Here is a 72089-nt window from a genome sequence, read left to right as displayed (position 1 = left end):
TTAGTGTACTAGTCATTATCGGTCTTTTGATACTAAAATCGTACTGCTGTGGCAAAGTAAATTACATGGGTCCAGAATTTTTAGAACCACACTACATCATCAGCATCCTCAACTTCTGTGTTTTCATTTGGAAGCAAAGTTGCCGGGTTCAGCACTGTACATCTTTTCAACGTTACATTTGGTGACCCCAATATAATCGTTTCATATTTCATCAGTCTTGCATTTGTCATGTGCTGGGTTTTGGTACGGGTTAACAAAATCTCAACTAAGTGTGGGACCATAACTGTTAAACGATGTCCCATCACTATGCCTTCACATTGTGCGAGGCTTTGACCAACTGCTGCTACTGCACGCAGACAACCTGGTAAGGCTGCTGCAACTGGGTCCAAAGTAGCTGAAAAATATGCTACTGGTCTGTTTACACCTCCATGGACCTGTATCAGGACAGACAAAGAACATGCATCACGTTCATGACAAAACAGAACAAAAGGCTTCGTGTAATCAGGCATACCTAAAGCTAGAGCCCTGCACATACACTCTCTCAGCTCAGTAAATGCCTTCATTTCTTTCTCTGTCAGTGTTAGGACATCTGGCCCATCCTTAACCGTAAGTCTCTCCAATGGCTTGGAGATGACTGAGAAATTCGGGATCCACTGGTGACAGTATCCCACCATTCCCAAGAACATCCTCACATCTCTCCGTGTCATTGGGGGATTCATCTGCAATAAGGCGGTCACTCTTTCCCTGGATAACTTCCTCGACCCTTTCTCAATTAGATGACCTAAGTATTTCACCTCTTTCTGACAATACTGCAGCTTCTTTGGGGACATCTTATGCCTATTCTTTCCCAAGTGATTCAGCAAGGCAATCAAATCGTACTTGCAGTCATCCCTTGCTTTGGATGCAATTAACAGATCGTCAATGTACTGCACTAGAGTCGATTGAAAAGGCAATTCCAATGACTCCAAATCCTTCTTCAATATCTGATTGAAGATAGAAGGTGATTCCGAAAACCCTTGAGGAATTCGACACCAACTGTAAACCTTATCCAAGAATTTGAAACTGAAAAGGAATTGGCTGTCCTCATGAAGAGGCACAGAAAAGAACGCTTGAGATAAATCCACTACTGTGAACCATTCTGCATCACATGGAAGCTGGAACATGATCACAGCTGGATTTGGCAGTACTGGGCAACATTTCACTACTATGTCGTTGATTTTTCTCAGGTCTTGGACAATTCGAACCTTCCCACAAGGCTTTCTCAATCCCATTATTGGTGAATTACACGGTCTGCTCATTACTTCCTTCAGAACTCCTTGCTTCACAAAACCTGCAAATCAGTTGTGCTACCTGTATGAGGACATCTTGCACCACGTGGTACTGCGGTACTTGGGGGAACACAGCATTCGGCTTCACACTGACTTTGACTGGTTCTAGTCCCTTTATCAGCCCTACTTCTTTCCCTGTCAAGTCCCACACTTTCTCCTTGACTGTCCCCTGCAAATCTTCTGGCAGATCAGTCACTGTGAACATTGGGAAGAAGTTAATTAGAGGATACTCCTCATCTGTTGTCTCTGTTTCAGGTTCTGAAACCTGACCGTCATCCCCTTCATCGTCACTGTTCGTCTGCACCTCAATCCCTTCATTGGAACAAGTGATAGAACATCTTGTCTTGCACAGTAAATATCTTCCCAGTAGGGACACTGGACTTGAATCGCAGACCACAAACCTGTGCAATCCCTGAAAAGTGCCAAGCTCAACTTGAACCGGATCAGAGATAGGGTTAGTCAAGAGCTGATTCGCCACTCCTACTACCTTGACTGTACGTCCCGAAAGAAGCAGCTTCGGAACCTACGCACTTCTGACTGTAGAGAGTGTAGCTCCTGTGCCAACCAAGAATGAGACTTTGTGACCCATCACTTTCCCTTGCACGTAAGGTCCCCTCTGATCTACCTCTAAGGACACTGCAAGCCTACACTCCTCACTGTCTGAGCTTTTATCCGACCATTCATCGTTTATTCCATTCTCACCACGCAATGGGAATAGTTGTTCTGTGTTATTTTGACTCATTGCTTGACTTATGACCTGTTGAGGAAGCATCACCTGTTGCTGTCCCATTGGTGCTAAGTGCAACTGCATTTGCTGTCTAGGAACCACGGGAATCTGCTGTTGCACTTGCTGCATCTGTACCGGTTGCACACGTGGCATTTGCACTTGTTGCATGGGTTGAAGACCCTGTATCTTAACCATGTTATTTTGGAAGTTCGGATTTAGACCCCTCATTCTTGGTCCTTTAACATTTTGGAATGCATTAACGTCATTGCTTTGCTGAACAACACCCTCCTGCACCATCATCGGGCATTCCCGCTTCCAATGTCCGACGCCCCCGCAAGCATGACTAGGTAACACCTTCTTCATCCCCTGCATATCATTTTGGACCACTACAATATTCAGATCTGGACCATGGTTCACAAAACCTCCTCGACCTCTGCCTCTCACTTGCGCCTGAAACATCCTGCTTCCTTGCGGCTGTTGCACCATCTGCTGAAACCATTTCCATGCATCCCTGCTTGTCCTGCCTTAATATACATCACCATCACCTTCTCCTTCAGCTTTCTCTGCTTCAACTCAATCTCGTCACTACAGTATTTTGCATACTGTAACACCTCATCAATCGGCTTCGCTTGCCAACAGATCAAATGATTCTTAATCATCTGACTAATCTCAGGTCTCAATCCCTCAACAAATGTGAACACTAGGTGATCTGCGTCCTTCGGCTCTATAACCTCTTTACCACTGTAGTGCTTGAATGCCTTCAACAACCTCTCATAGTAGGCATGTATTGACTCCTTGGCCTCCTGCGCTGTTCGATCAATCTTTTGCCAATCAATATTTTGCGGCGAAACTTTCTGTTTCAAGAACTCAATCACCTTATAGTAATACCTCATCACTTCAGGAGAAGGTGCTCCTGTGACTCTATCCCTTTCCGATTCCGCGGTTGGCCAGTCCACACTTCTCTTGCATCCGAGCCACAAATCAGCTGGAACTATGATCTCAAAGAGGGTATTCAGGTCTTCTCAAAGACACCTTGCAAGCTTCACAAACCTGTCCGTCTGCTGATACCACTCTATTGGCTTTTCCCTCAGCCTGGGGAAGTAATTTGTGAAAGACAAAATATCACCTCTAGACCACTGTACATGGACAAGAACCCCTCTGGCCGTTTCTCTCATTGGTAACATCTTTATTGTACCAGTGTCTGGCACAGCCTTCGCCAGCTGCTCTATGCAGTCACTTTTCCTTTTATCTCTTTTCTTCGCCCATCTGCCTTCCCACTTTTCTAGTGCTCCCCAAACTTGTGCACTCTGCAGTATTTCTTTAAGGTGTGCCTTCATCCCAGTAGACCTCATGTGTTCAAAATCCTTAGGCTCATAGTCTAACCTGTAACTTCTCTTCAGATGTTTAGCATTTTCTAAGTCTATGCCGTATTTATCTGCCAGGTTAGCCAACTTCTGGTGCACCTTGCTCACTTCTTTAGTTATCTTTGTGCACAGATACCTCAATTCTGCTTCATTATACAATTCTATTCTGTTCACTCCCATGCTCCCTTCAACTAGCTCAGCGGCCTCCATGCCCAATCTCACGAAATTCAGGTACTCTTCTCTTTCCGACCGCTCCACTGTTGCAGGAGTAGTCTGTGGGGAATTTAACTTGTCTAACCATTCGTTCAGTTGCTGCGCAGTCAAACCTTGCAACAAGATATTTCCGGCCTGCATCATGGGTGTTTGCCAAAACCTGTGGAGTATTAGCTCCCATATTCTGATTAATTATGGGTGCTGTGGCTGACTGCGGTCCTGTGACCGAGGTGCAATTCGGGATCATCTGTTGCTGTGCCTGAGGCAGTAAAAGTCGAGTTGTCTCAGTTTGTATCAGCTTTGGTCTCGTGTATGCCAGATCTGACGGCACAATCAAATTTGTAGTAGTCTCTAGTATTGGGACATCAGGGTAGAGCCTCTGAACCGGTGGTGGCTGCAACTGTGTCTGCATCTCTGGAGCAGTAGACACACTGACACTATTCTGTATCGGAACTGGAGTTGCAACAGTATTTACCTGTACAATGTTTGTTGTCCCCTGATTTTGTGTTGAATTTATAGGACCTGCACTAGTACTTGGTCTATTGTCATCTAGGCATATGGTGGTGGTCGATCATGTAGCAACTGATTAAGGAACTCATCATCGTCTGAGTCATCTGCCTCTGCCCAAGACTTCTTTGTCTCCTTTGCTTTGCTAGAACCCTTGTCAGTCTTACAAGTGGCTTTCCCTCCTTGGGTTCTGCCTTCTTGAGTTGTTGCTGGGAACATCCTAACTCCGTCTATTATTTCTCTTCTCCAAATCTTATGCTCGCTATCCCACCTAGCCTCTGCTAGGGTCTTTTCTGCTTTCCTCATTCTCCTCTCAAACTTTTGTTGCCGATGTCGTATGGCCATCAGTTCCCAAATTGCTAACGCCTCAAACTGTGCCGGCCTTGGAGGTGGCTTTTGCTCATTTAACACCCTCTGCAAATTTTCCAAAATCATTATATTGAACGTTTCGTGTTCCGGAAACGCCAAACTCCCTTCTTTCTCTGTCATTTTGCACCATTGCTTTAGCCAAAGACATGGCGTGACTCCCCTCTCCTCCATTATGGTATAAGTCGGTATATCCTCTGGCGGTGTAAGCTCCCCTACACTTGCGGTAATGTACACATCTCCCCTCAAAGCACTCTTTAAAGCGTTGAAAAACTTCATTTTTCTGTCTTTTTTTGTTAACAATCGAATCAGGAAGTGACTTTAATTCCCAGAACTCTCTTCGCCTACCTTCTCGGCTGCCAATCCGTGCGCGACCCTTCTCACTAACCGACCTATCCCAGTGCGGCTCCAATGACATCACACTCACACACACTGCGGCTGACAAAGTCTTGCGGCTTGTCTTCCTCACTCTCAATTCACACAAAACTAATGCGATATATTGCGAGCACTAACAAAACTCAAATTTGCCGGTTTACTAAAGGGAAGGGTAACACAATTGCTTCAGAACTTTACAGAGATTTTGCTTAGCCTCAGTCGCTACTCTCTCTTTCTCAGATCCCGCACTCGCAAGCAAAATTTCACCCTCAAATTCTATTCTCGGCTTGTCAATGGGTTGTTCTAGTGCACTTTAGAACTCACCAAATCTCCATAGAAGTTTTCATTCACTCATTTGACTCAAACTCGACTCGTCAACCACGCCCGATTGACCTATTAAACCGCGCAAATTACAACATAAACCAACAGTATACTCTGGAGTCTTAGACCACGCAGGGTCCGTACATCACCAACAACCATGTGGACAATTTTTTAGCACAAAGCGCCACACTCACATGAAGTTCGCTGACTTCCCTACTCTCATACTGCGGAGTACGCACACTCCTACTAAAACATCACCTGGCCTAAAATTCTCACAAGCCTCACAATTCACCTGCGGTATGCATAAGCTGTGCAAGCGCAAACCCTACGTCACTCACTCTATCACTAGAATGCCGAGAACATACCCAAATCACTTCAGCAAGCTCTGAGATTCCGGTAAAGTCATTTGGGACTTAGGGGCACATCATCTCTCCAATTTGCATTATCTCAAAACAATTTTCAAACAGTGGTCCCTCGTCCTAGGGCCCCAAAGGGCTGGAACCATCCTCTGCTACCAGAACTGATAACACGTCCGAATCTTGATAATGTAACTTACAAGGGATACGTTTTAGGCCAATGAATCTTTTGACCATGTTTGGGGACTTCCCACGGCAAGATATCTGTTAGCATTCCAATCAATAGATCAATAACCTCATCAATATTCACAATAATTAGTCAATAGGGATAATCAATAACATGTATTGAGAATCGAACACACCTTGACCTTGCGGACATGAATAACCACTCAAATTCAAGAAAGAGTTAGGATATTTATTCCCTATTAGTTACAACCTAATAGCATATTTATTAGTCTCAACGTCAGTAAGCACATCAAAACCACTATAATCTGGCAACTCGAGTAAAACTTCATCAAAGCATAGATCATGAACATTAGAACAAAGCACGACGTTAACATGAATCAACTTTAGCAGAGTATCAATAGTACATTATTCAACAAAGCAATAATTCAGTTGTTTGTCTGTTTGCATCCGGTATTAGTGAACTCCTTAACTAACCTCAAATTAGCATCAGCATGTTGGGCTTCATGCAAAACAATTTAGCAACACGAATTTGGAAAACATCTAACTATGGCCTCTATCAAAAGAGCAGTTGGTACCTAGAAAGAAAAGGCAAACAGACAATTACAATTTATCATCAGATAGTTACCCATCCAAATGGGTCAGCATACAGCGTCAGTCTTCGTCCTCAGGACATCCGACGATTCGCCATCAGCCAGAACAGGAACTGATAAGTCTCAGTAGGGCATAGTTAAGAGTGGGGTTCTTCCCTTATAAGGAGGAGAAGTATGCATTAGGCAAGGAATAGGATGAGGATGGTTTAAGGTCTCAGACAGCTAAAGGCAAAGGGGGTCATTCCGACCCTGGCGGTCATGGACCGCCAGGGCCGGGGACGGAGGAAGCACCGCCAACAGGCTGGCACTGCTTCAGGGGCAATTATCTCCAACTTGCGGGTGTTAGCACGTCTGTTAATGTTATAAGAGTTTTGGAATGACACCTTTGGTCACTCCCTTCAACTTTTTTGGGATACTTATCATCGGGGCAGAAGCCCTGAATGTTTGAAATACCCTCAACAAGGCTAGGTTTGCTCATAAACTGTTTTAACAAATACTCAGAATTATATTTCAACAGAACATAGGGGGTCATTACAACCCTGGCGGTCCAAGACCGCCAGGGCTGTTGTGACGGAAGCACCGCCAACAGGCTGGCGGTGCATTCCGGGTCCGCCGCGGTCGCACCGCCGGGGCCGGTGGTTTTCCGCCACAATGGCCCCGGCGGTTCTAATCCGCCAGGGCAGCGCTGCTAGCAGCTTCCCAGGGGATTACGAGTCCTCCTACCGCCAGCCTTTTGCTGGTGGTTTGAACCGCCATGAAAAGGCTGGCGGTACGGGGAGTCGCTGGGCCCCTGGCATGGGCAGTGCACCAATTGGCGCTCTATTGGGTTTGCTAATTGGTGGGGTGAGTAATGGGATATTTTTAAAAAAGCACTACGAAGCGGCCATTGCTAGCTGTTTCATTGTGCTTTTCTTTTCCTTCTTTGAGCTGCAAAGTGGGAGAAGAAACAGAGATGGGTGCGGGTAGGGGGAAAAGAAACAAGGATGACAAGGCAGGTAGGAGCGGGAGAAGCAACAGGTACTGGGAGAGAAGAAGCTGGTATGGGTGGGGGAAGGCGAAACAGGGATGGTGTAGTAGGTTAGCCTGGTTTGTAGGGGTACCTATGATACTTACACCTTATACCAGGTCCAGTTATCCCTTATTAGTGAAATGTAGGCAGTGTCTAGAAGCCAGGCTCACGAGGGTAGCTGCAGCTGAGAGGCCATGGCTTATCGAGGAGACATGCAAAGCTCATGCAATACCACTGTGGTCACAGACTACTCACACACATGAAAAAAATACTCAGTGTTACAAAATTAGAGGTACTTTATCTTGGTGACACAAATGCCAAAAATACCATAGAGACCATACTCCCTTAGGAGGTAAGTAATACACAACTTATAAACACTAGTATGCAGAAATAGGCATAAAAACAGTTAGAAAACAGTGCAAATAGTGAAACTCACAATAGTTAGAAATGGGCCTAGGGGGACCACAAACCATATACTAAGAAAGTGGAAGGTGAATGTCGGTTTCCCACCTAGGCAAGTGTAGTGTATAGAGGGGCGCTGGGAGTATTAGAATACACCAAAGGTAAGTTATAGAACCCACCCCAGAGCCCAGGAAAGTAGGAGTAAAGTATAGGAACTTTCCTAGAACACACAAGAACACGAGAAAGAAGATAATGCAAGAACCAGAAAAGACTGCAAGACACCAACAGTGGATTCCTGGACCTGAAGACCTATGGAAGAATGGGACCAAGTCCAAGAAGCACAGAAGAGTCCAGGGAGAACAGGAGCCCCTGCTAATCCAAGAAGACGGATGCGGGTTCCTGGTTGGTGCAGATGATGTCCCATGCTTGATGGAAGATTTCAGTCTGGTTTACGTTGCTGGATTCTGCAAACCAGCCTTGGCACACGCAAAGCTTGCGGTTAGAGGAAAATGGTGCTGCCCAGGACCAGGAGGGACTTGGTGGGCTCTACCCAGGATGGGGGAGTCAGAAGGGGCTCTCAGCAACTCATAGAGCCCAGAGAAGACCAAGCTGCATGCACAGGAGTCCCACAGCATGGGGACAAAGAAGGTGCAAAAGGAGGCCCATGCAGCACTACAACTAAGGATCCCATACTGCCGGAGAACCACTAAAGAAGATGTGCATCATAGGATAGAGTGCTGGAGGCTGGAGCTACATGGTGCACAAAGAACTTTGTGGAAGGATGCCAACAAGCCTTGGCAACTGCAAAACACGCTGCGCACAGGGGTACTGTCATGCATGGGGAGGCAAGCTCTTATCTCCACCAAAGTTGGACAGTAGGATGTCAGGACCGTCAGAACCACTTCAGTCCACCATCCGTGATGGAGGCCTTGTTTGTACTGGGTACCTTGGGTACTTACACCTTATACCAGATCCAGTTATCCCTTATTAGTGAAGTAGTAGTGTTCTATCAGCTTAGGCTGACAGAGGTAGCAATAGCAGAGCAGCTTAGGCTAAACTAGGAGACATGCAAAGCTCATGCAATACCACTTATAGTTACAGAGCACTTATACCCAAGTTAAGACAAGTCTCAGTGTTAACAAAAATAAAGGTATTTATTTGGGTGACGCAGTACCAAAAATATCTTAGAGACAATACTCCTTCTGGAGGTAAGTATGTTACACAATATATACACTAGACACCGAAATTAGACAAGTAAATAGTCGTAGAACAATGCAAACAGTAGGAAATCCTATAGAATGCAATGGGAGAAAATAGGTCTAGGGGCAACACAAACCATATACTAAGAAAGTGGAATGCGAGTCATGAATTCCCCCCTAGACAAGTGTAGTGTGTGCAGAATCGCTGGGAGAGTATGAATACAGTAAAGGTAAGTAAATTACCCCATCCCAGAAAAGCAGGAGTAAAGTACTACAAGTTTCCTTAGGACACACTACACCTCGTTTTTGGAATTTTGCAGCAGCCAACCAAGCCTGCAAAGAACAACTACTGGATTATTGGACCTGAAGAACTGCAAATGAAGGGGACCAAGTCCAGAAGTCGAAAGAAGTTCCAGGAAGGACAGGAGCCCCTGCCAACCCAGAACAGAGTGCAAAAGAAGGGTCCCCTGTTATTCGAAGACTGCAGAAATGCACCCTAGGAAGATGCCAGCGCGTTTCTGCATGATGCAAAAGATGTCCCATGGCGTGAAGATCGTTGCAGATGAGATTTCATATTGGAAGGTGCCAATAAGCCTTGGCTACAACAAAAGTGCATTTTGCATCAAAATGGTGCTGGGTGGACCCAGGAGGGACCTACGGGCCTCAACTCCATATGAGGAGGAAAAGGGGGCTCTAAGCACTTTAGAGAGCCCTCGGGATACCAGTTAGCACCCCCTGGAGTCACCAGGATCTGGGTTCAAAGAGGTGCAAAATGTGGTTAATGCAGCACAACAAAAGAAGCTCCCACGCCGCCGGAGAACAACTCAGTGAGTTGTGCGTCGCAGGATGGAGTGCTGGGGACCTGGGCAAGGCTGTGCATGAAGGAATTTTGCAAAGAGTGCACAGAGGCCTCAGGAGGCGAAGAAGACGCAGTACACAGGGGTACCGTCACTCTTGGGGAAGGCAAGGTCTTACCTCCTCCAAATTGAATCAGAAGGAGTTTAGGACTGTCTATGTTGATGATGTCCACCCTCTGTGTCCTTAGGAGCACGCTCGTCGCTTTGAGAGGAGTCCCAGGGTACCGGTTGTTGACTTGGAAGGTGCCTGCTTAGAGCAGGGAAGTGACTCCGTCACTCAAAGGGAGATTTCTTTGGTCCTTCTGGTGCAGGATGAAGACAGGGAGTCCCCAGAGCATGCACACAGTGGAAACTGTTGCAGTTGCTGAGTTGGAGCTGAGGTTGCTGAAGAAAAGTGTCTCTTGTAGACACTTTGTTGCAGTTACAGCGTTTCTTGGAGCAGGCTGCGGTTGATCCGAGGTCAGAAGAGTTTGAAATTGTTGCAGAGGATTCCTGAAGGAAACTTGCAAGCAGAATCTCAAGAGAACCCACAGGAGAGATCCTAAATAGCCCTGAGAGGGGGATTGGCTACCTTATCAGGTATGGACCTATTAGGAGGGGTATCTGACGTCACCTGCTGGCACTGGCCACTCAGAGCCCTCCAGAGTGCCTCCACACCTTGCAAATCAAGATGGCTGAAGTTTGGGACACACTGGAGGAGCTCTGGGCACCACCCCTGGGGTGGTGATGGACAAAGGAGTGGTCACTCCCCTTTCTTTATCCAGTTTCCCACCAAAGCAGGGGATAAAGGGTTCCTGAACCGGTGTAGACTGGTTTATGCAAGAAGGGCACCATCTGTGCCCTTAAAAACATTTCCGGAGGCTGGGGGAGGCTACCCCTCCCCAGCCTGTAACACCTATTTCCAAAGGGAGAGGGTGTAACACCCTGCTCTCAGAGGAAATGCTTTGTTCTGCCTTCCTGGGACTGGGCTGCCCAGACCCCAGGGGGGCAGAACCCTGTCTGTGAGGTGGCAGCAGCTGTAGCTGCAGTGCAAGCCTCAGAGAGCTGGTTTGGCAGTACTGGAGGTCCATGGTGGAGCACCCAGGATGCATGGAATGGGCTCCCCGATACTAGATTTGGAATGGGGAAACAATTCCATGATCTTAGACATGTTACATGGCCATATTCGTAGTTACCATTGTGAAGCTACATATAGGTATTGACCTATATGTAGTGCACCCGTGTAATGGTGTCCCCGCACTCACAAAGTCCGGGGAAATGGCCCTGAACTATGTGGGGCCACATTTGCTAAAGCATGGGTGCCCTCAAACTTAGTAACTTTGCACCTAACCTACAGCAAGTGAAGGTTAGGCATATAGGTGACTGAAAAGTTACTTAAGTGCAGTGAAAATGGCTGTGAAATAATGTGTGCGTTATTTCACGCAGGCTGCAATGACAGTCCTGTGTAACGGTTTGTCTGAGCTCCCTATGGGTGGCAAAGGAAAGGCTGAAGCCCATATGGATCTCCTGGAACCCCAATGCCCTGGGTACCTAGGTACCATATAAAAGGGACTTACAAGGGGGGTCCAGTATGCCAATTGAAATTGGTAAATGTAGTCACTGGCCTACAGTGACAAATTTTAAAGCAGAGAGAGCATAAACACTGAGGCTCTGGTTAGCAGAGTCTCAGTGACACAGTTAGGCACCACACAGGCATACGTATTAGGCCACAAACTATGAGCACTGGGATCCTGGCTAGCAGGATCCTAGTATAATAGGCAAAACACACTGACATATAGGTTTTTATCTATAAACACTGGGGTCCTGGCTAGCAGGATCCCAGTGACACAGTAAAAACACACTGACACACACTCACAAACAGGCCAAAAGTGGGGGTAACCATGCTAGAAAGAGGCTACTTTCCTACACAGCCCCCACCCAAACGAAGGACAATAAGGCTAACCTTGGCCAGTTGAGAGTTTATTGTCTAAGTGGAGATAAGTGGAGAGTACATCTGCAATAGTGTGGTTACTCCCTTCATCGTCCACTATATGGTTACTTCCCTGTGAGGATGTAAACCACCCTGTTTGGAGATTTTTACCTAACCAACAGTGTGAGTGTAAATTCTCAGAGTTCCTATTAGTATGTTTTAAAGTTGGGCAGTGGGATTGGTCCACTGGGCCTATGTCAAATGCAGGAAATGCTAGACAGGGATGCTGTCTCAATAAAGTCATAGCTGGGCAAAAACGTTGTCCATATGGCTGTAAGAGAGAACAGGGTTGCTGTTTCTCTTGACACCAGGACAGGGCTGCAGTCTTAAGTGTTTAGAGGCAGTGCAGGGCTGCTGCACCAAGGTTTCACTGAGAGGGTTGGAGGGATGCTCCATATTTACTAAAATGGTGCAGTTTTGCACATCTGGATTAGTAGTTCCACAGAGAGGTAATTTTACCTCTGGGAGACCAGCTGTGGTAGCTGATGGCTCCTTTGGTACAGGTTCCACCCCAGGAGAGGTTTCTCCCACCACAGGAATGGTATCCTTAGTGACAGGGTGGGGAAGAGATACTTTGATACCCTTCTTACCTGTTGGCGGAGAGGGATCCTGAGATTTCAGGCCTTTTTCTCTCCTTTGCTTATTCATTTCACCAGAAGTGAGAGAAAGCAATTCCCCAGGGATACCCAGAATGGATGCATGGGTAGTAAATTCTATCTCAGCCAAACCTGAGGCCTCTAGGTCATTCCCTAAGAGACAATCTACAGGTAAGCAAGGTGATACCACCACCTGCTTAGGGCCAGTAACTCCACCCCAACTAAGTTGAACTATAGCTAAAGGGAGAGACTGGGTGGAGTTATTGACATCAGTAACTTAGTACTTCTGTCCAAGGAGGTGTTGTGCAGGTGAAACCAGGTTTTCAGTCACCAAAGTGGTACTGGCACCTGTGTCCCTGTAGGCCTGGGCCTCAACACCACTTATTAAGATTGTTCTTATCCATATTAAAGGGACAAGCAGCCAAGGTGGCAAGGCCAATGCCACCAGGTGTGACAGAAACTGTCTTGGAACTGTCTACCCCAGTTTCTATTATGATCCCAAAAGTGAACCCAACTACACCTTTAGTTTGACTATTGCCAGTAGTCCCACCACTATTACCACTACTGCTATGGGCACTAGAGTCTGATGTCTAAGGGGTGGGAGGCTCAAGGGCTTTACCTGTGCAGGACTTATCCCCTGGATAATGGCCTTTATTTCTACACACAAAGCACCAAGGCTTTTTCTGATTGTGTGAAGAGTTTGAAGAAGATTAAGAGGTTTTATCACCACCCCCAGAGAAGTGTTTTGGACCTGAAGAAGGATCTTTATGCTTACTTTTATCCCCATGCTTGTCCTGAGATTTTTCACCATCATTCTTTTTGATGTCTTTGTCACCCCCTGCATGAGCTTTTCTGCTCACCCTTGTTCTGACCCATTTGTCTGCCTTCTTTCCCAATTCTTGGGGAGAGGTCAGATCTGAGTCCACAAGATACTGGTGTAATAAGTCAGACACACAATTATTCAAGATATGCTCTCTCAGAATCAAGTTATATAGGCTTTCATAATCAGTCACCTTACTGCCATGCAACCAACCTTTTAGGGCCTTCACAGAACAGTCATCAAAGCCTGCCCAGTCCTGTGATGACTCCTTTCTGGTCTCTCTGAACTTAAGCCTATACTGTTCAGTGGTTAAGCCCAGACCATCCAAGAGTGCATTTTTAAGAATTTGGTAATTATCTGTATCCTCCTCTTTGACAATAAGAAGTCTGTCTCTCCCCGTGCCAGAGAAGGATAAGCAAAGAATAGCAGCCCACTGTACATGAGGGACCCTCTGAATTTTACAGGCCCTCTCAAGTGCAGCAAACCACTTGTTGATGTCATCACCGTCCTTGTAAAGAGGGACAAATTTGTGCAGATTTCTAGAATCAAATAAAGGTTCCCTAACATTTGTATTCCTAAAACTGCTGCTGCCACCATGGGGAACTAACCCCAAATCCTGCATCTTTCTCCACAGCCAGGGATTCCCTGTCTAAGGCCAACTGCTGCTGCATTAGCTTCAGTCTCTAACTTCAGTTTTCTGAGTTCCCTATCTAGGGACTGGTCCTCAGGGTTAGAATTATGTGAAACCTCTGAAACAGAGGTAAGATGAGAGTGTGCAGAGGCAGACCTATTTCTAACAGGGGCCACTCTAGTGACCTGGCCTCTAGGGGTGAAGGGAGCCCTACTTGTGTGTGAACCCTTACCACTACCAGTTATACTAGGGGGTTTGTTGACAGATAGATCTGTGGAAGGACCCTCCCCAGGATTGTCATCTTGCTCCTCTGAGCTTTCCTGGTTGGAGTTATCCTCTACCTCTTCCTTAGTGCTGATTCCCTGGTCATCCTGGAGGAAGAGATTTAAGAGGTACTCCTTATTGGGGTTCTTCCCAATCCCTAAATTTCTTTCAACGCAGAGCCACTTCAAGCTTTTATAGTTTAAATTGTCATAGGTAGTCTTGACAGCTCTAGCGGTGGCTTCTACAGAAGACATATTGAAAGAAAAGTTTAGGAAAGTGAGTAAAAAGTTAGTAGAATAACAGAGCTAACTTTTTAGAGAAAGAAAACTTTTCAGAACGTTGTAAAAACTTTTGCAAAGTTTAAAGAACTTTTAAGAAAGTTAGAAAATTGTTTCTAGTTATATATTATATATGCTCTAAGTATTGTTGCAAGCTTTTCTTGTGAAAAGCACAGGTAACAAAGTGGTAAAGCAATTGTAAGTACTCATCCCACCACTACACCACCAATGTAGGAGGCTGGCCTGGTTTGTAGTGGGTACCTTGGGTACTTACACCTTATACCAGGTCCAGTTATCCCTTATTAGTGAAGTAGTAGTATTCTGTCAGCTTAGGCTGATAGAGGTAGCTATAGCAGAGTAGCTTAGGCTGAACTAGGAGACAATCAAAGTTCATGCAATACCACTTATAGTTACACAGTACTTATACACAAGTAAAGACAATACTCAGTGTTACCAAAAAAAAAGGTATTTATTTGGGTGACACAGTACCAAAAATATCTTAGAGACAATACTCCTTCTGGAAGTAAGTATTTTACACAATATATACACTACACACCAAAATTAGACAAGTAAATAGTCATAAAAAAATACAAACAGTAGGAAATCGTATAGAATGCAATGGGAGACAATAGGTCTAGGGGCAACACAAACCATATACTAAGAAAGTGGAATGTGAATCACAAATTCCCCCCAGGCAAGTGTAGTTTGTGCAGAATCGCTAGGAGAGTAAGAATACAGCAAAGGTAAGTAAATTACCTCACCCCAGAGCCCAGAAAATCAGGAGTAAAGTATTGCAAGTTTCCTTAGGACACACTACACCTCGTTTTTTTGATTTTGCAGCATTCAACCAAGTCTGCAAAGAACAACTGCTGGATTATTGGACCTGAAGACCTGCAAAAGAAGGGGACCAAGTCCAGAAGTCGAAAGAAGTTCCAGGAAGGACAGGAGCCCCTGCCAACCCAGAAGAGGGTGCATAAGAAGAGTCCCTGGGTAGTCGAAGACAGCAGAAATGCACCCTAGGAAGATGCCAGTGGGTTCCTGCTGATGCAAAAATGTCCCATGACGTGAAGATTGTTGTAGATGAGATTTCGTGTTGGAAGGCTCCAACAAGCCTTGGCTACGACAAAAGTGCATTTTGTATCAAAATGGCGCTGGATGGACCCAGGAGGGACCCGGGGGCCTCAACTCTATGTTAGGAGGAAGAGGTGTCTTTTAGCACTTTAGCGAGCCCTCAGGATACCAGCCAGCACCCCCAGGAGTCGCAGGATCCGGGTTTAAAGGAGATGCAAAGCACAGTTAGTGCATCACAACAAAAGAAGGTCCCACGCCGCCGGAGAACAACTCAGCGAGTTGTGCATCGCAGGATGGAAAGCTGGGGATCTGGGCCAGGCTGTGCATTAAGGAATTTTGTAAAAAGTGCACAGAGGCCTCAGGAGGCGAAGAAGACGCAGTACACAGGGGTACCGTCGCTCTCGGGGAAGGCAAGGTCTTACCTCCTCCAAATTGCATCAGGACAGTCTATGTCGATGATGTCCACCCTCTGTGTCCTTAGGAGCAGGCTTGTCACTGTGAGAGGAGTCCCAGGGTACCGGTCGCCACCTTGGAAGGTGCTTGCTTGGAGCAGGGGAGTGACTCTGTCACTCCAAGGGATATTTCTTTGGTCCGTCTGGCGCAGGATGAAGGCAGAGAGTCCCCAGAGCATGCACACAGTGGAAACTGTTGCAGTTGCTGACTTGGAGCTGAGGTTGCTGAAGAAAAGTGTCTCTTGTAGACACTTTGTTGCAGTTACAGTGTTTCTTGGAGCAGGCTGTGGTTGATCCGAGGTCAGAAGAGTCTGAAGTTGTTGCAGAGGATTCCTGAAGGAAACTTGCAAGCAGAATCTGGAGAGAACGCACAGGAGAGACTCTAAATAGCCCTGAGAAGGGGATGGCTACCTTATCAGGTATGGACATATCAGGAGGGGTCTCTGACGTCACCTGCTGGCACTGGCCACTCAGAGCCCTCCAGAGTGCCCCCACACCTTGCAAAGCAAGATGGCTGAAGTTTGGGACACACTGGAGGAGCTCTGGGCACCACCCCTGGGGTAGTGATGTACAGGGGAGTGGTCACTCCCCTTACCTTTGTCCAGTTTCCCGTCAGAGCAGGGGAGAAGGGGTTCCTGAACCGGTGTAGACTGGTTTATGCAAGGAGGCACCATCTGTGCCCTTCAAAGCATTTCCAGATGGTGGGGAGGCTACCCCTCTCCAGCCTGTAACACCTATTTCCAAAGGGAGAGTGTGTAACACCCTTGTTAGAAATGAGGTCTTTGGTTGGCAGTCAGGTTACCCACTGTCCAAGCAAGGGCCCTCTCTCTAGTCAGGGTAAAAGAGAATCACCCTCTGCTAACCCCTGCTTACCCCCTTGGTAGCTTGGCACAAGCAGTAGGCTTAACTTCAGAATGCTAGGTGTAAATTATTTGTACCAACACACACTGCAACTTAATGAAATCACTACAATATGACACAAAACAAGTTTTGAAAATAGGAAATATTTATCTAAACAAAACAAGACCAAAAGGACAAAACTCCACAATACACATGTCAAATTATCAATTAAAAAGCAAAAAGAGTCTTCATGTAGTCTTAAACACACACTAACACAGTTAGCATGAAAATGTACCTTGAGTGCGTCAAATATAACCCCGCATGGGTGAGTGTGCGCCAAAAAGGGCTTACGATGCGTTGATTTCACTCACGAGCTAGACCTTGCATCGTTTCTCCTTTTGTCAGGTCTGGCGCATCGGTTCTTCTCTCCGCAGGAGAACGATGCATCGATCCGGTCAGCACAGCAGGTCCAGGCAGGCCTTGCATTGTTTTTACATGCCCATCGGTGTTTGTGTCGGAAATCCAGCCGCACGATGATCCGAAAACCAGGCAGCGCGGGTTGCGATCTCCCAGCCTCTGCCAGCGATGCTGCGCGTCATTTCTCCAGCTCCGTGCGTCAATTCTTCGGTCGCGTTTCTGGCGAGTGGCGATTCTCAGCCACGGAGCCGGCAGCGCGTTGTTTCTTCAGCCGCAGATCGGAGCTGCGTCGATCTTTTCCCTGTACGGCGCTCTGAGCGTGGATTTCCTCCTCTTAGGCTGACAGCTTCTCCTTTCAGGGTCCCAGGAACTGGATGGGCACCACAGGGCAGAGTAGGAGTCTCTCCAGAGAATCCAGGTGCTGGCAGAGAGAAGTCTTAGCTGTCCCTGAGACTTCAAACATCAGGAGGCAAGCTCTAAATCAAGCCCTTGGAGAGTTCTTCTCAAGATGGAAGGCACACAAAGTCCAGTCTTTGCCCTCTTACTGTGGTAGAAGCAGCAACTGCAGGATAGCTCCACAAAGCACAGTCACAGGCAGGGCAGCTCTTCTGCAGATTGGATGAGGCTCAGCCGCCTAAAGCTGAACTCTGAAAAAACGGAAGTCCTCATCCTCGGCAACACCCCGTCCGCCTGGGACGACTCCTGGTGGCCCACGGCCCTCGGCACCGCACCGACCCCCGCAGACCACGCCCGCAACCTCGGCTTCATCTTGGACCCTCTTCTCACCATGACCAAGCAAGTCAACGCCGTGTCCTCCGCCTGCTTCCTCACTCTCCGCATGCTCCGCAAGATCTTCCGCTGGATCCCCGCCGACACCAGAAAAACCGTGACCCACGCCCTTGTCACGAGTCGCCTGGACTACGGCAACACCCTCTACGCCGGGACCACCGCCAAACTCCAAAACCGCCTGCAACGCATCCAAAACGCCTCGGCCCGCCTCATCCTCGACGTACCCCGCAACAGCCACATCTCCGCACACCTGAGACACCTGCATTGGCTCCCAGTCAGCAAAAGGATCACCTTCCGTCTTCTCACCCACGCACACAAAGCCCTCCACAACAAGGGACCGGAATACCTCAACAGACGCCTCAGCTTCTACGTCCCCACCCGCCCCCTCCGCTCCGCTGGCCTCGCACTTGCTGCCGTCCCTCGCACCCGCCGCTCCACGGCGGGTGGGAGATCTTTCTCCTTCCTGGCGGCCAAGACCTGGAACTCCCTCCCCACCAGCCTCAGGACCACCCAGGACCACTCCGCTTTCCGGAGACTCCTAAAGACTTGGCTGTTCGAGCAGCGATAACCCCCCCTTTCCCCCCTAGCGCCTTGAGACCCGCACGGGTGAGTAGCGCGCTTTATAAATGTTAATGATTTGATTTGATTTGATTCTCAAGGCAGAGGTTCCTCTTGGTTTACAGAAGTGTTCTAAAGTCTGTGGTTTTAGATGCCCTTCTTATGCCAAATGTCTCCTTTGAAGTAGGCCTACTTCAAAGTAAAGCCTCTTTTGAACGTGAAATCCTGCCTTTCCCAGGCCAGGCCCCAGACACTCACCAGGGGGTTGGAGACTGCATTGTGTGAGGGCAGGCACAGCCCTTTCAGGTGTGAGTGACCACTCCTCCCCTCCCTCCTAGCATAGATGCCTCATCAGAAAATGCAGACTGCACCCCAGTTCCCTTTGTGTCACTGTCTAGTGTGAGGTGCAACCAGCCCAACTGTCAAACTGTCCCAGACAGGGAATCCACAAACAGGCAGAGTCACAGAAATGGTATAAGCAAGAACATGCTCACTTTCTAAAAGTGGCATTTTCAAATGTACAATCTTAAAATCAACTTTACTAAAAGATATATTTTCAAATTGTGAGCTCAGAGACCCTAAACTCCACATGCCCATCCGCTCCTAAAGGGAATCTACACTTTAATCAGATTTAAAGGTAGCCCCCATGTTAACCTATGAGAGGGACAGGCCTTGCAACAGTGAAAAAGGAATTCAGCAATATTTCACTGTCAGGACATATAAAACACACTACTATATGTCCTACCTTAACCATACACTGCACCCTGCCTTTGGGGCTACCTAGGGCCCACCTTAGGGGTGTCTGACATGTAAGAAAAGGAAAGGTTTAGGCCTGGCAAGTAGGTACACTTGCCAAGTCGAATTTACAGGTAAAACTGAACACACAGACACTGCAGTGGCAGGTCTGAGACATGATTACAGAGCTACTTATGTGGGTGGCACAACCAGTGCTGTAGGCCCACTAGTAGCATTTGATTTACAGACCCTGGCACCTCTAGTGCACTTGACTAGGGACTTACTAGTAAATCAAATATGCCAATCATGGATAAATCAATCAACAATACAATTTACACAGAGAGCATATGCACTTTAGCACTGGTTAGCAGTAGTAAAGTGCTCTGAGTTCAAAAGCCAGAGTCAGAAAAGTCAGAAAAAATAGGAGGCGAAAAGATTGGGGATGACCCTGCATAAGGAAAAAATTATAACAACCCTGCTCTCAGAGTAAATGTTTTGTTCTGCCTTTCTGGGACTGGGCTGTCCAGGCCCCAGGTGGGCAGAACCCTGTCTGTGAGGTGGCAGCAGCTGTAGCTGTAGTGCAAGCCTCAGAGATCTGTTTTGGCAATACTGGGGGTCCATGGTGGAGCCCCCAGGATGCATGGAATGGGCTCTCCAATACTAGATTTGGAATGGGGGACAATTCATTGATCTTAGACATGTTACATGGCCTTATTTGGAGTTACCATTGTTGTTAGAAATGGCGTTTCTGGTTGGCTAGGGTATGCACCTCAGCCAGACAGAACTTACCCACTCTAATCAGGGCAAGGGAGTTACACGTCCAAGATAGCCCCTGCTCACTCCCTTGGTAGCTTGGCACGAGCAGTCAGGCTTAACCCAGAGGCAATGTGTAAAGCATTTGCACAATGCACACAACACATGTGACGCAATATCCCCACCACAAAGGAAACACAACACCAGATTGTATGAAAATATACTGTATTGTACACAAGGCAATTATCAGACCAAACATCACATATCAGTACTATCCTGATACCTTAGCAGTTGTCAGAACGTTACACATTAGTTAATCTGCAACCTAGCAGTAGTCACACATAACACACAGGTTACTCAGTATTCTGCAACATAAGCAGTAGTCAGGAAAACACGTTATTACATCACAGCACTTGTCATAAGAATATCATAAAATGCCCATAGTAGGAACATTAGAAAACATTTGGCAAATTAGAAAAACATATTAGCAAGCATGTCCATAAAAGGAACATTTGCATACACATATGTAAAAACATCAAACGCAGGTAGGTAATATATGAATCAAACAAAAGTTTGTAGAAAGAACTTTGGATTGCAACTATATTGGTCCTTTAAACAGTACCTGGTTGGATGAAGGCACCTCCAGTACCTAGAAGGCGAACAATGGGGCCCCCGGCGCTCCTATGCGCAAAACGGGGGCCTCCCTTATACTCTGGGGTCAGAAGAGGGCGACATGCACTTCCTCTCTTTTATAGACAGGCCCCTCCGGGGACTGTGATTACTGGGGGCCCCCCAGGGCCTCAACCGGCCCTCACGAGGGGGGCCAAAGCCAGCAAAAACAACTTAGGGCAGGAGGAGGGCACCGCGCCCCCCCTCTGGTTTAATTAAAGGCCCCTCCCGGGACCCGCGATCTCTGGGGGCCCCCCCGGGCCTCCACTGGCCCTTCCACCCAGGGGGGGGCACAATAATGCCCGTTTTACCTAACAGCAGAAAAGGAGCGTCCTGCTCCTAACGCAGAGGCCAGGGGGAAGGGGGCACTCCCCACGCCTTCCCATGGTCCTGCCGTGAAGCCACAGGAAGATCAGACCCCTCCTGGGGCCTGAGCAGACACTCGCCTGCACCCGATGCAGTGCGCGAGTGTTCTTCCAGCTTCCCAGGCCGCTGCGGTGATCTTATTTAAAGGGGCACAATGCAGCAAGGAGCCTACGAGCTCCCAAGGCTCCATAAGCGTGCTGAAATCAGTGCTATGGCAGCCGCAACCACAGAGAAGCACCCCTCGTGAAGAAATGGATGCAGGGGTCAGGGGCCACAGCACCCTGCCTCTGGGGAGCAGAATCTTAAGACAAGGTCCTCAGGTGGAGGGCCCAGCTACAGGCCAGCACAGGGCAAAGGCAGCAAGTGGCAAGTCCTTCATAGTGACCAGGCAGGTCACAGGTCAGCACAGCAGCAGCAGTCCTTGGCGGTTCCTGGTGAGTGCTTTCAGCCTTTGGTGTCCAGTTCCATGATGATTCCAAGAGTCTCCAAATTGTGGGGGAAATTCCCCTGTACTTATAGTCAGTTCTTACATTGTTTTACAATGGTAGGGAGAGGAGGTTCCAGCCAGTTACAACTGGTTCTGGGAGTGCCCCCTCTCTCCTTTCAGCACAGGTTCCAAACATTAGTGGGGGTTAACGACCCTATTGTGTGAGGCCAGGGCACAGTCTTTACAAATGTGCCTCTCCCTTCTCTCAGCCCAGGAAGACTATTCAGTATGCAGATGCACCTCTGTGACACCTCCACCCTCCCTGTGTAAAGGCTGTCTGAAAAATATGCACAAAGCCCCAACTGTCACTCTGCCCAGACGTGGATTGGAGTCAAGCATCAAAACACCAGAGTCATAAGCACAGATAAATGCACACTTTCTAGAAGTGGCATTTCTGTGATAGTAATAAAAAATACACCCACACCAGTAAGCAGCATTCATTATCACCATCACAACCATACCAAACACGCCTACGCTACCCCTCATAAATCAGACAATACCCCTTACACATAAGGCAGGGCATTTCTAATGCAATCCTATGAGAAGGCAGCACTCACAGCAGTGAGACACCAAGTTAGGCTGTTTGTCACTACTAGGACAGGCCATGCAATATGGCACATGTCCTGCCTTTCTACATACATGGCACCCTGCCCATAGGGCTAGCTACGGCGTACCTTAGGGGTGACTTACATGTAGTAAAAGGGGAGTTCTGGGCCTGGCAAGTAAATTTAGATGCCAGGTCCCTGCGGCAGAAAACTGCGCACACAGGCCCTGCGCTAGCAGGCCTGAGACAGGTTTGAAAGTCTACTTCAGTGGGTGGATCAAGCAGCGCTGCAGGCCCACTAGTAGTATTTAATTTACAGGCCCTGGGTATAGAGATACCACTGTACAAGGGACTTATAGGTAAATTAAATATGCCAATTAGGTATAAGCCAATCATACCAACTTTAGATGGGAGAGCACCTGCACTTTAGCAGTGGTCAGCAGTGATAAAGTGCTCAGAGTCCTACAGCCAACAGCGAGAGGTCAGAAAAACCAGGAGGAAGGAGGCAAAAAGACTGGGGATGTCCCTGCGTAAGGCAAAAAGTCCAACAATTGTGAAGCTACATATAGGTATTGACCTATATGTAGTGCACACGTGTAATGGTGTCCCCGCACTCACAAAGTCCGGGGAAATGGCCCTGAACTATGTGGGGGCACCTTTGCTAGTGCAAGGGTGCCCTCACGCTTAGTAACTTTGCACCTAACCTTCAGAAAGTGAAGGTTAGACATATAGGTGACTTAGAGGTTACTTAAGTGCAGTGAAAATGGCTGTGAAATAACGTGTGCGTTATTTCACGCAGGCTCCAATGGCAGTCCTGTGTAAGGGTTTGTCTGAGCTCCCTATGGGTGGCAAAAGAAGTGCTGCAGCCCCTATGAATCTCCTGGAACCCCAATGCCCTGGGTACCTAAGTACCATATGCTAGGGACTTATAAGGGGGGTCCAGTATGCCAATTGAAATTGGTAAATGTAGTCGCTAGCCTACAGTTACAAATTTAAAAGAAGAGAGAGCATAAGCACTGAGGTTCTGGTTAGCAGAGTCTCAGTGACACAGTTAGGCACTACACAGGCATACATACTAGGCCACAAACTATGAGAACTGGGGTCCTGGCTAGCAGGATCCCAGTGAGACAGGCAAAACACACTGACATATAGGTTTTTATCTATGAACACTGGGGTCCTGGCTAGCAGGATCCCAGTGACACAGTAAAAACACACTGACACGCACTCACAAACAGACCAAAAGTGGGGGTAACCATGCTAGAAAGAGGCTACTTTCCTACACCTCCCCCATAAAAAAATAAAATAACCTAACCACCCCAACCCCTTCACACCCCACCCCTAAAATCTACCCCCAACCCTGCTCTAGCCCCACCTGCCTGACCGCATCCTCTCCTGATGGATCGTTCTTTTTCTCTGCCTTAACCAGGCATGTGCGTTATTCAGCACATGCGGGCTTAAGGCAGAGAAAAAGGCCTGCGCTGTTCAGAAAAGTGTTGTTCTGCTTGCATGAACAACGAAGGCATGGTTCCAAACATGCTGTTCCAGATCTTTCCCCCAATGCCCTGGGTACCTAGGTACCATATACTAGGGACTTATAAGTGGGCACCAGTATGCCAATTGTGGATGAAATACTGGGGTACCTGTATCCAACAACATCAGAACCCAGAGACCCCCAGCAGGCCCCACCCCCGACACCGACTATATGCAGACCGACAAACTTTATTTGTTGGAAGAAGTTTTATTCCAAATTTTTCATGATATTTTATCATACATACCTAAACCATAAATCACTTCAAAATAATCTTCAGTCATATTTACAAAATATAAATCACATTCCTAAAATATCATCTGTAACCATAAATCATTTTCTTGCAACAGGATCCCTTCCTGTCCTGAACCACCATTGGACCACACAAGTGAACCGTACTTCACCTGTATTCCTAAGGGGGAGGCTGGCTGACTTCACCGTTCCTTGTCCACACGCTGAGGGTTCCGCCCCCCCTCCAAACACCAATCTGCCAAGGGGTGTAATGGGGCGGCGAGGAGCGGGAGCCCCATGGCCCCCCCCCAGCGATCTGGGCTCCCTCCCCCTTAATCAGGTGTGTACATCCGCAGGTTGGCTCAGAACTTCAGGATCCTAACTCTGGTGTTATCCCGGGGCCCCAGCCTTGGGGACCCCTCTGTTGCTTCGGGTTACTTTAATACCTCACTTTCCGCCATGAGGGCGACCAGGGGCCCAAAGGTCCTTTGCCCTCCCCTCCCGCAAACAGGCTGCGAGAGAAAAATCTCATGTCAGACACAAACTGGTCAGTACTTGCATCTGACAAGTGCACCATATCTTTGTGAAACATGCCAGGGTCCTTCAAAAGTTTATGCGGAATGTTCCATAATCGCCCCGGGCATAATCGGGTCATCTCTGCATTGAGTTTACGCACCAGGACATTGATTGTTTGGGTTTTTATTCTTGGGCCCCACTTGCGACGCACCGCCTGATCCCCCCGCTGGAACAAGATTAGCAGCCGATACAGCTGCGATGTTCAAATTCCTTTGAACTTCCACCCCCACACCTCGCGAGGCGTGGGGGCGGAAGTAGTGGCCCGCCCTACACACAACTAGTGTGAAGGGGGTTTGGGCCACACCCCCCCATTTTGGGGGGGTGCTCTTCCCTATTTTGGAGGAGGGGGAGCATAATCACTGGAGTCCTGGTTAGCAGGATCCCAGTGAACACAGTCAAGCACCCTGACATCAGGCAGAAAATGGTGGTAACCCTCGCAAAAAGAGGGTACTTTCCTACAGATGGGATGGGGAGAATGTAAAAAAAGTGGTATGACTCAGCCAGCGTTGGTCCCCCTTTTTTTTTTTTAGAAGTAATTGTACCTGAATCACCGTGTGAGCAGCTGATTTCCAGGGGAGGGACACTATTCAAGCTTAATTAATCTGTACTTGGTCTGTTCGCCATGGACAGAAAAGGTAGCGATGTGTGACAAACGCTGCCAAATTAGAAGCCACCAAAGAAGGGTGACAATGATGCCAACTAATGGTAAGCAATGGGCAGATTCCAAGCCCATCATAGAACACAGAGATTCTCACAAATGAGAGTGTATGTGCTAGCACATGATCACGCAGGCTTGGCCTAAGAGAAGGGAGCCCTCTTTACCTTCCACTCCTGTTGCCTTTGTCACCCATGAGGCAATGGGTTTACGGCCAGTGCCTTTCATGCCAAAAAGGAAGCCACAGGTGGCTGCAATATGCGTTGCATCCTGCCTTCATTACAGGCTTGTAGAACAGCATGTACATTTAACATATATTATTTGTACTGCCATGCTACATATGTAAGCCGGTGTTTGTGGAAATGTAAACTGACAATTTGCATTTGTGTAGCACAGAACTGAAGCCGAATTATTTTTGGTGCTTTAGGTGTTAATAAAAAATTAATTCGCTCTCATTTTCTCAACCTCATAAAAACAAAGGTTTGAGTTATCCCCTGCAAGGAGTCACACTTTTTCCTAATATATTCCATGAAATGGTTTGCAGCAGAGGCATATTACAATGAAACAGACTACGAATTTGTGACAGTCCTGTTGGACAGTGGTCTGTGAAAATAAATATGGAACATGTTGTGATAATTTATTAGTATTTCAACGCTAAATCTGGCTGTTACTCATAGATCTACGCACCGGATACATTCACCCTTCATAGTATTTTCTGATTAATCAAGCCTCTGACGAGTTGATTACACACAGATCTCACAGCAAGTGCGTTAACCACCTCAACTATGAGCTATCTTACTAGTATTATGACACTGAGCGTTGCTGATACCCAGAGATCTCCGTGGCAGGGGCCTTCACTTCCCACAACGTCTTACTAGCAGAATCCTTGGCCAGTACAAACGATAACAAGTGAAATATAAGAATAACAATGGTAAACGCGCCTAGACATGAAAATAAAAAAGGCGATGCAACGGTGTTCGTCACTTTCACGTGGGTTGGGCTTAATTAAACGGTGGATTTTACTTTAACCCAAGGGGGTAACCAAACATCATCATGTACCGAGAATTCTGATTATGTTCTCTTCTTTGTTTTCAATTTCATATTTGTTATTCTCTTTCTCCTGCCCTCATTCAATTCCTTTCTTCTCCCCTCATTCCCTTTTCCATTTCGATCTCTAGCTCGCTTTTCTTTCTTCCAGTGCTAGATTGTCTACCTCTCTCCTGCGAGCCTAACTACAAACTCCTCTCTTTATCTTCATGCTTCCTTGTTGCCCAGTGCTTAATATGTAAATAAAGAGGTACTGGTGCCCAAAGGCCTCCTTTTAAACATGTGGCTGCTGCAATTAAATGTGTGAACACGGAATACTGAGGCAGAATAATCCTGAAGCCATCTCGGGCCTCTTCAATCCATATAAAGCAACTCCCTGCCCCTTCAGCTCACTCTTGCAGCTTTCTCCCTCTGTGACGCTTTTTCGTTTTTCTCTCCCTCTGTCTTTCCCACATGTGTCTTTTGCTAGCAGCAAATGCTTGAGGCGGAAGAGCAAGACCCAGCCCTCAAAAAAAAGTACCAGTTCTCAGCACCGGAAACAACAAACACAAATTAAGCACTGTTGTTGCCCCATTATTCCCGCCCTCTTTGCTCTCAGCAGTGTCAGTAGACTGGTTTAATTTAAGCAACCCAAAACTACATTCCCAGAATGCAATATGTGTGGCAAACAAACAACAGGGCTGAGAACATGGGGCCAGATGTACGAAAGGATTTTACCCATTCTGTGTCTATGGGAAAAAGCTTTCGTACATATGGCCCATGGTGTATTGGCCACATATACTGAGGTAGCAACTCTCCATTCCTCCCTGGCCTAATACTGCCGTCCAGACCTCTTGCAGTACCGCCTTCCCCGTCTCCGGTCCCTCGGTCCCTCCTACCCGCCCGTTCTCCACATTCTTCTCAACGCCTCGACATCTCTGCGTGGAATTGCTTTTCTCTCCGATCCTTTCCCCTCCCCTGCGGTCCTGCATCCATTTCCATCACCCCTCTTCCTCCCTCTGTTTCCCCTTCGCCCCCTTTCTCAGTTAGCCTCCAATTTCTCTGACAGTTTTATTATTACTGTAGCAGATAAAATCATTGTTGCCATATTCCCCTGCCAAGCTGTCAGCGCCCAGCGTATGGGCTGATTTGCGAGCGCCATATATCCCCCTTCCTCCGGCTGTCCCCGGCTCCCCCCGGCCCGTCGCTGCAGAGATGGATGGGGATTTCTCTCCATCAGTCCCACCCCTTCCTCGGAGCCTTCTCCATGGCTGACTTACTCTGCTCCATCACCTCGAATTTATGGGCTGTCTGCTAGTATGCTCCACTGGTGCTTTCCTCTCCCCACCCCTATCTGATCCCACCCCCACGCTCCCCCTAATCCACCCTACAGATTTGTAAAACAAATCAAAAAGCACAAAAACACACTCAACGGAGGCTCCATATATAGGAATACAGGACAGGAAGTCATCGGCGCTGCAGCATTGGGCTGCTCTGCTCCGCATTTCAACATTTCCCACAGACGTGTTTGTCTTTAGTGCTGGCGTGAGCCAAGCCTTTTGACCTGACTACAATTGTATGTGCTATATACTTACCTATATGGGATTTTGGACAGTCCCCTTCATCCACTGGTCTATTATTGTGATATTCACATTTTACTTCAGCCCACTTCGCTTACATCTTGGGGCGGTGTGTTAGCCCTCTTCGGCCATTGGCTACATTCTCGATGTCTGACGGAATTCTTCCCTTTCAGAAAGAGCACGTTCGCAAACAAAATAATTCTCTTAAGTCCCAGGGACAACTCTGGCAATATGTGCCGGCAATATGTTTTTTTTAAGACCACTTTTTTATCTTAGCCTTTTTTTTAGGTTTAAAATGGGCCCACCAATAACGTTTTGCAAAAAAGAAATGGCAAAACAAAACAAGAATTTACAGAGCGAGCAGCTTTCATCTCATATCCCCCATCACCTCTCCCTTCTGATCTTTTTGTCATAACCCACCCACACCACTATAATAGAGCCCCCGTCCCCACCCGGCTCAAAAGATCTCCCCTTTGAAGAGGGTTGCAGGTAAGGCTTCCGTCAGGAACAGGACTCCTTTTCCTATTGACGAAACATTACACGCCTTCTCTGCACACTTTAGCCAGGGGAGGGGTATTTACGTGATTATATCCTGAAATCTAGGACCATATATTATTCTATTTTATGGTCATAAACCTGTCCATTGTGATATTAACATACGTCAGATATTTCGCGCAAAAACTATTAAAAATATGCGGTGTTACAAAGAACACGCGTGTTAGGCTTTCACGTCACAATACTGCCTTTTACAGATATTATACAGGAGTGTCATTTAAGAGAGTCACTCGTGAAGAAAAGTTCATGTACAAAATGCTCGCAAGCCACTGTGCAACATGGCTTCAGACTACATAGGACAAAAAGCCAAGCAGGGCACCAACTTGCATATAAAATTCACGCAAGTTACCTCTGTGACGTGCTTTGACACAGGGTACTAGCAAGCAACACTAAGCACTCCCACACCAAATGGTTGTGTTATTGCCATCAACGAATGCTCATGAGGAAACTAAGGAAGTGCTTGGGTATAGGAAAAGTGGGAATCCTCTGCATATCACTCATAACCCTGCCCATGAACCTGCCACATTCTTCATTGGCTGCTGGTGGAGCATCACATGAACGAAAACATTTTTTTTTGCTCACAGAGGTCTACCAGGACCCTCTTTCCTAGCACACACACTGGTACTGTACATTCCTGGAAGAGAACTCAGAACTAGCACCAGTTTGGTGCTGGTTGTCCCATGGAACGGGATGGGGGCAGAGTTCACTAACATATGGTTGCTTGTGTACTTCCTTGCCACAGTTTATCCAAGCTACTGCCTCTCGCATAATTTTCAGTACATTTATCAAAATGTGGCTTTTTTGTCCCTTTTGGTCACTTAATATTTACTGCGCTAGTGCCAAGAAGCCATGGGTGACAGAGTGCGCAACAAACAGGCATTAACAACGGAATAGATCGAATCAGCCTGTTTGTAGAGTACCCAGAATGCTTCACGTTTCAAAATAAAGTGGATTAACCTCTCAGATAAGACACTTTCCACCTCTGGATGGTGGCAGTAGTTCTTACATAACTTGAGGGATAGCCCTTTTTATGATTTCATCCAGGAGAGGTTTACTGATACCTCCCACGTGCAAGTTCAGTGTGGAGACAACAGTGCTCATTTCTTCATGCATCGTGTGTACAAGATGGAATCTGTGAGTTCTTTGCATCTTTGGTTCAAGGATTACATCATATATTCTACGACTACCTCTCCTTCCTTTGTTCAGTGCTTTATTCTCCGTGACAAGTGTTCATACACCTCATTATGCTTTTTTCACTGTCTGGTGTTGAGTGTTCAGTATAAAAATACTGCAAGCCACTCAGTTTTTCAATGCATTTAACCACTTGGGTGCCATGTTTATGGGAAAGGTGACAACTTTATCTTTGCCCTAATTTAACTCGGGTCCAGAAATTTGTAGATCAAACCACTGCTGACTGGAAGTAGGTGCCCCACTTGTCTTCCCGAAACAATGCATGTATTGGACAACAGGGTATTGTCAAACACAATGCTGATGGCTTCTCCTTGCGCTGTCACATTTGTGTGCTTGTGCTTCTCCAAAGAACCTCTGTGACCTGCTTCCATCTCAGCCAACACCAACCTGAGCCACAGCTCTGCCGTATGGACGTTCTGCAGGCTGCCTACCTGCAGAAGACACTGCCTGAGGAGTAAGGAGACCAGGACCACCTGGCCGATCTACCCCTACTGAAAGCACTACAAGAAGTACAAGGACAAGTGATGGAGTGAATTCAGTTGTCAGAGTCAGACAGAAAATACGAGTGAACTAGTGGTGAGCTTGGCCCTGCATGGGGCTTACTGTTCGCTGTAACATGCACAGACCCCTTCCCTTACCATATATGTCTCTTTTCTCTGCTGCTGAGCTAGCTGGCATTGATGTTCCTCCACTAGGATGAATGGCAAACGACTCACATAATAGGACTCGCGAAATTCTGAAGGAATTCAACCAGACCAATCCATCCCAAGAAAAGGCCATTTGAAAACCCTGTGCATCGAGCAACAACTAAGGTCCAAAATAGACTGCCCAGCGTATAGCTCTTCAATGTTTCCCTTTAACCGCAGCCATTGCTTGGAGCCAAGAGATGCTCTGGGGCACTGAAAAACCTGTTGTGTTAACTTTTGTTTCAAGACTATGAAAGAAGCCGAGTTTCCCCACCGTTTGTGATTTTTTCAGTTGTAGACCTAACCTAACTGAGCATACACCCCATAGCTACCTTGAACTAAAAACACAAGACATCTCTGTTAGACAAGGCTGACACCTAGAGTAACAGTGTATCTTCCCATTAACTGGCTACCTAGTTGTAAAGCACTGCAGTAAAAATGCACCAGAGACCATTCACAGTGTCCGAAAAAGAGACATGTAATCTCATATTGAGGTGGGGTTGGCATTAGAGGATAATGTTAGGTTCTACTGGAGCCATATCCCAGGTCCCAACATTCTAAATAATTCAAAGTTTCAATATTCATTTATCAGTGACCTTGTAATTAGGCAGCTTGGTAAGAAGGTGACTGACAGTCAAATTTTCACAAATAACACAGACGTCTTACATTTCAAGGTATCTTTATCCTGGGTGCAAAAAGTGTATTCCTTTCCTATATCTTGTCATTATGTTTTATCTCTTTAATTTCACCTTTTTCGTTCACTCCTTTTCCAAATTATCAATTGGCTATCCCACCAGGAGCCTTTCCCAACCTTGAGAACTGTGGTAAGTATAGTGAAATAATTTTTTTTTTAACACAAACTCTCTTCTGTATACTTTTCAGATTTCCTTTTGCTATATCTTACCCCACATGTGCCTCTTAAATACTTCTCTTAGTTATGGAATTTGGTCAGGGCCGGCGCTAGGCATGGGTAGTGACAGTCTGGGCACCACATGGGGCTCCGCATCAGATGGTCACAGTCCGCAGTACCTTCTCACATGCATTTCTATCCACATGGCGTGCTCCTCGTGTGCCGCCTCTCCCATCCATTTACCATTTGGCAGCGAGGTATGCTGATTTTCTGGGGAGCTGAGGTGACTATTAACAGCATGCACAGGTCAGGGGTGGGGTGGAGGAAAGAATAGCCACTCTCTTTTTTCTGCTCATGAGGGTGCCTCATTTGTCGTCGGTCACCATCACTGCAACGCCTAAGGGAGAGCCTCCCTCCCCTTGGTCTCGCAGCACTACACAATGGCTGCGAGGCCGAGGGGAGGGCCCAACACCCCACCCTGGGCTTACTAGCAATATGCCATTGCTGTGAGACCAAGGACAAGGGAATTTGAACACTGGGCCTGCAGTGATGGTATTGTGCTGCGAGGACGGCCAGGAGAGGCGTTAACCCCCCTGGGCCTCTCAGCACTGGACCAGGGAGGGAGGGCCTCTCCTTTAGGTCCTCACAGAACCTCAGAATGGCTGAGAGGCCTAGGAAGGTTAGCTACCAGGTTTTCAATCTGCCCCTATGTGACATTTCCATATTTTCGGTGTGCTTATGTGTGACATTTTATGTAGTGAAAAATGAATTGACTTTGTTTGGCCTGGTGTGAAAGCACAGCTTCCACTTCACCAATAGCCTGCGTGTGACTCGAGAAAATACTGCTTTTTTTCAGCCAACAGCACCTGCATACTGAGACATTTAGTTTTGTTTGGCTATTTAAGATGATCTTCCTAGCCTTGGGATGTAAGTGATATTGGCTAACAGGGCAGATTTGCCAATGTGCAAGTATATGATCTTATAGTTTAATGATTTAACAATTAGATCGTGTCTTTAGTAAAAGTAAAGAATGGTCTATCCATTCCCTAGTGTAAAAAATGCAGATATTTTCCCTAAAATGTACGTGGAACAGTGCAAACTGCGTAGAGTTTTGATTGCTATTGATGAATATGGAAATTATGCCTTATTCACAAAGGAAACAAAACAATGCTGATGCACAGTAGGTGGGATGTGCTTCTTTCTTGCATGGTACAACTTCCGCAATTTAGAATACTGTCTAGTGCAGCAGGACAGATATCCTACAAGAAAAGGTCCACTTCGGGGGAAAACAGTATACTTTAAGCATTCATACCTAGACAAAAATGTATGTGCTCTACTGTGATATTATTCTTTCAAATTTCCAGTTATGCTCCGGTTTCAAAACTTCTTGCTAAGTGTGCAGAAAGACTGATAAATCTGGCAAATAAATTTAAAGGTTAATTTATATTTTTCTTTTAGTCAAAGTGATAACCTTTTCTGAACCAGCTGAATAGCATGCCATTTGGGAAAATAGAGTGGAGCATCAGGGATGGAGTCATAGAAAATAGGGCTCTCGGGGACTATGGTCTTTACCAGCAGATGCATAGAGTCTAGACTGCTGGAGAAGTTAGGATCTGCATGCTCTGCTGTTACAAGTGTTTAAAAAATCCAGTCCACAATTCCGCCCACGCAGCTCTGCTATAACAGTCAGTGTGAATTTTGGCAATTCACGTTACGGTGCAAAGTCAAACAGGGATGTTAGGTAAATCACCAGAACAACAGTGCTAGCAGAGGGAGATCTAATACAATTATACCATAACTCTCACTCATTTCCATTTACCCTGTGGGACGTTTTTTATGTGCCCAGTCTCCGCCCTGCCAAATGCCACACATTTGCATGACTGAATGTTGGTTCTGGCGGGGATGCTGTAACAGAACCTACAATGCGTCCGTCCAACACGAGATGCTTGGCACTTAACAGGGCTGGTTCATGGATCTGTGGCTTTCCCCAGCAGATGGCAGCACTACTGCCTAGCGAGGTAGGTAAGCCACAAATTAACAAGGAGAGGCAAACGTCTATTGTTCACAGAAAGGTCTCGCAATGAAGGAAAGAAGGCTATCGAATGATAAGAATGAGTGGTGAGCTGAGTAAATGCCTTGAAATATGGATATCATATGTTTGAACCACAGCCTGGATAACTCAGCCTTTCATCTTTCCCAAGTTGATAGAATGAGTACCACTGAGTGGAATGATGACACCCGTTATATTAACACCTAGAGACAGCTTGGTTGGTGGCACGTGCAATGTTATAATGATTTTTGATATCTGATGACCCAAATCAGATGCAATCGTTTATTAGTGTAAATGGACATAAGAACGGGCTCTCCTATGTCAGTGTGAGAGTTCTGCCTTTTTAGCACACAGCCTTTTACATTGCACTACTTATAGTTTTACTTTCCTACCATTCGAATACACTGTGTACTCTTTTGTATTTTTGCCAGAAATGCTATGTCTCGATCCCAGGGCAGGCCACACAAGCAACAGTGTCGCTGGGAGGAGCCAATGGATCCATGGCTGTATTAGGTGGTTCTGGGCTGCTCCGGACCCATATTCCATCAGCCCATTTTTTGAAAGCCAAGGGGTGCCGTGGTTACCTCCGTCACTTTCCTCAGCTCCCTGGGGTTAATTTCAGCACGCACAGAGAAAACTACAGGAGGCAGAGTGGAATGAAGAAGAAAGAGAGAATGGATCTATAATGGATGGATGGAAAGAAATAGAAAATGTCTGCATAGAGGAGGGAGCAGGGTCTAATCCTCAGAGAAATATCCAAGAAAAGTAAGGTTAAAAATATTTTATGGATACACATCAGCGCCTTGAACGATGCAATCATACATACCTTTAAGGGAAAGTGCATGATGCACATGTGAAGATGTAGTTTGAACTGCACTTTAGGAAGAAAGAAACAGTCCTCTTATGTGCAGCCATTACAGCAAGCTTAAATGCCCCTCATTGTGCCTCAAAGTCATGATGTATCACTGCGAGGCTGAGCAGAGGCCTCCTCTGTTAGGCCTTACAGCGCTAAACCATGGTTGTAAAGCCCGGGGGAGGGGGCATGAACATCTCCAATGTCACAAAAACTCATATCCACCTCCAACGCTATAGAGGGTGCCTAACAGGCCTGGGCTGAACTCTAATCAGGGACCATGCTCTAATCACTGAGCCACTGGGAAGAGGAGGACTTTCCAGCCTCTTAAGACAATATCTGTTTCCAAACCAAAAATCTTTTCCTCTATCACTTGTAAAGGGCGCTCAAGGAAAGGATTATGCTGGGTTGTTCTTTATTATGTTAAGCACATTTTGTCACGACTTATGCGCTGTTTTAACCTGGAGTCCGCAGAACGAATGGCGAGGATCTTGTTCCTGAATGTTCGGCCTTGGCCCAGGTAGGGGCGACTCTTTCTGGTAGCCACGGTGCTGCAGGCTATGGAATGCCAAGGGCAGGCCGTGTCCTTCAGAAGTAGTGCCAGAGGGAAAAAAACCCTAAATGGGGAAAAAACCTCCAAAAAGGAAAAGTTCCTGAAACAGGAGCAAAAATGAAAGGTAAATACAAGAGCAAAAAGAACAGGAAACAACACTGGAACAGACGTGAACCAGAATTGAGTACGAGGAATCAGGAGCGAAGACACCATCGAAACAGAAAGTGTTGCAGCGCAAGAAGAGAAAGAAGCACAGCCCTTATATACCAAAAAAAAGGAAGCGACCCACAGGAAGTGCAAGGACACCATCTTACATAGGGAAAAATACATACAACATAATGGACTAGGAGCCATATAGAGTAGGGAAACTAAGCATGCTGGGAAGAGAGGGGTAATATGGGAAAAGGTAAAAACATAAAGGGAGGCACAATGCAAAAGGAAAAGAAAGAAGAAGAAAACAAGAACAGGTGAGTGGGGGAGGGTTAAACCTGCCTGTAAGCGTGTCGCGCTATGTAAGAACGAGGCCCCATGCCCAATTTGGGGCCTCGTACAGTGCACAGCAGGCTGGGGGCTGGGCGCGTCTCCATACCGCGCGCTGCGGCCCGAGCCAAATGTTTGGCTTGTGTCGCGCGCCACGGCACCACAGTAGGTCCCCCCCCCGAAGGTCCAGGTTTGTGCGGAAACAAGCGGTGAAAGCGATGAATCAGAAGAGGGGCATGAACAGAAAATGCATCTTCCCAAGAGCATTCACTGAGAGGGTAACCCTTCCAATGAATCAGATACTGAAGATGGTTGTGAAAGATACAAGAGTCACAAATCTCCTGTACCTCATATTCTGGTACATCATTCACCAACAAAGGAGGAGGACAAGGAAACTACAGAGAGTAAGGATCAGGCACATAAGGTTTGAGCTGGGAAACATGAAAGACCGGCTGAATCTTCCAGGTATGAGGCAAGTGAAAACGGACAGTGACAGGATCAATCAGCTGAAGAATACGGAAGGGACCGTAGTAACGAGGTGTAAACTTGTTCTGAGAGAGTCGCAAAGGCAGAAATTTAGAAGAAAGCCAGACTTTATCCTGGATGTGATATGCAGGAGAAGCCCTACGCTTCTTATCTGCTATTCTCTTCATGTATCTCTTAGTGTTCAACAAGTTAGATCGAATCATTCTATGAATCTGTAGAAGTCATCTGGAAAATTAAGTGACAGCAGGATGAGAAGAGGTAGACTGATGTGTAGTAGGAAAAGAAGTAGGATGATAGCCATAGGAACAGAAAAAAGGGGTGACATGGAGGCACTATGGACAGTGTTATTGTAAGAGAATTCAGCGATAGGACGGTAAGTGTTCCAATTGCTCTGATTGGAATTACAAAAGCAGCGAAGGTACTGCTCTAGTCCTTGGTTGAGGCGTTCGGTCTGTCCATTGGTTTGGGGACGGAAACCAGATGATAGTGCTATATTGATATTCAGTATTCTACAGAAATGTTTCCAAAACCGGGAGATGTATTGAGGTCCCCTGTCGGATACAATGCTGTGTGGGAGTCCATGGAGATGAAAAATATGATGGATAAATATCTGACTTAGTTCTTGAGAGGTAGGTAATTTTTTTCAGGGCTGTGAAGTGAGCCATCTTAGTAAAGGAATCTATTGTGACCATGATGATGCGGTTTCCTGCTGATGGAGGTAGTGAACACATGAAATCAGTAGAAATGGTGTGCCAGGGAGCAGGTGGGACAGGTAATGGTTGTAGTAATCCTGCAGGTCTGGTATGGGGTACTTTTACTTGGGCACATATGGGACAGGCCTGAACGTATCTTTTGACATCCAATTTCCAGGTAGGTCACCAGAAGGAGCGCAAGAGTAATTCCTGTGTGGCCTTGATGCCTCTATGACCAGCAACCGGAGAATCATGGCACATTTGTAGCGCCTTTTCTCTTACTCCGCTAGTTGGGAGGAACAACAGGTTCTTATAATAATAATACCCCTTCTGTTTACGTATTAGGGGGCTTAAATTCTCTAACTCTTGATCAGAAAGATTGGAATATTCCAGTTGTACCTCATCCAGGAAAGATTGAGCTACACCGATAATTTTACTGGGCTCAAGCAGATATTGTGATGGAGCTGGAGTACAATCTGGATAACGGCGAGACAGAGCATCGGCCAGTATGTTTTGGGATCCAGGAATGTAGGTGACATAAAAGTCATATTGACTGAAGAAAAAGGCCCAACGAGCCTGATGACTGTTCTGGCATTGAAAATTACATAAACACTGTAGGTTACGATGGTCCGTTCTCACCTCGAAGGGCTCTTTGGAACCCATGAGGAACTGTCTCCACTCTAGACAGGCTGTTTTCAGGGCTAATAACTCCCTTTCTAATACGGAGTAATGTTGTTCTGACACAGAGAGTACGTGGGACAAATAGAACAAAGGATGTTCTAAACCGTCATCTTCTTGTTGTTGGAGCAAGGCAGCTCCGATGGCTCTTTCAGAAGCATCTGTAACAACAATAAATTGTTTGCTGGTATCTGGGTGTCTCAATATCGGTGCTTGAGTGAAGGCCTTTTTTAGACTTTGACAAGCTGTTTCAGCCGCCCTCGTCCAGACAAAGCCTTTACTTAAATTCTCCTTCTTTAATGTTTGAGTTATGTGGCTGGTTTGTTTTGCAAAATCAAAAATAAACTATCGATAAAAGTTAGCCAGTCCTAGAAAACATTGCGTTTCCTTAATAGAGGAAGGGAAAGGCCAGTCTAGGATGGCTTGTACCTTTTCCGGGTCCATAGCTATTCCGATGGGACTAAGGTGATAACCCAAATATTTGACTTCGGTCTTATCAAACTCACATTTCTCTGGTTTACAGGACAGTTGATGTACCCTGAGTCTTTGGAGGACCTGTTTCACGTGGGTAGAATGAAGTTCAGGAAGTCTAGAATAAATAAGTATATCTTCTAAGTAGATGACTACCATATGATTCAAGAGATCCGAAAACACAGAGTCCATAAATCTTTGGAAAATGGAGGGGGCATTAGTGAGAGCAAAAGGCATAACTCTGTACTCATAATGACCAAATGGAGTTCATTGTGTTATTGTTGCAGTTCCTGAGCCTGTTGCTGAATGGTTGCCAGAAGGGCTTGATCAGGATATGCAGCAGCCGCCACTGTATCATCCATGGTGTTAGATGACGTTGGGAGTATTTGACGCTGCAATCTGTCACGACTTACGCACTGCTTTAACCTGGAGTCCGCAGAATGAGTGGCAAGGATCTTGTTCCTGAATGTTCGGCCTTTGCCCAGGTAGGGGCGACTCTTTCTGGTAGCCACGGTGCTGCAGGCAATGGAAATGCCAAGGGCAGGCCATGTCCTTCAGAAGTAGTGCCAGAGGGAAAAAAGGGGAAAAAACCTCCAAAAAGGAAAAGTTCCTGAAACAAAATGAAAGGTAAATACAAGAGCAAAAAGAACAGGAAACAACACTGGAATGGACGTGAACCAGAATTGAGTACGAAGAAGCAGGAGCGAAGACACCATCCAAACAGAAAGTGTTGCAGCGCAAGGAGAGAAAGAAGCACAGCCCTTATATACCAAAAAACAGGAAGCGACCCACAGGAAGTGCAAGGACACCATCTTAGATAGGGAAAAACACATAGAACATAATGGACTAGGAGCCATATAGAGTAGGGAAACTAAGCATGCTGGGAAGAGAGGGGTAATATGGGAAAAGGTAAAAACATAAAGAGAGGCACAGTGCAAAAGGAAAGGAAAGATGAAGAAAACAAGAACAGGTGAGTGGGGGAGGGTTAAACCTGCCTGTAAGCGCATCGCGCTATGTAAGAACAAGGCCTCATACCCAATTTGGGGCCTTGTACAGTGCACAGCAGGCTGGGGCCACGGCCCGAGCCGAATGTTTGGCTCGCGGCACGACACATTTATGCAGTGTTTTACTGGCATTTGCATGCTTTGGTAGCACTTTCTGAATCTGGCAATGTGAAATAACATCTCAGCAGGAAAATGGCTGAGGATTAGCTGGGCATGTGTTCAAAAGTTGTGTATATTTATTGGGTGGATTCATTAGACATGGCTCCTTGCTGTTAAGATACTGTATGTGAACCATAGGACCATCTTCTGAGTATTCCACACAGGATAGAAGGTCTATAATGTGTTGCCTGCACTTAGAAATGAAAATTCATATTGAGTTTGCTGGGGACTACAGAATAGGTGCTTGCTTACAAAGAGAATACAAAACTAAATGAAATAGCTCAAGTTTATGGAGTGCACTTTTGCAAATGAATTTGTTGAAAATTAAGGCCCTCATTATGACTTCGGCAGTCTATAACCTAGATCGCCAAAGTCCTGCCAGCCACAAGACCACCAGCGATTACTACCATATTATTACTGTTGGCGGATCTCCACCAGATTTTGGGCGGAGAACCGCCAGCAGGCATACTGGCGGTCGGCAGTGCAGTGGAGGCTGCTCCGCTTGCACCGCCACGTCATCACAACACGCCACACCTATTGCAAGTTGGTAATACGCGTGGCGGTGTTGTGGTGACGGGGCACTGGCGGCGGAGCAGGCCCCAAGGATCCTGTCCCCTCCCGGACGACCACTGTAGAAAGGTAAGTGCCCGTCCATAGGCGAGGGGAGATGATGAGTGGAAAGGAGGCTCCATATACCATAGGTGGTCTATGGTGGACTGTCGGGGCGAAGGTGGTCTACCTTCACCCCAGCGGTCTGACCACAATGGTGGTACAGGCGGCAAACTGGCTGCTTTGCAGTCTTTTCACCACGTGGAATCTTTTATCCTACATATCATTACCTTCTGGTAGATTCACATTTAACAATGTAAGTTTGTGGTAAAAAAATCCCAGAATGCTAATTACTGTCAGAGAAAACCCTAAATAATAACGCTTTGTTTGTGAGGTACTCTGCTGTCCTTATCCTAGGCATATCCTGTGTTTTGTAACATTTTTAATAAAAATGTAAATGTATCAGGACTTAGACTTATCTCACTGGATTCCATTGCTTAATGTTATGCTGACTTGAGCAACACCTTCAATCGGACTCTAGCTATTGTTAACTGGTCTGTTAGTGTTTATATATTTCTTGCTAAAAAATCATCTGTGTCTCACATTACTTCTTGCACTGCGTATCTGGGAAACTAATTTGGAATTTTAATCCATATTTACCACCCCTTAAGGGAATTTTACATGCTTCACCAGGCTCCATTAGGGCTTGTAGAAATATGACCATAACATCCCACCCTGATGGAACTCCATGGTCTCTTCTTGACAGCCAGCAATCCTGCTTAATTGGAGTTCAAGCTTGCAATATCAGGGGCTCTCCGCACACCCACAGCCAGCAAACCTTCAGTAGGGTGACAAATACGTGAAAAAACAAGGCAAAAGATATTCTGCATCACTTGCCTACCTATGGCCCATCCCTTATTCAAAGTGCTAAGTATGTGGGTTTCTCCTGGGTGAATTGGGGAAACCTATAGTCTCGTCCATTCTCATCTTCCTCAATACAGTCAATATCTTCTGTGATGATATTGTCAGTCACAACTGGTCCTGTCTGTTTCCCCTGAGTTATTGCAGTTTTTGAGATTCCCTGTTAGTTTGTCGTCTTTGCCCTTGCTGCTATTGGTGTTTTTCCAGACTTTTACCTCCTTTGGGTCTTTTCTCTCAGTGTCCTCACTGACATTCATGTACTCTTCACACCTCCCTCTCCCTTTTTGCTAGTCCTGTGCCCTTTCTCCTTCTTCCATCCCGTCATCCCCTTCTGTTTGCCTTCTAGTCCATCATCTCTCTTTTGCTTCTGTCCCTTTAAGCCATTTATTATCCCACTTTTAACTTTCTTTCTACCTTCTATGTCTCATGGTGTGGTTGCTACCATGGTTGCTCATGCCACAACCTTTCATTCTTCTTTCTCCTGTGGAGGGTAAAATATCTGTTTGTAGGCAACTGAGTTACTGGTTGAGGTGGTGAAATCATACTCAGGCAGAAACCACAATCTCTGTCAGGGTGACACACGAGCAAACCCCATATTAACATGTGCTTAACCCTATGGTAGCTTGGCACAAAGCAGTCAGGCTTAACTTAGAGCCAATGCATAAAGTATTTATGCACCACTTAAAACAGTAGTAAAGGGAAAACACAACACAAGAAAAATCCCACACCAATTTAGAAAAATGCCATAAATTATATGATACAAAATCAACAAATTTCCAATCAGAAGATCCACATTATAAGTTTTAGGTAACAATAGTGCCTAGAAGCACATAGCGCCAACTGTGGTTATCTGGCTGTGCTGGACCAAGACAAAGTCACAAGTTCAGGACAACCACGACTGAGCATGAGCATGAGCTGGATACAGAGACCAAGTTAGGTCGGCTGAACAAAATTACCTTAAATCCTGGTGTGCAAAGCTTTGCGAGATCCAGCGTCGAGGAAGTGTTGCACAGCAGTGGTTCAAAGCAGCTGTGGAGCTGAGGTGCAAAGTCTTGCATCGTCGTCAAGGATGCCATTGAACAAGGGGCTTGCAATGCAAAGTCCTCCATTGAGGATGCACTGGGCGTTTTGAGGTGACTTCCAGCTGTGATGTGAGGTCTAGCATCATGGATGTGTCTCGCTGCAGCGGTCCCAAAGCGGCTGTGAGAAGATGCGTGCTGTGAGAACTGCATTGGTTCTACTTCACAGGACCACAGCTGGCTTGGCAGAGCACCTTCAGGCCCACTTCCAAGAGTCCAGGACTGGGGTGGTAGCTTTTGGGGGTAGGACTCACAGCAGACAGAGTCTAGATGCTGGGGTCAAGGTGGTTGATTACAGGCTCTGATCAGGAGGCCATCCAACTAGCCTCTGGTGGTCCTGGGTTCAAGATGCAGGTCCAGTCCTTTCACTCAGGCAGCAGGCAAGATGCAGCAGGGCAGCAGTGTAGCATTCCCTCTTGCAATATAGCAGTACAACAGTCCTTCTGGATCTTCCACACGACCAGAGGTGTGCTGAAGAGTTGGGTCTGAGGGTCCAACATGGATACCTGGTGCCATCTTTGAAGTAGGAAAAGGTTCTGGAAATGTTTGAAAAAACACATTTAAGTGTTTTTCACTAGCAACACATGTAAAAGTTTAAAGTGCATGTTCAACTTTTTAAATACATTGCACCCTTCCCCATGGGCTATCTAGGGCCGACCCACTGGGTCACATATATATATTAAATTTAAGGTTTAGACCTGGCAAAAGTTTTATTTTACCAGGTCAAAATGCCAGTTTAAAACTGCATCCACAGCAGAAATGGGAGGCCTGAGACATGTTTAAAGGACTAATTAAGCGGATAGCACAAAAAGTGCTGCACACCCAGTAGTAACATTTAATTTACAGGCCCTAGTGCTATGTACTACAGCTTTACAAGGGGCTTACCAGTAAATTTAATGTTCCGATCAGGGGTTAGCCACTTTACCCATGTGTAATGAGATTAAGTATGTTTGACCACTGTGCATATGTTCACCAGTAGCACATTACATTTTGTATTTGGTTTAGCTGCCTATTGGCTTTAACATGGGATTAGAAATTTTGTATTCCAGTTTAGCTGCCTATTGGCTTTATTGTGGCATTAGACATTGCAGTTGAGACATTGCAGGTGAGCTGTGTTTTTCCACATGGTAAACCAAGCTTGTGTTTTTTTTTATAGATTCTCTCATCGAACACTAGCATGATAAGGAAGCGCATATTTTGTGTTTTTCTCTAGTCAGCCTTGGGAAAGACAGCCTTGGAAACTTGGCCAACTTTCAAGGCTTGTTTTCCTCCAACTCTGACCTACAGTAGCCCACATGTTTTGACTATTAGAGGGAAGGACCTTTTAGCAGGCTTTTTTATTATTCAATCTATAAAAGGTGTCCCTGGGCAGCAGCAAGGAGAATTTCCCGAGACTTCAGTCAGGAGCGGACGTCAGCTGCCTGACCTGTCCCGTTAGGATGGAAAATCTGTTTCTTGCTGTTGAAGAGGAGTCATCAACTTGCGGGCATGAGAAAGATGATGAGCGGTGATAGGCACTACAGTGATGAATTTTGACTTTTATTCTTTGCTTTGAAGTTATGCTATAATATAATCACATATATTTGCTGTGTATATTGCAATTGATAATCACTTTGATATATTTTCCTTTCATTGCTGTGACTATTTTTAAACGTGTGTCTCCAACCTACTAATCTCCTCTCTCAGGAACCTTGTGGTGAAGTAATAATAAATGTCTTCTTTAAACTAAGAAGTGCATTCCAGAGATTGTTTTCAGCTCGGTCATTAGTGAAAGCAAAACACCACGTTTAGAGGAGGGCGCACACTCACTTTAGCACTGGTTAGAAGTTGTAAAGTGCACGGACTCCTAAGGCCAACGAAAACATGATCAGCAAAAAATTGAGTAAGGCAAAAAATTTGGGGGAAGACCACTCTAGGGATGACAGGTTTAACAGTATTCAACCTTTCTGCATATACTCCTCCTAAGTTTCTTTCTGATTGGAAAAAAAATAGAAGATAATAAGAAATGCACATTACTTTGGAAGCACCATGATTGATGCACAGTTTGCGAATTATGTACTTGGAGATCTAAAAACCTTTTAAAACGTGACTATTGGTATCTTTCTTTCGAGTTAACCATGGTAGCCATGCACCTGAGGCATTTGGCATGTTCACAGCTCTGATTATTTCTTCAATTTCAGGAGGGTCAAACAGTACAGATACTGAGTATGTTGAAGAATTATGTTTATATGTTGTATACAGGTGATAAATAAGAGAACCAGGCAGCCTTATAAGTAATAGTGTAATGAGGGTGGTAAATAAGAGAAACAGGCAGCTTTCTAAGTAATATTAGAACATTGGAATGATGGCAGCTCCATTGAAAACAATGGAGTGCTAGGGGCTTTTACTTGCTGGTAAAAGCCCGCAGCGCCAACATTCCAATGTTCGCTTTGTTCACAGCAAATTTTAATCCCCTCGGGCTCCGTAAGGAATTTGTTTTATTTAATAGAACATTCTGCCCTGAGTGGCAGAATGTTCTAATAGCCATAGAACCCGCCGTAGAGGGCTCTACCGGCTATTAAAGGCCCTCTCCCATGTTAAAGGCCCCCCCCTTCGGCTCGGGCCTTTAATAGATGGTAGAGTCCGCTACGGCCGGTTCTGAGGCTATAGTGTAATTATTCAAAGACCCATTTGATTGCTTTTTGGTTGAATTCTTTATTTCATGGGAATTTAATTCTGCTAAGATACAGAGTAGGAAGGTATTTCTCTTGATCATTAGTTTGGATAAGACTGCTACAAGTCCTATACCTGAGACTTTTTTTTGCAGGTGAACAGATTTAGAAAAATTAGGACATTGAGGAATAGGCTCCAAACATACAATTTGCTACAATTGTTTAAAAGCTTGAAAGAACCTTTGGAATGGCAACCTGGGATGTTTAATAGTTTTCCTCTCACTAAGGAGATCTGTAAGGGTTCTACACACTTTGAACAACTAGGGAATGAAACTATGATAATATCGGCTTGTTCTGGTCTAATTAATTCTTGTCCTAAAATTCAACCTAAGTACCTAACACAGTTAGCAGCTAACAAACATTTATTTGGTTTTATATTTAATCCAACCACAAAGAGCCTGCAAAAAACCATGCAATCCTTTAAAATAAATGATCTTTTCAAGCAGAACTGTAAATAATATTATCATCAATATAAATAGCACAATACTGTTTCTGAAGACCCATGAAGTACTGGAAGGTGACTGGTGCACGCTGTAAAGCGAAAGGTAAATCAATAAATTGATACAGGCTTCTGGTCATGGAAAAAACTTTTTTTAGTTGGATTTAGAAACATCTGCCAATACCTCTTCATTAAATCTTGGGTTGAAATGTATTTGTATTTGAAATATATTTGTACTTGGAATGTAGTGGGCTTCTCCATTTATTCCTCTATTTCATCTACTCATAGCATAAGCAAGTTACCAAATTGCAATATTTAGTTAACATCTCTGAAATCAATACAGACTTGAATTCTTTCATCGAGCTTTGGAACTAGCACAATGGGGAAAAGCTATTCACTTCTAAATGAATCAATAATTCCTAATTGTAATATTTTCTGCACTTCTTCTTGCACGTCTTCCAGATTCTGTTATTTTAGGTTTATGTTTTAATATCTTCCCGGGATCAGTAATATGAGTGTAGACCAGTTTCACCTTGATTGGGACTCATCAGTCGGGTGTAGCTTTGTTCCAGTGGCACAGTGATCATTGGTCCTATGAGTGTGCATACAGTTGCCACTTAGGATGTAACATCAAGCTAACAAAAAGTGATGGGAGAAATGCTTGCAATAAGCCTAACCAATGTAGTAGCATTCCAAACCCTTGTCCTTAAGCCCACTATGCCACCTTGGTTTGGACCCAGCCATTTGCAATTTAATCTTCTCCCTGCTAGCAACCCAAGAACCAAGAACTAAATGGGGCTTGTCAGTGTGGTGTAGCTTGGTTCCAGTGGCACAGTGAACACAGGACCCACACTAGTGGTTAGACATATTTTCTTTGTGTTTGTCTGATAACTCAATTTGATAGGAGACCTTTTTTTAAGCCCTAATAAGTTTCTTGCCATGGTGCACATTTTATTATCCTTAACGCGCAATAGCAAGAAAACCCAATTGTTAGGTTCAGAAACCTGTAATCTAACATTACATTCATAATAATGTTGTTGTTGTGCTTTAGTCATCCTATCCTTTATCATCTGAGTGATTTTAGGTAAATGATACACTTAAGATGGCCAACATATGCTAAGAAAGGTTATCCTTAGGTTTGACTATATATTTCTGTGTGCTGTGTTCACATTGCATTTCCTATGTAGTGTTCATCTTCCCACTGTTCTCAGACCATATCCAGAAGGCCCCTGGGTTCCCTCTCAAACAGCAACTCAAAAGGTGAATATCCAGTAGAGCACTGAACCTTACACCTTAGGGAAAATAATGCTTTTCTACTTTATCTACCATTTATTGGATACTCTTTTTGTGGATTTGTACCACTCTATCTTTAAATACAGCTGTGGATGATAGAATCAGGTTATTAGTTTGCAGATCCCAAGCTGATTCCATATGTGATGTGCATGGTTCCCTGTTCTGTCAGTATCTCTGTAGAGAATATAGTGTTAGAAAAAATACCTATGATCGCAACAGTTATGTCATTAGTATTAGTATTTCACAAAAGTACTACTTAATGGTAACACATAGCATAATCTACAATAACAAGAAAATAACAATAACCCAGAGCGGAAGAGTAGAATATATAAGGGACGTTAGCTATTCCTGCACATTGAGCGGAACAGGTAGAGGTTGAAGTGGAGCATTTGCAATATTGCAATATTTGTAATATTACTTGATATCTGCAAGGATCCTAGGACACATCTAATATAGCCGTGTCAGAATCCTGTTCAGGGCACCATGGGGCACCATGGGGCACACAGGGCTACTGGGCTCAGCTGAGGTGGTTGAAACCTTTTACTCACAGTGTTCCAGGGACCATCCTATTATGGATCCTACTCAACTGGGTCAAGCATCCCTTTCAGTACCTGACTGTCACTTGGGTAGTGTAGCTCGAGAAGTCAAGGCTCCTTCAGGAGAAGCTCAAGTACAGATCAGTGAACACGACTCATAACTCAAAGTGAAGGCAGGCGACAATAAATTGTTGTCCACTCAAATACTTGTTTTTGTATAAAAAGAAATATTTTAATTTTAACTCTACACATGCAAAGTAAATGATATATAAAAAAAATAATACAATCTCCTAAGGGTGGGAGATCTAGTAGTTGTCAGGACACGTATTTTCCTCCAACCTCTAGGTCAATGTGTTCGGTGTAATTCCCCATTCACTGATGGTTGCATCCAGGGAATGTAAACTAATAGTAAATACTCAAGTGTTCTTCCCTCAGACTCTGCTAATAAGTTCAGTCCAGTCATTAGAGTCTAGGGATTAGCAGTACCAATTGTGGTATGTCCCCTGGGGCTCCAAAGGCCTGATTCTCAGTTTACCAGCTTGGCAGTAGAGGACCCTGTGGCAGTGCAGCACAGTCCTGTTCTTAATTGACTGAGTTGGACCACGTGTGGTCACACACAGCAGCAGCTGGCAGGTGCTGGCTGTCTTTAATGAGTCATGCTACCTGCTGATTCAGACGGGCAAGGTGCTCCGATCCCAGCGGTCATGGGGTAAGTCACTTCTCACTCAGCAGGGATAGGGGGTAATCTTCTTTCATTGACGGGGCTCCACTGATGCAGTCCACATGATGTAGTTGGGTCTTACCTTGTTCACTGCAGTTTTTTGGTCCCAAGTGATGACCCTGACCTCTCTGATTCAGTGTCTCCAGCAGCCCTTCCTGGCACGTTGGGTCACCTCCCTAGTTTTCACACTCTGTTCATTGGCTTATGGTGTCACCAATACTGGCTACAGCCTGATTGGTGCAGGGATGGGTTTCTCCCGCCACACTCCTTGATCCAGTGGACGGCAGCCCCTCCTTGCATACCTGGTGGTCAAGTCACTTCAGTGCATGGGCTATGGCCCGATCAGTGCGGGGAACAGGTTTTTCCTACTGGACTCCTAAAGATCAGTTTACAGCAGTGCCTCCGGGCATCCGGGGTCGCCACTGCAGTCCAGAACACGGGCTACAGTCCGATCAGTGCAGGGAGCAGGTCTCTCTCTGTGCACTCTTTAAGCTCAGTTCATGGGTGCCCCTGTTGGCATACGGGGTTGCTGATACAATCTGGCACACAGGCTGGTGCTTAATTGATGCAGTGAGGGGGTTTCCCCCATGGTCCTCCTCAGTTCAGGTCATGGCTGTTGTGTCTATTAAAATAGAGAACCAGTTCTATTCTAGAACGGGTATGCTTAGAATGGGTGGAATGTTCCTAGGGAGTTTTCTGTGTGAAGCTTGCCTGGGATGGTCGCTACTTACTATCTTGGAGTAAAGAGTCTCTCCCACTACTTATCCATGCATGGAGTTATTTTCACAGTAGTGACAATTAAAACAACAAATCTGTGCAGGATACTGGACCAGCCTTGTGAATTAGAGCAGCCGGGGATCTTGAAGTACGTTTCAGCATGTACACTGTGATCAGGTGAAGCATGCAACCTATGAGCTCAATTTCCTTGCAGGTGATTGAAGGAGTGAAGGAGACAATTGTTTTTGGGGACACAACTATACTGATATTATTTTGGATGTGCTGAGGGTCAGCCAGCGGAGAAGGATTAATTGAGCTTGTGCGTTACAAAAGCACACTGCATGCGCTGAATCCATATCAATGAACATGTACAAAATTAATAATACAAAGCAAAAGAGTTTGGATCAATTCGAAATTAGAGAAAAGGGGAACTTCACCCAATCTCGACAAGAAGGCGTGCTATGGATATGGAAGTGTAATGCATGTGGCAACTTCCAATAGTTGTCCCACTATTAACGTGAAATGTTTTAAGTGCAATAAAAATGGTAATTTTTCTAGGCTATGCAAAAGTAATGGTCGAAATTATGTGAACATGGTGTGTGAAGACGGAGCATCATTTAACAACAAGATGGGGCGCTAAAATTCAGTGATGAAGTGGAGATGTTGGTAGTATGTGACATGGATAATGTGCCTAATACTGATGTGAATATGGTAGTGGAACCATACCACCCACCCAAGTGTGAGGTAAGAGTTTGTGGGGTATCTGTGGCAATATGGGCTGACTCTTGTTCACCTTATATGCTTATTAGCAAATGTACATGGGACATGTTGGGAATGGAGAATTGGAAGAAACCAAAGTTGCCCCTGAAGGATATTGTGGAACAAAATTACCAGTCACTGGGCTTTTCTTGGCAGAATTATCTTTAAAGGAAGAGCTGCTGTGGGACAAATCTATGTTGTAAAGAGATGCAGGACATTACTGGGATGGAGGAAGCAAAGGGCACTGGGATTAACACTGGATCTCAATATTGTTGATCAAGTTCTAGTATTGGTGCAGGGTAAAACTGCGTAGTGGGTGCAAAATGTTTAAAGAGGGATTAGGATGTTTGAAGAAATTTGCTCACAACATTATCTTGAAGGAGACCGTGCTACCGGTAGTGCATAAGGTACAGAATGTGCCGGTAGCCTTGAGAGGTTTGCTGAAGGAAGAACTGGGGAGGTTGCAGAAGATGAATGAAATGGAACCCATTGAGTCGTTGGAGTGGTTAAGTCCAATAGCGATAGCCTGAAAACCTAATGGAAAGAATAGGATGTGCATTGAGCTCAGGGATCTGAACAAAACCATTTGGGTGGAGCGGCAACCCGTGCCCAAAGTTAATGAATTTTTGACAAGTGTGAAAGGATTCTACAAATTTGATCTCTAAAATTGATCTCTCCAATGCATACAATAAGATACTACTTCATCCAGAGCCCAAACACTTAACCTCATTTGAGACCCCAGAGGGGGCTTTAAGGTTCATGTGAATGCTATTTGGTTTGGTGTTGGCATCAGCCGTATTCTAGGGCATTATGCAAAGCCTGATAGGGGGATTGTGTAATGTGATATATTACCAGGATGATGTGCTGGTGCGGGGAAGGGACAGGGAGAATCATGACAGGCATTTATGTGAAGTGTTGGAGATTCTAGAGAAAGCAGATCTCACCGTAGAGATTGAGAAGTGCTCATTTGCAGTTAGAGAAGTAGAGTATCTTGGACACACAATTTTTGGTGAGGGCATAAGACTGAAGATGAGGTTGTTGGAAAATGACTGAAAAGGCACTGTGTCCCAGGACAAGGATCAACTTAAGTCATTCCTTGGCGGAATATTATGCACAGTTTGCAGATCAATTTGCTGATTTGGAGCAACCCATGAGAATGTGAATGAAGAAGGGTCAGCGATAAGACTGTACTCCTGAATGTCAAAGCATTTGTAATGATATAAAAAGTTGCATTGTACGAGCAGTGATTGTAAAGATCGTAACAAAGTTTGCACTAATGCTGAAATGCATGGACTCGTTGCTGTTGTAATGCAAGTGAAGAGAAAATTGTGGCTTTGCTTCCAGAACCCTTGGAAATGGGGAGAAAGGTTGCTCCACCATAGAGAAGGATGTGCTAGCTTGTTGGTGGGGAGTTCAACGATTCTGAAGCTACATGTGGGGAACAGAATTTGAACTCAGGACAGATCATAAGCCTTTGGTAGATTTATTAACCATGAAGGGAGCTAGTAGGGCAACACCACAAATTGCTAAATGGATGAACAAGCTGCAGGAATTTGTGTTAAACATTTGCTATATTCTGGGAGTGAAGAATGTGAGAGCAGACTGTCTGTCCTTGTTACCAATACCTGTAGAATGGTCTGATGATGAGGATGGTTGGGTGGTAGCAAATTTGGGAGGTTTCAGCTTAAAAGCTATTACTGAGGAGGAACAGAAACAGGCTGTAGAAGGGTATGATGAGAAGCAGAAAAATGTGTAATTAATACAGGAATATAGAACTTAGAACCTGGGTTAACTAATTACAAACTAGTCTGGTCTGAGTTATCCTTTCTGAATGGTATTGTGATGCATGGTTATAAATTGTGGGTGCCGGAATGGGGACTGATGATGACATTACATGAAGGACATGGTGGTATTTCATCCATGAAGAAAAAAGTGAGTCAGAATTTTTGGTGGCCGGTAGTGGATCAAAATGTGATGAGATGTGTGAGTGTATGTTTGGAGTATGCCTGCAGTGACAAAAGTATTGTGTGTAGGAGGACTACTGTAATGTCGAAAGAGTTTCCGGATAGGGCATGGCAAAAAGTAGCAGTGGAGGTATGTGGTCCATTTGAGTTGATGGGGGGTGGAAGAAAGTATTCCATAGTGCTCATGAACAAATTATCAAAATGGACAGAGGTGAGCTTAGTGAATTAAGTAAAATCAAAGGTGCTGGTGGGGTTTTGTGAAGAAGTTGTCCATAGAGAAGGGTACCTAGAAGAAGTTGTTAATGATAATGGCCACCAATTCATATCTGGTGAGTTTGAAGAACACCTTATGCTTAATGGAGTGAAACACAGGAAAACTGCTATTGGTCATCCCCATGAGAATGACCTTGTTGAAAGACAATGTGGTGTTGGTGGTTCAAAACGGTTTTGATTAGAAACGTGAGATTAAAAATTTGGTTTGGCGATATAGAGTTAGACCACATACTACCACGGAGGAGGCACCTTTTGAGTTACTGAAAGGTTGTGTGCCATGCTCAAAAGCAGTTCCTAGTTGGATGTGCAAAGGAAAGACAGTGAGAGTTGATGTGGCCAAGCTGAGATAAACAGTACAAGAAAAAAACAAAGAAGCATGGTAATGTTCAATGGAATAGGAAAGCTTTGGAATTTAAGGTTACGGATTGGGTCCTTGTCAGGTTATTGGGTGGTGTGAAGTAGGGTATATGAAAATGGTACACACTGAGAAACATAATGAAAGTTAGCAGATTAATTGTGATTTTAGAAGATAGAAAGCGGTGGAATGTGAGAACAGAGGTCAAGTGTAATCATGCAGAGGTATTAAAATTGAAAGGAGAGCTAACATTGGTGGATAGGAATGATCAAACCTTACCATAGGAAGGAGCAGGAAAAGTGTGACCCAAAAGAGAGTACCTGAAAAATTTAAAGATTATGTTCTGTTTAAGCATTATTGAATGATTGCCTAATATACATGTTAACTCATGTGCATATAGTGATTTGTTATATCTGTGTTAATTATAATTGTGATGTGTTGTCATTTTTGTTTTCATACGATGTGTCACATTATAATCTCATTAGCAATATGTATACTTATCAGTATAATTCATTATTGTCTTCATTGAGTTTTTGTTGTTTTAATATTAGGGTAAGGGGATGTGTTGTATCTATTGTAATAGAGAACCAGTTCTATTCTAGGTGGGATATACTTTGACTGGGTGGAATGTTCCTAAGGAGTTTGCTGTGTGAAGTTTGCCCCAGCTGGTCACTACTTATCTTGGATTAAAGAAATTGCCCTACAACCTGCCCTCGTACAATTATTTTGATAACAGCAGCCCCTCCAGGGATACGGGGTCACAGATTCAGCCTGACACACAGCCTATGGCCCGATTGGTGCAGGGATGGATTCCTCACACCTCGCACAAGAAATCCTCATGCTAGGTCATGGCTCCCTCCTGGACTTCGCTCCCTCCTACGAGCTCCTCTTCCTCATGGGCACACTGGTCTTGGTGAGCGGGCAGGCACCGGTGCGTCAGACTCCAGGACAGGTGATCTTGGCTCCCCTGGGTGATATCTCCTCATCCAAGAGGCACACTAGCCAGCCGGGCTGCTAGTCCTGGTCACAGGCAGAGATCTTGCAGCATGTTCTATACTTACAGAGCCTGACTGGCTGCTCAGCAGAAGACAAAGCTTTGAGGTCTCAGACTAGCCCACTTATAGTCCTTTTCCAGACACAAGATGTGATTTAGTTTCTGGATCTTTGAAATGTTATGTAGGGGTTCTACTTCTTTTAAATGGACATCTCTCCCCTTCTTTCTTCCAACGGAAGGATGTCTGTTACAGCAGGCTAGACTCTGAAGCTAATTAACTCACAGCAAGATTCATGAAAGTGACCAGAGTTTGCATATATATGTCTGTCACCGTGATTTGTGCATCAAATGTTTGATTCTGGGCCCTCAGACTGACTCCTTATAATTCCTGTAACAGCCCCCATCTCCCTGTTCCTGAGTCACTGAACCAAAGAGCCCTTTGAAATGCACAAGGAGAGCCTGGCTCTCCCTCGTCCAGTGCTGGTTCCACACAGTCTACAGGAATGCAGCAAAACACAGATCTGTCTGAGGAATTCCTCTACTCCTCCTGTTTTCACCAAGCAGACCTGGGTCTCCCAAAATGGAACCCAAGGTCCTCCATGTACTGTACCAGTGCAGGTACTTCTGCAGTCAGTGTACATCCACAGCACACTCACTGCCTAGTACTGTTATCCTATTGTATTATGCTATCACCAGCATTGCCACACGCAGCACACACACACAGTATGCACACATTGTTCAGCACTGCAGCCCCTCTGTACTGTACCAGTGTGTGTTATTTTAAAACCACACACTGCCAGCAAAAGCACTTATCATGCGTGCAGTGTACCACACATCACCCTTTCGTGTAGTGTGTTCCTTGCAAGCAGACATGCACTCAGCACGTGTTTCTAACATGTATGCACTTCCACATCAACCTGATGTCGGCCACTGGTGAGTTGAGCACATAGCAGCATAACGTTTAAACATTTTAAAAGGTGAGTAGGACGGTAGGCCTCACTCCAGTGACAAATGGTAAATAGGACCTCTTCAGTACTACTGATCGCTACACGTAATCTGCCACCACCGCACTTGTGCTGTTTAACTCTGGATGAAGGCAGTAGCCTTCCACCACAAGGAGAGCAGTGCTTTTGGGTGCCCTTCCTAGTCCAACAAGACATCAGTCTGTGAGACAGGCCTATGTCAAGGTGCACACAAATGATCCGTGTTCACCTATGACAAAAACAGCATTATTGATCCAGACAACTATACAGTTGGGTAGTCAGGGCGGGGGTACACATCTCTCATCATGCCGGGGACATTTTCGTTTCAACCAGCCATTTCAGTCTTATCACTCTTAAAATGTCCACTCCCATATGAGTGTGAGCTAAACACAACATCTGCTTTTGGAGGGGCTTAGACAGTATTGTAGTTCCTAAACCACTATATGTACCCCAACCTCCTGTTTCTAGTCCTGTGTCTGATGGTATGCACATGCCAAATTAATGACCTACCAGAAATGAACATCATAGTGCTACTCTACACATTGCATTATGCTCTGAGGCAGTGACTCCAAAAACTGTTCTAAATCCATCTTATTTCTTTCTTTCGTAGTAGCAGTAACCTGTAATTATCATATATACCCTACATTCTCTAACGTAGGGCTCTTAGGGTCCCCCCAAATATCCCTTTCTCATTCATAAATTTAGTGCAATAAATTGCTGCATCTAGACCCAGTCTCTATAAAGGCCTGTTTACGGTGCCCATATGGTGTATTTGCTGCTTGTAGAGTCAACGGTTGTTCTCCAGCTAATAGAGGGGCAATATATTGATCCCATCCTTCTGGTGGCCATGCAACACTTTGTGAGACCCTTGCAAAGTTAGTAAAGCAATAAGTGGAGTTTTCCCCTTGATTATAATGTTGTAAAACAACAGATGGAACTGTTGTATGTAGGTTGGCATGAGCGAACATGTTTACAAATCTGAATATGGCATTGTCTTGTGCAGCTGTGTGTTTTATCAGTCTATCATTTTGGTTTTATAGGACTTGCTGTACATTAGTCCTCTATTGCTGTGATGTTTGCATAAATTATTCTTTGGCCATCTCGAAGCGGTGTTGACGTTCTGCCAATTGTTCTGTAATAGCTTTCATGGCAGAAGCAAATGAATATCACTTGTGACATCAATTGTCATCAATCGGCTTAATAAGTGGGTAATGGACAGTTAAATATTCACAAATATAAGAAAAGTCTTGCGTTTCAGGGATTCTTTATTTGATGAAATTATAAATGTGTTAATTTCATATATCTTGCCTTTATGCCACATCTCTTTAATTTTTTGTTTTCTGTTCACTCCTTCAGACAATTAATTGGCTGTCTGTTGCAATCCAAATGTTGATTGTCAAAGATCACGCAGAAAAAGTCGTAGTATGGTCAAATTGAGGAAGCTTTATTCCAATAGAAGATCTCATCTACCTCCAGCCAAGCTCGGGTGTAACTAACTCTTTCCTTGCTTCAATCAGCTCACATTCCGTCAGCTATAACCAGCTCACATCGTAACATTCCATGCCCCTACGGACACATTGCTGCCCAGCTAAAATTGCCTAGCTACCACACAGTCCCAGCCGTAGTCTTGCTGCAATTCGAAAGAACTCAGGTTGGTATACGTAAATACAAAACATATACGGTGTGTCTTCAATTTACTTTTTGTATCTATCCTTTTGCTATATCTTTCGACCAGAGTCTCCTAAATACTTCTTTTCTTAGCTATTGAATTAACCTTCTCCCACCTTTACAGAAAGATAACCAGACACAAACAAAATAGTTCTGATATCTGTTGGAGTCCCGATTTAAGGCGCTGATTTAGAAATTAGCAGATAGGGTACTCTATCACAAATGCGGAGTACTCTCTTGACCAAATTGATGATTTGGCTGCTCTATTTAGAGTTGGGAGAGCTGTCATTTTTCAGCCGGCAGTGCCCATGCTGGCCACACTGATGGGGACCTTAAACTGATGGACTGGGGGCCGTCAGTTAAAGTGCATCAGACCATCTGCCCTTTTTAGAGCAGATGCATTTTTCCCTTCTGGACCACCTGGTGGGCCAAAGAGAAAATTGTTTGGAAGATTGTTTTTGCAAATACAAATGTTTGCTGAGTGGCTGCTTAAAGCATTGAAGCCACTCAGGAAAATCTGAATGCTTTTAGAGGAGCCATCAGGGAGGTGGGTTCTCTAAAGCCATAGTGATATCACCAAATCAATGCAGGTCTCTCATATGGAGGACAGCACCCAGCTGGGCTTTGAAGGTCATTACTTTTGCTGCTCTGATGGACAGCGGGTCACCTGTCAATGCCTAAATGAAGGCTTTAGTCCTTTATCTGATTTGGCTTTCAGGAAGGATTGTCCTTGGATCACTCATTTTTATAAACATAATTTATTCAGGCATGGCTCCTCACTGGGGATGAGGAGCGTTCAACCCCACCACCCCTCCCCCCACCAGCAGCAGCAGCTGCAAACTTTTCACCCAAAAACAATAATAAACTATGTTTATTATCGGTTTGTGGTAAAAGGGGCAGAGACACAGACTGTGACAAGCACGTAGGGTGAGTGCACAGCACTTCCCTTCACTGCGCATGTATGTTTGGGCGGCCGTTTCTGGCCGGCCAAACACACATGCGCAGTAGGCTCTCTCCAGCCCAGCACTATGTTGCCTGGCTGGAGAGAGCAGGCCCAGGCTCCCAGTCTACCTTGGAGCGCCCTGGCTGGGCACATGAGCAGTGTCAGGATTGGCCGCAGGGCAGGCTGGGAGCCTGTGTCTGTAGCCTGTCTGCAGGAAAGAAGCAGGGCGGTGGGGACAGCAGCAGCGGCGACAACAGAGGTACGTTTAAAAAACAAATGAATTCCACCCCACCTGTGGGTTTGCTTTGAAATATCTGTCCTTAATTAGTTCTCCAGAGCTATCAATCAACATACCTGGAGGATTTTCTAGACCCTTCTACTACTAGGACAAAAAACACCCTGGGGAAAATAAATTCCCTCCATTTTCTTTTGCCTTCACTTGCCTCTCTGTGACCCATCCCTGAGTCATGGTGCTCAGGGCTGAGTATGTTGCTTTTCTTGGTAGGTTAGTGGAAACCACCAGTCTCTTCCTTCTGTTTTTTGTTGACTACTGTTGGTGTTTTCCGAATCACTGTAGTCAGTCATGGTGTTCCTGACTGTTTCTTCTGTGTCCTGCTGTCTGCTGACAAGAGCTAACATTAGAAAGCTATGAAAACTAAGACAATCTGTACTCAGCGCCACAGGCAGCAGTGCCCAGCAGACCAGAAAACAGACTGTTAAATGATTAAGAGATCACAGTCTTAATGTGAGTTGTGACTGAGCTCCCACCAAGTCCAAACATTATTGTATCTGTTATGGAAAGTGGTGTCCGTGAAGCATACCTGGCTCACCCCTGATAGTTGGCTCAAGCAGCAAGGCTTTTGTAAAAGAAATGTGTACAGTATGCGTCTGACAACTGACAAAAATTAACACTCATGTAAAAGGTCCAAGCTAAAATAGTTATAACAATAAGAATTTCCTAAGGAAAAGGTCACAAAAATTACAGGGATCAAAAGTTCTAGCATTAATGAAACAGGGTAACTTTGGACCAAAAGAGGCCTTCGAATCTAGTGACCAGGTTACTCAAAAGTGCTAAAATAGGGCTAGAAGCTCCTTCGTGTTTGTTACTGAAAGGAAATACACTAGTAGCTTATAGAAATGTCTTTAGAAAGGATTTCTATTGAAACTATAGGTTTTGTCCTCTATGAATCCAAATTTCTTCCTAAATAGCATAAAAACAAAAGACAAATCTTTCCAATTCTCAAGCAGGCACCAGTAGCAACTATGGCTATTCTGATAGCTGCATCCGTACCAGGCATTCTCTCCTCACTGTAGGGTAGTAAGGTATTTTAAATGGTGAAACTGCATGACTCTTCTGTGAATAGACTTTTTAAAAAAAATATCATGCCTGTTGCTGCAACCTAACAATATCGAATAATTCCTCCTCTAATGATCACTCCTAAGTCATTAATGCACCGCAGAGAAACTGGTGCAGATTCATGGAATGGTTTTTTGAGAGCACAAGACTAATCCCAATAACCAATGGACTGACCACTAACTTTGGGCTCCCGACAAGCATGCTACTTGCTGTAAAGTGCTTTAACACCCCTTCAGAGGTAGGTCCGCTATATAAGTACTATTTCAAAACTGTTCAGTACAGCTACGCTAAAGCCTGTTGCGCTCTAGAAGAACACAAAGGCAGAAGTCTCACCAGCTCACTTGCACATGGCCACACTAATCTAAGGATAGGTTCACTAACTAGAGATTTCCCGTATTGCCATCCCTTTCACAGGGACATGTGACAGAGACGTGTAAAGCAAGGTTCCCTCCCTTTCTGCATTCTCTATTTGTGGTACCACCAGCCAGGCAGTGTTACTCCTGCGCTCCCACAGGGGATTTGGAATGAAAAGGGACAATAAGATGGCCACATGTGATCATCCGTAAGAATGTGAATAGCCCTTTACGAAACACTGCTTGTCAGTTTTAAGCAGGGAATTGGACTAATTTTGAATCAAGGTCTGACCGTACATATTATTATGTTATGATTGATTTTATCCTACTTAATTACCTACATGCTGCGAATCCGAAATGTATTGCATTTTTTCTTTAGAGAGGTTGGGAAGTTTAAGAAATTTCATTACTGCCCCACTTTCTAAAAGGAGACCTTTCAGCCTGCTGAAGAAACTTTTAAAAGCATTGTATGTCTTTTAAATGTAAATGGGAAAATATTTCTGTCTTTCTTTTTGGCATACTCCATTTGAACTTTGAGCAACTCCACAAAACTTTTTATGAAAAATCGCAGCTGTTTTATTACAGTGTGAAATATTCCAACTTTAAAAAAGAATGTTCTTCGTCGTTTTAGGGCACTCTGCGCATAGCCACGCCACAGCTTGGTGAGTAGGCCTCTGCTACTCCAGAAGTCAAATGTCAGGTTTTGTACGAACAAAAATCAAAATCAAAACAATATGGGAACAGAGCTAAAAGAAGAAGATTCTAACATGTTGACCTTAGACGGAAGATTGATGTTACTCATGTCTCTGGGATATTCTAGCAATATGGCAATATAACAGAGGTGACCCACATAATTTGAGGTAGCACCTGTCATAGACACAATGGGTCAGGTTCTAATCTTGCCACTAAATCTATTGAATGGGGGACCGACGCCACACCTAACAACCACACCTATGAGGAATATACCTTCTGGCAGCCCTAAAATTTAGCTTCCAAGGCGACAATCACCACAAAGGCAAGGCCAGGTCTTGTTGGTGACTCAGGGCTTGATTTAAAATTTTGGCAGATGAGTTGCTCCGTCACAAAAATGACGAAAATCCCACCTGCAAAATTACGATATCTGTAGGCTATTATGAGATCAAAATACGGCAGAAGGGAAATCCGTCACATCTGTGATGCAGTAACCACCTCTGCCAGACTCTAAACCAGGCCCTGTGTTTTTTGTTTCAGTTCCATTTTCCAATCAAAAGGTGTACCATTCAGAGACTGTGAACAAAGAGCACCCGCACAGTGCCACTGCACTTGCTCTATGAACATGAAAGCAGTATTTTACAAGACCAGGGGTTAAATTATACAAAGTGCCTCCCTGGGTGCAATGGGCGTGTGCACTTTGGTATTACAGATAGGGCCGCAGACGGTTGTGTGGCCCTTTCTGTAATATAAATAGCAATGGTGCATATATTGCACCAGAGCTATCACCATAGGGCAGTGGTCTCCAAACTTTTTAATGCCGCGCCCCCCAGTTGGAAAATAAAAATAACTGCCCCCCACATCCCCCCACAGAATTGTTCACAATTATTTCATATAGATGGCAATGTTTAAATATGTCTGGGCCTATTTAAACATTGCAGTTAAGTACTGTTACCTTTTTTTAAATACAATAACATGCTTCTGCTTAAAGCAAAGGCATGTTATCTGTATAATGCTGCTTCTGGCCAGAGTCTCGTGCCCCACCTGGGATCACTTGAGACCCCCCCAGTTTGAAGACCTCTGCCATAGGGTGTTCGCTCATTTGCATGGGGGCATGGCTCCATGCAAAGCCTGCGCCATAATATAGATGTGGGAGCAGAGGCAAAGAAGCTGTCAGGGGGCACACTGACAGTGCACCACCTAAAAGGTGGCCCACTGTCAGTGCACCCCCTGATAGCAGTCCTCTTGAGGAGGGAAATGGGGTCCTACGGAGCCCCTCAGATATCCCCTTGCAGGAGGGTGCAGTCACTCACTGACCCTGCCTGCAAGAGGATCTCTAATCCCCCCTAAAAGTGCAGATGGTGCCTGCACGGTGCAATATGGAGCAGCTGCTTCAAAGCCTCTCCATTTTTAACTTGAATGCACTTCCCTGGGGGCAGTGAGAGCACACGGTTGCCCTAGGTGCATCACATTCAATGTAATAGGCTGCACTTTCTCTGTTTGCACTTGGTGCACCTGTTTTAAGGTGCACCATGGCAAACCGAGAAAGTGCCTCCAGGTCGCTGTCCATTCACCCACAGGCATGTGCTACAATACAGTGCATGGTCTAGCAAGAAGTCGTCTACAGGCTTATACGTGTTTCGGAGGCCTGTATAGACAAGGCCTATGCCTGTTCTATAATACTAGTACAGGAGGAACTATACATTGCCATGCTAAGACTTTCACATCATAAGGAGGCAAAGTACATCAAATCACCACAAAGGCAAGGCCAGGTCTTGTTGGTGACTGAGGGCCCGATTTAAAATTTTGGCAGATGAGTTGCTCCGTCACAAACATGACGGAAATCCCGCCTGCAAAATTACGATCTCTGTAGGCTATTATGGGATCATAATATGGCAGAAGGGATATCCGTCAAGTTTGTGACGCAATAACCACCTCTGCCAGTCTCTAAACCAGGCCCTATGTCTATTGTTTCAGTTCCATTTTCCAATCAAAAGGTGTACCATTCAGAGACTGTGAACAAAGAGCACCCGCACAGTGCCACTGCACTTACTCTACGAACTATGAAAGCAGTATTTTACAAGACCAGGGGTTAAATTATACAAAGTGCCTCCCTGGGTGCAATGGGCGTGTGCACTTTGGTATTACAGATAGGGCCGCAGACGGTTGTGTGGCCCTTTCTGTAATATAAATAGCACTGGTGCATATATTGCACGAGAGCTATCACCATAGGGCAGTGGTCTCCAAACTTTTTAATGCCGCGCCCCCCAGTTGGAAAATAAAAATAACTGCCCCCCCCCCCACAGAATTGTTCACAATTATTTCATATGGATGGCAATGTTTAAATATGTCTGGGCCTATTTAAACATTGCAGTTAAGTACTGTTACCTTTTTTTTAAAATACAATAACATGCTTCTGCTTAAAGCAAAGGCATGTTATCTGTATAATGCTGCTTTTGGCCAGAGTCTCGTGCCCCACCTGGGATCACTTGAGACCCCCCCAGTTTGAAGACCTCTGCCATAGGGTGTTCGCTCATTTGCATGGGGGCATGGCTCCATGCAAAGCCTGCGCCATAATATAGATGTGGGAGCAGAGGCAAAGAAGCTGTCAGGGGGCACACCGACAGTGCACCACCTAAAAGGTGGCCCACTGTCAGTGCACCCCCTGATAGCAGTACTCTTGAGGAGGGAAATGGGGTCCTACGGAGCCCCTCAGATATCCCCTTGCAGGAGGGTGCAGTCACTCACTGACCCTGCCTGCAAGAGGATCTCTAATCCCCCCTAAAAGTGCAGATGGTGCCTGCACGGTGCAATATGGAGCAGCTGCTTCAAAGCCTCTCCATTTTTAACTTGAATGCACTTCCCTGGGGGCAGTGAGAGCACACGGTTGCCCTAGGTGCAGCGCATTCAATGTAATAGGCTGCACTTTCTCTGTTTGCACTTGGTGCACCTGTTTTAAGGTGCACCATGGCAAACCGAGAAAGTGCCTCCAGGTCGCTGTCCATTCACCCACAGGCCTGTGCTACAATACAGTGCATGATCTAGCAAGAAGTCGTCTACGGGCTTATATGTGTTTCGGAGGCCTGTATAGACAAGGCCTATGCCTGTTCTATAATACTAGTACAGGAGGAACTATACATTGCCATGCGAAGACTTTCACATCATAAGGAGGCAAACTACATCAAATCCCTTCTGTCCCTACCACCTTTTGACCTTCATTGGGACGTACAGGTCAGCATTGACATGAAGTGAGAGGGACAAACTACTCTCCACCTTACCTATGGGAGGACAGTGTCAAGCCAATCACGAGGAGCTCAAATTCTACCCAGCGCTTCACAGTTCTGTCTAATATGGTATCTCCAAATGTGCAATAAAATCACTTCTTTAAAAATGACATAACATGTAAAATTGCAGCATGACATTGAAACATATTCTCTGGCACCCAACCAAGATTGCCTAACCTACTCTATGGTAAGCAACATCTCACCTGAAAATTCCCACAGCATTGCGTCCACACATTCCAAACTAACAGTACCTTCATAATTCATGTCCTATTGAAACTGCCATACAGTTCATAACCACAAAGTGGATCGTCACCCAAACTTGTCATGAACCGCACTCTTCTATCAAAACAAACCCATCCTCATCGCTAGTGTTATAAATGAAGAATCCTTCTTAGTAATCAGTAGTCAGGTAGATAGTTCATGTCGATCAATCGGTTGTAGGTTTATTGAAGATGGTAGGTTACTTAGTAAAACACCCCACCGTGTGCAGCACCCTCTATGATCAACCCATGCTCTCTATCTGGCATCGATTTTTACATCCACTCACAAACATTATATGACATTGTAAGCTTGGCTGAACAGAGCAGGGAAGCAGGAAAGTGGAGCAGGGAAGGCATTAGAAACACAGCAGAGTTCTTTTAGTTAGTAACTAGAGTCAGATATCCTTATCTTATACAGTTCAACTCATTATGTCACTAGTCACTAGCTGGAAAACATATGCCAGACTGATACATAAAAATACCATGCTATGTTTACTAATTTCACATGGCAAATTTACATTTCATTGAGTTGTGTGACTATTAATTATTCCGTTGTAAGTCTTCAATTTGAGACCAGTATGAACAGGCCTAGAGCATCACACTTTAGCCAAGAAATACTTTTTGGCAACACTTTTCAGACAGATCCAGCTGGGTTCTTTTCCTGGTCTAGCAGCCCCATATATTGCTGGCACTTTAATTGCAGCTGGAAAACCTAGTATCCAGAATAAGTGCTCAGATGTTAGAAATGACTAAGGGCCTGATTACAACTTTGGAGGACGGTGTTAATCCAAGTTCCATAGGATATAATGGACTCGTAATATGGTAGGTGGTATATCCGTCACATTTGGGACGGATTAACACCGTTCTCCAAAGTTGTAATCAGGCCCTAAGTAATTAAGTAATTTATTAAGTGCTCCGTTAATTAAAACCATTACACTAAAATTCAAATGTAAACATGCATTTCACATTAAAAAACAATAATGTTGCCACCAGGTGGACCTCCAGTTCTTAAAATCGGGTTGTACCTGCCCTGGTGCTAGAATAGCATTGCTACCGTACAAGTCCAATATAAAGTAAAAGCACTGTCAGGGGGACACTCAAGTCCTAAAGTGCATGTGTGCCTAAAAGTTTCAAATGCCATTTAGTTCTATATTATTAAAACACAGAGCATATCTGTTGTTGTTTAAGAGCCAAGGTAGGGAGCAAAGACCTGTGTCTTTCAGTCTTGAATGGTTGTATCAATCAGAGCACGCTCCACTCACCCAAGCTATTTCATAGTTTAGGCAATCAGTTTTTGATTATCAGAATTAAGACAGCTTAGGACTGCTTGTCTGCACATGTGAACCCCCAGTTATACCATAACAGGCACAGAAGCATGTGGCGATCCCTCAGAGTGCTGTTACATAAGCAGAACATGTGAGGCACAGAATCAGGTGCTAGCTCACAGAGCCCGCAAACCTCATCTTTTACGGGCCAATGCCCTGGGCTCTCATGTTTGACCACTGGGAGGACCCTCAAGTGATATAGCAGGTATTTCATCCTAATGCTGTAGTTTAGGACTTCTCACAGGTATGGCTGAGGGGCTAGGTACTTATAACTGTTTAAAACTAGCCAGGCGTGGTGCCTTTTCTCAAGGGTTGTCTTATCTTCAATTTGCAACAGGTGTTTTATTACTTTTTTGGTTAATTATTTGAATAGCTTGTGGTTCAGCTCTTATGACCATAAACTCTCCATGCCTAGCTGCTTTATTGAGATATCAACATATTTTCGAGTAGGCTTACAGAGCTTTATTGTTATTGCCTACCATATGTTGTAATTTATGGTGTTTTTGGTTGCACTTTTGTGAATAAAGTTAATATAGGCTGTATGCCTTGCAAGAGACTAAAAGGCTGTTTGGGTAGGCCAAACTCCAGCCTTATCTGTGCTGGTGAGGTGTAACTTGGAAGCTTGAACATTTGCCTGTATATGCTTGATATAGTAACATCCAAGACCTTACAGTCTCTACCATGGAGGGCGACACTTCCATAGGCTAGGATGCAGACCACCTTAGCTCTGGCTACTTCTTACAGTGGGCTGAACGTATATTTGTTCAGTTTGGCTGACAACATCTGAAGCCCCAAGGAAAGGGCAGCCTCTTTCTGTCTTATTTCTTATTTATGTTGAGAAAAGGAGCCCTGACAGTCAAACAGGAGACCCAGGTATTTGTAAGTAGCTGTTTCTTCAGGCTTGTTCCCGCTTAATCCCCAGGTTGCGACCCCCTTCAGGGATCGCTTACCTAAGATCACAAATTTGGCCTTTTTTATGATTAATTTGCAGCCCGTTCTTAAGTGAGTAATCTTCCATGGCTTTCAAAAGACGTTGGATACCTGCCCTAGTTCTATTGAGTAGTACGACATCATCAGCATATTGGAGGTTCAACAGTTGCTTTGTCCCCAGTCGTGGTGTATGGGAATTGATGGACGAAAGCACTTTTGAGAAGTCAGCTATGAAAAGGTTGAATAAAGTTGGAACCAGAATGCAGCCCTGTTTTAGGCCTCTAGTTGTTGGAATTCTTCTAGAGAGGTTTGATCTATCGCCCAGTTTGATCCTAACCCACGTACTAGTGTACAGGTTCTCAATAGCTTTCAGTAGGTGCAATGGAATCTGCCAGCTGTTGAGTTTCCCCCAGAGCCTACTTCAATTGATACTGTCAAATACTGATTTAAAGTTGATAAAGCAGAGGTATAGTAGAAGAATAGTAGCCATTGAAGACTAGAGTGTGAGAGATAAACCATGATATTGGTTTCTGTGCCTTTATTACTAGTGAACCCCTTTTGGTTTGGGGGAATTATTGATTCTCGGCCAGCCCTATCAATAAGATGTTCAAGGAGGACCCCGGCAAAATATTTTTCTTTGTTGTCGATAAGCCCAATTAGTCGGTAGTTTCTAGTGTCTGATTATCCCCACCTTTGTGTATTGGAGAGATGATGGATCCCCTCCAAGATTCTGGGATTCATTCACCAGCCAAGGCATGATTGAAAAGGGGGTCCATGGCTTCTGCTCACTTGGATGGGTCTGATTTATAAATGGCGGCCTGAGGGATCCCGTTTGGACCAGGGGCCCCCGTCTTTCTCCCTTTAACTATTAGTCATTGTACTTCTGCTGGAGTGACGTTGTATTCACTAACTGCACTTCTGGCTTTGTGAGGGCCTGAGTCATCAGATTGGGGAGTGCGGTCCTCTGCTTTTGTTTTGATCAAAATTATTTTTCAAGAAGGACGCCCAATCAGCCTCGGAGATGTTTGATTCCTATTTGGGGCCGTGTGAATTCTTTAGAGCATTTACTGTGTTCCAGCATTTGCTGGCGTTTTTGTGTTTTGTCGTCCCAGATGAGTTTGGCCCAGAATTTCTCGGTATATTGTCTCCTGGTTCCCCATACAGCCTGCTTCAACTTTCGTTTGCTTGTCTCAGGTTGGTGAGATAGCGTTTTTGTTCTGAAAACCAATGGACCAGACGGAGTGCTTGGTTTACATACCTCTTTATCTGTTTTAGACTGTGCTGAGTATGCAGCTTCTTTATGATAAACAGGATTGTGCTCCTTGTAGTTTTGACATTCCTGCCAAATTTCTGGGTGTATTTGTGAATAAACGCCTCCAATTTGTCTTTGGCTACCCCTTCTATTCGTAAGGAGGATGTGAAGTGATCGGCCGCTTCCTGGGCCAGAGCACCTAGAGAGGTGTCTATTTAATTCTGTTTTAGCTGGCACAGGTGAACAAAGCCAGCAGGTACAGCATTGCTCATGTTCACTGCTGGAGTAAGGGTAAAGACCACTTCTTGCAGTAGATGATCGCTTTCAGTCCTTAGACCCAATTTAAAGGAAAGTACCATTTGCATGAGTGATAAGGAGACCCAGGTAAAGTCTATCAGCAAGTTGCCATTTGTGGCAAGAAACGACAAGGAATGTGGGGTATCTTCAATGAACCGGCCATTTAAGGCTGAGTCCTAGGTGCTCTAGATATTCCAGGAGAGCTGTTCCTGTTAAGCTCCTTCTTGCTGCCTATATCAGTGATTGTTTGGTGATGAACCACTGATGTTCCAGGGCTTCAATGACCTAGTTAATTTCAGACCCACCAAGTAAATCCATATTGAAGTCCCCGTTACTATTAGTGGAAGGAGCAAGTAAGAGCAGGCCATTTGAGTAATGTGATCCACAAGTAGTTTGGACATCGCCTCCTGGTTCTTCCATCTCGAGGGCATATAAATGTTGACTAAAATGAATCCCTGAATTTTCCTTCTGATGTTATAAGGTTTTCCCCAAATATAGTGACTCTGTTAACAGAATAGAAAAACACAGAGATTACCCTGGAAATCTTTCAGAACTACTTCTCACACATATGATCATATCTTTTTGTCCTACTCACGTCTCTTCCTGACATATATAAGAGGGAACGCTGCCATTAATGTGGACTATAAGAAAGGCATGTGTAAATATGTTTCCAGTGGTCTCACCACAGTGTGCACTGACAGTATAACACAAGACATTTTGTACTGCGCAGGACATCATCCATACCCGTTGTGCATTTGCTGTATATATTGCAACTAGCATTCAACTCTCCAATGATCTGGGCCCTTCAGCAAAACCAGCTCCTATTGTGAGAAAAGTGAGCAACGTTTTTGGAAATCTGTAAAATTATCCGAACATTATCTTTCAACAATAGTTTTCCACATCATACATATACACAGAGTCAATACCCCAACATTGGTGTTCATTCCCAAAACGGTGAGGATACTGATGTTATCTCCACCCTTCATTTATTATGCCAACAGACTCTGCATTCCTGCAAGGAGCAGTTTATAATTCATTTAGAAGGTGATTTATGAGCGGAATGTATCTGAGGGGCGTATTTATCAGATTGTCACCAGCGCAGTGCAGCAAGTAACCTTGCTGCACTGTGTAACAGGGAAAGGGAAGGAATGCACCATATTTTAGGCATACAGCCTATTCCTGACTTTTACCCCTGCGCTGGCATACAGTGGTCTGCCTAGCGCCACTGCAAGCACTCTTGCACCTTGTTGAGACGGTGCCTGCATTGCATGCTGGATTGTTTTGGAGCAGGAAGGGACACATTCCTGCACAAAAACAATCCATCAAGGTATATTACTCTTTCTATGTGTGCTGCAGAATGTAGCACACATAGAAAGAGGAAGAAACAAGGAGAAACAGAGATATTTCTCCTTGGTACACCTCGCCTGGGAATGCATACAATTTTTTAACATCCCCAGGTTTACAAGTTCTTGTAACTCTGGGCATGTGCCAAAATCCATGGGAGTTGCATGGGAACCTGGGGCACCTGGGGAGTCTGTTAGTGTCCCAGTGAATGCTGGGACACCAGAAGAAGAGCAGGCGGCAAAGATGGGAACCGGTAAACATTTTTTTTATTTCTCCCCCCCTGCTGTCCCCGGCCCTCCTCTTGAGATTTGCGGCAGCTGCCCCTAGGTGACACACTACTAGTGCTGGCTACGTTACTTCTGGATGGAGTGTTCCATTGTGCCATGTCATCAACTTTGCTGTAAATTGCCTAGTGGCAAATGAATCACGCAGTAGAACCTTGGCCAGGTAATTATTTCCCTTCACTAAATCCTCATGGAGTTTGGCTGCATATCTGCTGAAGATGTTAGTGACACTGGCTAAGTTATGCACTGGCCAAGTGTGGGATCTATCTACACCTATACGCGAGAATGCTATTCAAGGTATTTCTTGCTTCTATACCCTCTGTTGCTTGGTACAGACTCTGCTATTAGTCTTAAGTCACTGCTTGCACCTGTCAACATAATTGTTATGTCACTCAAACGCCATCCAATGAAGTTGGGATCACACAGCAGCTGTTTCTGAACATGCATCATTGATCTTTCAAAAGCACAGATGTGTTGCTAGGTAACATTTTGCTTTTATGAGGGGGTGCTTGTGGTCTAACCACCTCTTCTCTTGGCTTATAGGATTCTGGATGTGATCCTGCTGCTGGAGCTGTGCTGTCTTCCACCTCTGCTGTTTCTTTCTCTTTGACTTCATCCTCTGGTGCTTTCTCATGCTTTGAGTGTTTTACATGGGCATGCATGAAACAGGCTACAACCCTTTGCATGACAAACAAAGCCAATAATAACATATATGTGAACAATTAATGTTTTGGGGCACTGGGATATACACAACAGTTTTTCTGTCTCTGCACCTCGTGTAGTATCAAACGTTTATACTTTTTGAACTTTACACATTAGAATGTCATGCTCTGATGCTACTGAACATCGACTTTTTGCGCCCAGTCTTTTATTTTTTTTAATGTGATAACTGTACTAATAGATGCATCACAAAATGCCCATTCACAGGGAATTGCATAATAAGCAGACTAATATTAGGCAGGTGGCTATGTGCGACCTCTGATGGTTGGTTACAAACACAGAGATGGTGGCGTGCAAATAACAGCAGACCATTGTCTTTGTCTTCATTCCAGAACGGAAAACATTTTTTAAGAAAGTAGCCTGTGCTCCTTAAAGGAACCAGTGCTCCTTTATAAAAGGTATTCCATTTAAAAACACATCAGAGGGATGTCGACAGCGGCCTGCTGGATCCCTGATAATTCCTCCAAACGCTTCTGAAACAATTTACAAAATGGAAGGTATACCACAGGGACAAACAGTTATTACCTCCTTTGAGGTGTTGGTAACTTCTGAATGGTATCTGAACTCATTCAGGCATACCATTGTGGCTCCAATTATGAAGGGGAACCACTTTCAAGTACCTTACTAATTACAATTCAGAATAGATCGCAAAACCCATTTCTCAAGTTGGAAAGGTTTTTTCAACTAACAAAATGGATTAAGTGCATTCAAAGATAATTTTTGCACTTGCAAAATATGTAATTTTGTGAATCACAAGGTTTGCAACTGCAAAATCGCTTTGTATGTCTGGCCCCTGGTTGCATCGTATTGGGTTTCAAGCTTTACGATTGGTGAGCCTAATGACTAGAAGCATTAACAATTAGTAGAGACAGCAACAAAGTGACAGATTGTACAATGACAGCACAACAACACTGCAGAGGCAAGCAGGAGTGTTTTGGCTTTCAAAAGTGGAACGAAAATAAATGTAAAGATTAGATTATCTCCCTGCTTAGGGTTTGAGGTGATCAGTCCCTAGCAAAATTGATACCTGCTAACCTGGGGGTTCTATTGAGTCTAAGTTTGTAGCAGTGCACTCAGTAGGGAACAACCTGGATTATAAAAGCAGGTAACCTATGGTTTGGCACATGGGGACAATGGTGTTCCCATGGCAAAGGGCAGATGCTGAGACTCCACTGCTTCTTCATCAACATACAGCAAAAAAAGCAATGGCATGCTCAACTTCTTCACTCAAAGACAATTTGTCGTAAGGACCTCTTGGACCCAAGTTTCACCACCCCCTCCCCGTTTTTAGCTTCATTTTACATTTTCCTATTTTATTCATTTTAGCTAAGCTGCTTTTAGCAATGACATTTACACGCATTTCTTGCATAATAGTTTACTAGGAATTGGTTGTACGAGTTGCTTGTTTAGTTAGCCTTTGAATGGCATCTGTACTTTCTGTTGAAGGCTAGGAACACTGTACACCATATTTGAGTTCTTATGTTGCCAGTTCAAGAAACAGCTTCTAAAATCTAAACACAGCATTGCATCAGAGCTGTGCTTTCAACACAATACAGCTTTATTACTGTACGGTGCACTGACCGAAAAGGGCAGAGGGCAGCCATGACTGTCCTGGGATGAATGCTGTGTGACTTGCAGGTCGCCAGCACTAATCTACCAGCCTCCTGAGAGGATTGCCATGCCCATTGCAGGGCGACTCCTGACACTGTCTTCAGGTATGGGATTAGGGCGAATCCCTTAGATCGGGCCAGGCAGAAGGTTACACCCACTTTGCTGTCAACATAGACTTAGAGTAAGGTAGGAACCTCTAGAACCGCTAGAACGTCCAGAATCACATTCATCATGGTTGGATTGTTTATCTCCTTTACCGTGTTTGGAATGCTGATTGCTTTGCATTGTTTCATCTGCCTGATCATTGCAACTCACTCTCTGTATGCCAGATTGCGATTGTTTCAATAAATGTATTGAAAACGTATCTCACACATTTTTGTGTATCACCTTGGCATGCATGAATAATACGAATAAACGGTAAGATCTGTTTCCACAACTTCCATGGGAGGGGCAGAGTGTCATGTTCAGGTTGCCATGATCACCTTCCACCACAGTAGGTTTGGGAGTTTGTCTGAGGCACTGTGAGCTAGCCAGGAGTTAGGTCGACACTTACTGATGGTGTGGATGGACTCAGTCTCCCACACTCTGAAGTTCTGCTGTCCTAAATACGCCATTGTATTATCTGAGTAGGAACAGTATAACAAGTTTAGGGGATGACAAAAACAATAACAGGTGGTACTCGCAAAGTGGAGTCACAATTTAGCTCACTTGCACTTATTGATAAAACGACTCCAGGGACAACTGTCCTCCAACCGCAGATGAAAGATGCCTCCAGGCATATAAAAAGTATAGGTTTGGGGTGTCTCTATCCTTGTTTCACCATGGGTAACAGTCATTCTTCATTTTGCAGTGTTTGATGTAAACTGATATTCATGATCGGTTGAGTGTAATTCTAAAGACAGGTTCACAGAAGAAGAATGGAAATCATGCTTTATAGGAACACGTTTTGATGTTAAACATAGTTAACCCAAACACTATAATTGTTACCGCCAGTTAGTGTTTGTGGAGAGTGTTGGTGGAGAAGGGGGAGGAAGTTGAGGGCTGAAACACCCTCAAGACTATAGGCCGGGTGATGAACTATTATAGAAAAGATCCCCAGGACAAAAGAAACGAAATAAATGAGATGTTAGAGCAGTAGAGAATAACAGGGACTTTGGACTGTAAAATATCCATCAAGAATGACTTATACAGAAGAAAACAGAAGTATATTTAACTGTTTTGATTAATGACCTCAAGCAAGTACACCCACAGCCTCCAGCTTTACCCTAATTTTTTGAAGTATAACTCAAGCATGGGTTTTGCTAGAGATTTAATTTTGTTATCTTTGCGCCTTATTTCCATTCTACACCATTTTATTTTCAAAGTGAAGCACCTCATACAGGCTGGGCCAAGGCACCTATTTTCTTAAGGAAATATTTTGCATTTAAAAAGTATTGTTTTGTTATCATTTTCCTATCATGCAGCACTCTAAAACCCTACAACCTTCTGTGGAATTGGGGAATAATTATAAAATGTCTCCTCCTTATTACACTTGCACTAATAAATGTGGTTATGCGAGTAGTGAATTTAAAAAAAAATCTTTTTGCTCTCTTCCTGAAATATTCTTCTATGAAAAGTCTATTCCCCCTGGGTGTTTTTACCTGGACAATTATGGGCAAGATGTAGAAGAAAGTGGCACATCAATACTGATGCGCCACTTTTCTTGCGTCGCCCTTGCCCCACCTCACGACACCACGTGTGTGCTGTATTTATAATATGGCGCACCATGTCGTTCGTTAGAACAGTAGTGTCAACATTTTTTACGCTGTTGTGGCACTTTGCTCCACTAGCATCAAAAATGTTGATGCTTGTTTAGAAAAGTGCACGGAGGCCCATTGATTTCAATGGGTGCATCATTTTAACACCTGCTTTGAGCAGGTGTTAAAAATTACCCCAAAATCTTGTAGATTTCACTGCATCATTTTTGCGAGCCTCCTAACACCGGAAAGGCCCCCTTGCATACGTTATGCCTGACGCAGGCATAAATTAGCACAAGGGGTCGCAAAGTGGCGCAATGCATGCATTGTGCCACTTCATCAATATGGCATGGCGAAAATTGCCCCCTTGAGTTACATTGGCATAAAAAATTACGCTTATGTGGAGCAAGGAGGAGCTAGGGCCTTGTAAATCTAGCCCTATGTATCTCTATGCTTTTCCCACACTTGGTGCAAGTGCATACATTTGAAAACACAGTTTTCTTTAATCTTTTCAGTGAAAATGTTTTTCTTATACAAAACTCCTGTGAAAATGAGGGTATGTGTTCACTTGCCCAAACATATTACAGTTACAGGGTTAGGAAATTGAAGAATCGGAATAAAATCATTTGTGTTCCACTGTTTTCACAGAAATGGTTTACTGGGATAAGTCCTTCCTCACCCTGCCACGGAGTGCTAAAGGTTGCACTGCCGACAGAGTGAGAATGAGGCTCTAGCGAAAAGGTGAGAACCTCGCAATGAAGAATACTCAACCCACCACTTTTAATCATCCCCAGTTAAACAAATAAATTCTGCCTTGACACTCCTTGATTCTTCCATCCGTACCTCGTGCTGTTCACCATTCACTAATAATTCCACAGAATGTCGGCCACGCGCAGCTCGCCTCTCATCGTGCATCTACTGACCAAACCCGGTCTTCTTTGTAACTTTGTAAACTTTCTCTCAGTATCTACCCTAACCCAGCTTCTCATTATTCAAAATGATATTATTATTATTTTAACATGCCCCGGGGACATTCCTGAACGAGAACTGGGTCAGCCTTTTTCCCCTTTTTTCTTTAAACAGAACAAATTTGCCGACGCTTGGAAGGACTGCCGCACAATAACACGAAGATGGGGCCTACCTACGTTGGCTATTACCGCTCATCCAAAATTAATGCGCTCTCAGAGCGCGCGCGCCTTTTAATGAAGCCTGCTTTTGCTTGGTTAAGCACAGAGAGCAGCGCCTTCAATATGAAAAATTTAACACGCATGTTACATGCAAGTTTCATTGGAAGAATTCGCAGATCCCTTTATGAGTTATGTAGTAGTTTCTCTCGCTGCCCAGGAAGTTGTCGTTTCATCTTGGGGAATACGCTGAGCCCGCCTACGTTTTGGGTGG

This window comes from Pleurodeles waltl, chromosome 7, assembly GCF_031143425.1.
Source record: "Pleurodeles waltl isolate 20211129_DDA chromosome 7, aPleWal1.hap1.20221129, whole genome shotgun sequence".
Taxonomy (NCBI): domain Eukaryota; kingdom Metazoa; phylum Chordata; class Amphibia; order Caudata; family Salamandridae; genus Pleurodeles; species Pleurodeles waltl.
The sequence above is the reverse complement of the archived record's forward strand: the minus strand, read 5'-3'. Positions refer to the sequence as shown.